The following is a 72,089-nucleotide window of genomic DNA, read 5'->3' on the forward strand; positions in this document are numbered from 1 at the left end:
GGGTAGGTCAAACGGAAATGCCATACTGGTATATTTAGGAGCGCACAATATGCCACCACTACCATCAGAAGGAGCTATTTTAGAGTACAGTATGCAGTTTGTAATGCATCCAGATTTTGAAATAAGTACCGTCCAAAATGATGTGGCTCTGGTCTATCTTTTGACTCCTATACAGGAAACAGGTATGCAATTTATTACTCCTAATTAAATTTAGGATGAGATTAATTTAGTATCTATTACCGCATCATGTATCTATAATTATGCTTTGATAAAATAACAGGGTTTTAAAGTTACTTTTTTATTTTATAGAACGTATAAAGTTCATCCAACTAGCTGACGATCCTTCGGTAAACTACTTGGGTAGAGAAGCTTCAGCCAGTGGTTGGGGATTAGCTGGAGATGACGCCACCTCTCAGTCTCCGGTGTTAAGAGAGGTAACTTCTACCATTATTAGCAATGTAGCATGCAGAATGGCCTACATGGGAATAGTGATCAGGAGTAATATCTGCTTAAATGGCGAGGAGGGCAGGAGTACTTGTCGAGGCGATTCTGGTGGTCCATTGGTCATCGATAATAAGCAAGTAAGAACGCATCTATTTCATGAGAAAATTGTTTTCGATTGAGATTGGCCAATAATTTCGACACTTATTATAAAAGTCATCCAAGGTTATTTAGGATACTGATCCAGGTTAAATTAAAATATTAAAACTATATCTACAGTGTCAATTAATGTAATTGAAATAAAAATATGAGTACCTAAATGTAATTGAGTGATACTATAGATTTATTTTGTATTTTAACCTGGATTTTATATATTTTCCCATTATTTGGGTCCATAAAATGTTTTCATTAGTTATTTATACAATATTTTAAAATAGCTTTTTTAATATGCTACATCTCAAACCCGGCTTTATCAAATTATAGTTTTCAGTGATTGATCAAATAATTGGTTAACGACATCAACATTTAAAAAAAAAATTATAACTGCTTCACTAAAACACTTTTATTTAAATCATACTTGTTTTGCTAACCTTGTTAGCATCTTCACACGATTAAAAGAAAACTGCAATTATAGAATGTTTAAATGAACTCTAGGTTTTGCGTATTTCGCTAGCCATGTGTCCGTCCATCTTCACAAGATTAAAAGTTGGATATATTCTAGAATTGCACATTTGTTTAATCTTCACCTGAAGATGAAGGGCAGGGTTAGCGAAACACGCGTAGAGAGTTAAATCAAGTATTAATTGTTGTTAAACCATGTTTATATCAAAAGTTCCACTAGCAGTTTCTACGAATTGATTTTATTAATTTAAAGTGGTAAAGGTGTTTTTTTGACCTTATGTTAAAATTGTTTTTCTTATCCCATCTAATAAAACCCACTTTTAAAATTCTAATTCAACTGCGGCGCAAAGGCACTGTTGCAGCACTAATTTAAATCAAATAAGGTAGTAACATAAAGATCAAATAACGTAGTAATATCAGAAAAAAATATCGTACCGAATGTTAATGAAACGTAAATTCGTGCAGAGAGGTAATTGTCAAAGTTGTAATCACCAAATAAATTATTGGATTCGGGTCCCGATCAAACAAAAGATTTTTTGTTCAGGTGTCCACGTTTTCACCTTTACAAGATCATCCTCAGGGCATTAAAATTGTGTAAATATCGGTTTTAAACTAATTCATATTATTTAATTAGTTCAAAAACGATATTATTTAATGTTAATTACTTTAGAGTTTTGTTTCATTCAGACCCCAATCCAACAGTTTCTTTGGCTCTTTTTTTATTGTTCGTCTGTCAAATGAAATGTCAAAATAACTGCCAAATAATTAAGAAAATAATAATTTGCGACAAACATAGCTGTAAACAGAAAACTTCTGTGAGTAAATTTAATTACATACATCGATTTTTTTATTAAAAACAAATTGTTGTCGGCATGCAATAAAGCCAACCTAAAATTTGACTTATACACCAATATTTCGGCACCAACTTTGGCTGAACTACTAGTTTCTTAACTGGAAAAATTCATCCATTTTCCCAAAGATGCTGGTCATACGTTTTTGCCTTTTATAAAAATACAAGTTTCTTGCCTGATGATAATCCTTTGATACTGAAACGCTGACTGGACAAAAATGTAGTGAATTGGGGTATTTAAGTTATTTTCTTTTTATAAATATTTAAAATAGGTCGTTTCATCATATTTGAATATATGGACTGCGTTATTACAAAACAGAGTTAACTAAAATTGAAAAATCTGAATAAGACCTTTATAGTTTGATAGGAAATTATTCCTTCAGCAAAAGATCCCTAGTCAAAACATTAATATCACATTCATGGCTTTTAACACAATCGAAATAAATGTATTCAGATCAAAACGCAGTGCAGTCATTAAGTACCTTTGCGGGAATATACATGGAAAAAAATTAATGCAATTGTTATCAAAAAAACATACACGTACTAAAGTAGATAAAAGGAGCGAAATAAAGAAAGTAACACATACGTTTGACGTTGTACAAATAGTTAAAGGCCTTGCAAAGGTTATTAGTAGCTTCCAAGTCTCTAAGGAGTAATAGAAGAAAATAATTGTCTTTTTTCATGAAATTCTACGAAAATTTAAAGTTTGAGGTTAAAAGGTTCTTATTTTACTATTTTTTTTGTAAGAACCTATATACGGAAGAAGGCCCTGCTTTAAAATGAACTACTAATAGATTTGCTTATAATAAAAAACCCTTGGACGATCTACATTTTTCATTTTCTGATTATTTGGCCACTAAATGTTTAAACTTAGGAACCTCTAGTATTTTTCTTAAGTACAGTCAGTGTTCCGTAATACAACATCTTTTACAAACTTTTATTCCTCAGTATCATTTGTTCGATATTTCTATGAATCCTATCATTAGATATACTGTATTTCAAATCGGTAGAGAGTAAAAAAATGTAAGAGTTTTGTGGTCATCTGTAGGCGTAACTTAGTACCTAGTTAATAAATAAGAGGTAGAGTTCGAACGCTATAAGAGGGGAACATGTAGGTGCTATTTTTAAATATAACACAGGTTAGCATAATATTTCATATACGAATTTTTCAAGTAATGTAAACTTCATTTCTGTGAATGTAAATAAATAAATACTGCTGGTAATAAAAACACCGAGTATAAATATTACTTCAAGAGTGTTAAATATGGTAGTATTTGTTGTTACGCCATAATATTATACAGAGTGGAATTTTTAACTGGAATAAATTCAGTATTAGGGAGCCTATTTATTTGTTGAAAACATAAAGGAACACGGGTCTCTTTATTTTCACTTAAGGCACATTTTTTTTGGTCTCGTTATAAAATTTACTCCCTTTTGAGGGTAGAAACCATCCCCAGCTTTTTTTTCAAATGTGAAAGTATCTTTTGTATTATAGCTCGTTGGAAAGGGAATAACAAAAGGTATATGATTCGCTATTTACTTTTACATTTTGGTAAGCTAGAAAGCCAGAAAAATAATAAAATGTTGCCATTTTAGCAAGTGGATTTTGCCTGCGCGGAATGTCTAAATAAAAAGGAAAAAATGTAATTGATAAGGTTTTTTGTTTACTTGTCTGTCACATTCCAATGGTCACTTTATTTTTAGTTTGGCAGAAGCGAATAATTTATTTGTTGTAGTATTTTGTGCAGTTTGAACCATTACTTTAAATAAGAAGTATTTTCATACAAAAATTGATTATTTAACTGAATCACTAAAAATTGAAAGTTTAATGATTATTGGCTTTGGAGACAGATCGCGTACACAAGCAGAAGTAGCAGCTTTATTTCACGAAAGACACCCTAATCTTCGAACTTTTTCTCAAAGCACCATCAGCAAAATTGAAAATTATGAAAATTGAGAGACATACCAAGAGTAAGACAGTCTATAAATATTTTACTGACTTTCAAAGAAAATCCTAATACTCCAGTTCGACAGGTTGCAAGAGAATGCAATATAAGCCATACGTCTGCATAAAAGTTAGTAAAATAATGTCAAATGTGTCCTTATAAAATGCAATACGTACAAGATTTACTAGGAGATGATCCGGATCGCCGTCTTCAGTTCTGTGAAGTGATGATGAATGCACTTGATCAGCATTCAGCAGATTTGGATTGGATTATTTTTACAGATAAGTGTACTTTTGCACTCAAGAACTGTCGATATTGGTCCACAGAAAACCCTCAGTGGATATGAGAAACACACAGTCAGCATTCGCTGACTGTGTGTTTCTCAGCGTCCGCAAAAACTTAATGTTTGGGCAGGCGTAATTGGCGACGAAGTCATTGGCCCAATATACCTTCCAGCTAACTTAAATGGGACTACATATTTGAATTTTTTGCAACAAGTGCTTATGCGAGCTTTGATTGCTTTATTTCCTCATCAAGCAAAAGCAGATCTTCATGATGATCGAATATGGTTTCAGCAGGATGGTGCTCCGTCTCATTACGCCCAAAACGTGCGACACTATTTGAGTGAAGTTTTTCCAAACCGCTGGATAGGAAAAAGAGGTACCATTGAATGGGCGCCAAGATCGCCGGACCTTGTCATCTAAAAACGAAAATTTACGTAATAAGACCAGAAAATTTAGATGAACTTAGGTAACGACTTCATACGAAATTCGCTAAATAACTCCAGATATGATTCGTAATGTCAAGAATGAATTTTATTTTAGATTAGGGTTTCGCCAAGAAAAAAATGGGCAACATTTCCAACAACACTTCAAAAAATCGATTTTAATTTCTTTCTAGCTTATCAAAATGCGAAAGTAGGTAGTGGGTCATATTCCCTTTTTTATTCCCTTTCCAACGAGCTATCACAAAACATACCTTCACATTTAAAAAAAAAGTTGGGGTGGTTTCTACCCTCAAAAGAAGGTATATTTTAAAAAGAGACAAAAAGAAATGTGCCAAACTGAAAATGGTACCTATGTTCCTTTATTTTTTCAAAAAATAAATAGAGTCCACCCATAAAATTTCCACCCTGTATATAACATACAGATAATATATAACACAGTATATAAAAAATGGATCAGATGTTTACTCCAACGAAAATGTCTAATAATAGATCTACTTACTCGTACTCCTGCATTGTCAGTCAATGAAAAAGTTATTGTTTTAAATGTGCATGATTTTTTAAAACACGACCGCCCTATAGTTTTGCTGTAGAAAAGTTGTAATGACTAGAATTAGAAAATCAAAGAGCAAAAGAAAATTTGTTATCTTGATGGACCCTTCGCTTAGGATGTATTATTCAAAAAATAGGGCAAGATACAAAGATGGGCATTAAAATGCCATCGGCAAAAGACTCATATTGGAAGTAAAGACGATTTCGTAAAAGAAGGTTTGACTCGTCCGGGCGGGAGATTATCACGAGGATATGAATGCAGATGTTTTCAAGGATTATTTTGGAGAAATGATAAAGTTTTCCGGCTGAATATGAAATTTGAGTTTAAACCTTACATGATAAAAAAAAGTTACTAGCCATAGCAACGTATTATAGCATAGCAAAATATTAATATTCGCAAATAATAATTCTTAATATTTTTTAAAATGAATTATGTTGTTTTATAAATGTTTATTTAAATCAGATGAGGAAAAATAATTTTTTTGTGATTAAAAACATAATACGTAATATTATTTATATATTTCTTTAAACGTTCACTAGTTATAATACTATGTTTAGTTTATATTATAGTACCCCGGCTGCACGCCTTTGTCGTACCATTTTTAGTGTTTATCCGTTGAATAATAATAATAATAGAAAAGCTCTTAAACCGGGTGCTACTACCTGCACTCCGTAAAAAAGAATGAATTTGCAATGCAAACGAGTACGCCTTTTGCATACTTTAATTAGATTTTATTACTCTCTGCCTATTTAAAATAGACTATAATTCTGGATATTATACTTTTTATTATCTTGCATTTGTTCTCAGGTTGGTATCGTCTCTTTTGGAACCTCGGCAGGTTGTGAAGTTGGCTGGCCGCCCGTTTTTGCAAGAGTGACATCTTACATCGATTGGATAAATGAAAATAGAGAACCACCTTCCCTCAAGGCTGCCATGGAATACAAACTTTAATACGAACAATTATGTAAAGAGTTTTATTTAGTATGTAAATAAACAACTTATCCTATCTATCCGTTTTCTTCTTTTAACGATCCAATAATTGTACAGTCAAAGAGGTTAATTTGTGGGGTCTTAGGATTAGGATTTAGGATAAGGAAGCGCCAAAACGTATTTTGTTTTATTTTAATGTGATCTTACGCCGAAGTTGGTCGAAGCGAAGCCGTTAAATACCTTTGTTTTGTGGAGTTTTTTTCTAGTAATTTTTAGTCAAAAGTTTGTGACTGTTATATTTGACTTTATAGTGATATTACGACTAAAAATTGGTGTCATAACTTAAAGGTATGGAGTATAAAGAGTTTAAAAGTTCCAGTGTTGTTTGGAAATACTTTTTTAAATCTGAAGATGCTCAGACAGCTAAATGTAAGTTGTGCAACTCAGTTATTAAAACCACAGCAAGGTCAACAAAAGGTTTACATGTTCATGTTAAATCGAAACATAATATTAACGTGATTAGTTTTCAAATGTCAACCAATTTTTTTCATCGCCATCATCGTCGCAGTCGAAGAAAAGAAATTTAAAGGACTATTTGTCAACCAAAGATGATAATACTATGGAAAAAAGAGTGTTGCGAAGAATGGACTACCATTTAGGGAATTTTGTACATCTTCAGATATACGCCAAATGTTCCAAGCAATGGGTTTCCAATTACCATCATCGCCCAATTCATATCGTGCTATGGTTATAAATTACGCCCTAAGGTTAAATCTACAGTTATTAATGAAATATCTAAACTTAAACAAGATATTAATTTTAAATATAGATTTTCCCTAACCATAGATGAATGGACTTCAACACGAAACCGACGATTCTTAAATGTGAATGTTCACACATTTGCGAATGGTAGACCCCTGTTTTGGAATTTGGGCTTAGTTCATATCATTGGGAGTATGCCAGCGGAACGTTGTATCGATATTCAAGATACGCTTCAAGAATTTTAATTGAATCTTGATAAGGATATTGTCGCCTTAACCAGTGATGGAGCCAGTGTTATGGTTAAACTTGGTCGCTTGATTCAACCTCTCCATTAATTTTATTATGCCCATGGATTACAGTTAAGTATTTTAGATGTGATCTACAAAAAGCTGTCAATATGGTTGCTTTAAATGCGGACGAGAGTGAAGCACTTTATAGTGATAGTGAATGATCAGTTACACTGATCAGTCTGAGTTTGTTGTTAGGCTTACCACAAATGAAGATAATGAAGTAGCTCCCGAGTACGATGATCTTATTAGAAAGGTTCGAAATATTGTTCGTCTTTTTAAAAAGTCCCCACTAAAAAATGAAGTATTGCAGAACTATGTTAGAAAAGAGTATGAAAAAGAAAACCAGCTTATATATTAGATTGTAAAACAAGGAGGAATAGTCTTGCTAATATGATAGAGTCGTTTAATAAATTAAAATTACGTATTTGCAAGGCTCTTATTGACCTAGGATTGGGCTCAAATCGCGAATATTCTTTTACCCAAGAAGAATTCATAGTGTTACAAGATTTGGAACAAATATTTCAGCCAGTCAAGGTTCTTTGCCGTCAAGATAGCTCTTTATCAACAGCGGAAACAACGTTGAAGTTCATGGTTAGAAAGTTAGAAGAACTAAAAAAACCCCTGGCAAACGAGCTGGCTTCAAGAATGCGACATCGAATTTCTCAGCGACGAACTGTAATGACTCCTCTCTTAATATATCTGCACAGTCCCAGTAAATATGAAAATTTGGAAGACGAAACATTTCATTTCCCAAGTACCATTTTCTCAAGCAGTTGGTTTTTAAAGTTGCCTTTTAGCTGCACCAAGGTTCTGCAATAGTCATTGGCTTGCTTGATGGAACTATTTAGTTTAAATTTTGTGCTAACAGGAACTAGGAACCTTAGGTAAATTAAAAATCTAATTAGTTCTAGTCAAGTGTCAACAATAACGTTGTTATGGCCATAAACGAGGGCTTGATGGTTTTGAGATAATAAGGTTTTGGAGAGGTTATATTTCAGCATTAATTTGGCAATCGAAATTCCAATATAGAACGATTTTAGCATTAAAATTACCTATTCAGAACCATATGGTCTTGAAATAATTGCCTAACTATTTGGCACTTTATACGGCCTATTCCGGAAAATATAGCATTTTTTAACACCTAAAGGACTTGCTAAAAGTCATATGGATAATAAGATAACTTTATGGGATAAAATTTAACCAACTAGTTACAATAAAACACAGTTTGCGGACGGTCGCGACTATTAAATCCTACGTCATCTATTCTTAGAATACAGGGATGTCTTGGCACAAAATTGTAAGAAATGGTAATTTTTAAGAAAAGTGAAGCGAAATTTCCAACGAATTACAACTGGTCAGGTAAATATGACAAATAAAATATTGACAATTTTTGAAGATTATAACGTAAAAAAAATTTAGTTTGCAATAGATCCACCGGAAGAAGATAATTCTCGTAAGCAAGATTTAAAAGATTGGGTACTGAAATATAAGATCTTTTAAAAATTTTAAATAAAAATACAGAGGTCAAGTTTCCGAAGGACCCTAGAACATTTTTGGCTACTCCATGTAAAATAAATTTACGGGATATTGCGGGAGGTCAATATTGGCACAATGGATTAACTAAGTGCTTGCAAGAAATATATCATAACATAGAAAAAACCAAAATATTTCTAATACTATTACAAAGACAAAAATGTAGTGTTATTACAAGGATTAAAGTAGGTATAATTGATCACAGTAACCAAAAACATACCAAAATATGAAGTCCAATACTATACAATTTTTAAGTTTTTAATATTTAAAAATCTGCTTTTTATATGTATTATATTTTTGTATTTATTAAATTTACTAATAAAAAAATCCAAAATTTATAAAGAATATAAATCTAAACATAAATTATCTTTATTGTTGAAGCTTTTTTTTTAACTTTAAAAAGTCAAAACCCATTAAAAAAGAGTAAAATTAAATAAAAAATGTAATTTGTTATGACTAGTGTTGTGAACGTTCACGACTTATTCGTGACGTTTATCCTCAACAGCACGAATAAGCATGAATCCGAACGTTACTCAAAAATATAAACGATCCCATAGCGCTAGCGTTAATATTAAGTATAAACGGTCCTTTAGCAACAAGACATGGCAACACCGGATCGCCTCGCATTAGGTTGGTTGTCGTCGATTGTTGGCAGCAAATAACATCTGACAGTGTTGATTTTCGGGGATTCACATCGTATTAATTTATTGGAAATACATACAATCTTACAATCATTATATTTCTTCAATTTTTTTGTGGTGCTAATATACTTTGAATTGAAATATTGCATGGGTGTGTTAAGAGAAAAATGATTTGGTACTCATAACTTCTAAACTTGCAACAATCTGTATTTATCTTTATCAAAATCGCTTTGCCTATCTTTATTATATGAACTAAAATGAACTTACCTTTTTATGTACCTAAATACAGCCCTGTATGCAATTTGAACGATAAAAAAAACACACTTTTATTTTCACAGTAACTGGAACCACCAAAACCAAACGCAAACTGAATTGCAATAAAGAAGACTCAAGAAATCCCGCGTAGTAATAAATAATGCCAATAGATCCTACTAAATGCCTAAAAGCCATTTATTGAAATTCGCCCAGACTTTGCCAGCTAATTGGTTATTAAAAGTGGCCTATAAGTCCTGGAAGATGCTAGTTAGCCCTGTTTTAGCTTTTTTTAAAACCCACTGCCATTTTTTTAAGCCTTTTGTCCTACTACATAGCTTTTGATACTTACTTAAGTTATTATAGCAGCTTAAAAGCATACCCTGCAAGGCGTCCATTTTGAAGAAAAAAAGTAATTCTTCCATTTTTATAAGCTATTCAAATACAGGCAAAAATAATGTAATATGTAAACAATTTAGATAATATATAAAGACACTGGAGCATTTAAGTACATATTATCACTAACACATCTCAGAAATAAAAATATATAAATTTTTTATTTTTTTATTGGCATTGAATAATGTTGCATGTGTTTTATGCGCATTTAGCAATGCGCATATGTTTTACAGTTAAATTACACCCAACTTTTTCAAGAAACTGGTGTGCGCAATGAAAATCGGTCATCTATTCCAGTATAATATTTTTTTTTCTAAAATAAAGTCATACTTACTGAAAATGTCGCCATTGCTTTTTATTTTGGCCTTGTCTTATTTCTACCCTGGCTGTATCATATTTAAAACTAAAAGGTCAGATTTTTATACTTTGGTATCTCTTAAATACCATATTTAAAACTAAATGGCAAAATTTTAATACTTCAAGATGTATCTGAAATGCCAAAAGCCGGCGAACAGGCCAAACTATATAACGACCTAAAAGTCTAAAAGGACTTTGCTAAAGGGTTGTAAACTGGTAGGCGTAAAAGCTTTCAGGTTCTACACAGGTTACTTTTAGGCATCTTCGGGTTCGATAAAGGTTATTTCTATTAGCTATATAGGTTCTGTGACATGCGATCTGGTTTCAAAATGGCCAGGGCCTATTGGCAACGACAACCTCTTTAGGGCTGGGCCTTTTTTTACTACAGGAGGTTATGCGGGCTAATAAATAACGTTGTTTGTACTTAATGGCATAATCAATAATTTTTTCTTAAACAGGTTCTATGAGTTATTTATAACCTTTTTAGAACCTAAATTGTTACTTGGGTTACCAACAAAATCTCAAATTTGCCAAGAACTAAAGAAACTAATTGAGAGATTATTTTCTGAAAATGAAAACCATGATGAATGTAGCATCGATATAGTTTCTTCTGATAAAGATGATATGCCTCTTACTTCTATAGCACAAAATTCAATCCAGCAAAAAGTGCTTTCATTGCAAGAAGAATTGGAGTTAAGTCTGACTTCCGAAAACGTAATATGCACTCCACCAGTTCAACCCCATACTCAATCATTAGATGCTATTGTTAAAAAATAAATGGCATTGTATGAATCAGGAGGATCCAGCAGGGGTAAATATCTAGAACTGGCTTATGTTTGGCTTAAATCTGTAACCCCGACAAGTGTTGAGGCTGAAAGAGCTTTTTCTGTTGCTTGTTATCTTGTCAATGACATACGAAGTTCCTTGTCTGACAAAAGTGTAAATATTTTATGTTTTTTGCGGAATTATTTTCAGCAGAATCAATAAACCAAATAAAAATAAATGTGTGTATGCACTTCTTGTAGCCAGTACAGTATTGGTATTCCAATTTTGTTATAAGTTATAATAACACATATTATAATATTTGTTTATGTTATGTTGTGCATCTTTATACATTTAAGATCAGTTTTTAATTTAAGCTATAATTAGTGCACAACTATCAAAATGTGTGTTTGTTTTCCTAAAAAGGGAATTTTCTTTGTTTCTGTAAAATAAATAATATAAACTTTATATGTGTTTTATTTATTAAATTAAAGAAAAACCTTGTAATTTATATACTACAATATATTTATGCGGGATCCCGTTAATACCGAGATCCCGCAGGATTTCTATTTTGAGTCCCGCAAATTCCGGGATTTAAAATTTATTGCGGGATTGCATGCCCTATTTAAGATAAATGTATTGAAATTGGCCGCTTTGCCAAATGTATTGATTCATCAGGGCCCTACAATATCAAAGATGCGATTTATCAAAGATTTTTAAATTAATAATGGAAAAAAATTAAATTTGGTAAAAACAACAGACATAAAGAAAAATATGGTTTTCATTTAAATTAACATGCATGACTACAAATTAACTACTTGCCTGAATATGATACAAAATGTTGAATGATATCAAACGTTGACTGACGTGCAGATTTAAATAGAATCGTCCGAAAGTAAACTACTTACCGTAAAAATTAATCACTTCTACTTAAGTATTAATCAATAAACGTATGTGATTCCAATGTCTTAAAACAAATAAAAGTACGCACTCCTACAGAAAAAAATCTTTATTTGATTATCCGACTTACATCTACATTACATGACATGACAATAAACATATTACTGAGGACCAAAAAGAAAATAAAGTAACAATAGTTGTGTATTTTTTTTCCGTAAAATAAAGTACTTTTTACCATATGTGTTGATAAAATGAAAATATGTATTTGTTACATATTATAACTCTTATACCGAACCTATTAAGCATACCCAATATATAAAAGTAATCATCCAATAATTATTATATGATTAACGCCTCCTTTTTCTTACTCTCCTGTCCCTGGAAGAGTCTGAGCTAGAAATCGAACTGGAGCTAGACGATCTTCGCCTCGATCTACCTTTGGATCGAGATCGGGACTTACGACTGCTAATTTTCCTTTTTCTAACACAAGGAAAATACACAATAGCTTCAAATTAAACAAATCCAAAATAGTTTTTAATAATCTTTACCTTGTTCTAGAGTCATCGCTGCTGCTACTGCTACTAGACGAAGAACTAGAGCTCCTTCTCTTTCTAGCGGGCGCTTTCTGTTCAATTTGCTGTAAAACTTTCATGGTTTTCATCAATTTTTCCTTTTCGATCGCTTCGCGTTTGGCCTTCTTGGCCCTCTCTAGCATCTCCTGTTCTTCCATCGCTTTGCGTTGTTTTTCTTCCAGTAGTCTCTGCTCCTCCTCTTTCCTCTTTTTCAGTTCCAGCAGTTCCATTTTCTTACGTAAAATCAAAAGTTTTTTGTATTTTTCCTCCGCCTCGTTGTCCTCGAGCTTCTTGGAGATGTCTTTAGTTTTTTCCGTTCTGGATCTTTCTTCTGAGCGTCTTTTGTGTCGTTCTTCGCTCCTCCTAAAAAATCAAGGATTAACTGTCTCGTGAATTGGTTTTTTTTTCTTGTATCTTAGAAAAATCCAAGAAAGGAAACCCCCAGATCAGAATTAGTTTAATTAGTCAAGCTATTTCTAATTCGATTTCGCTTACACCTTCTATTTTGCTTGGCAATCCATTACAATTGACACTTTGTGGTTTATTTTTTGGGTCAATTAGGTCAATGGTTTTGCAGTTTATTAAATTTAAATAAAACCAGATCGAATATCGAAAAACAGAATAGGTTTGACAGAATACATGCGAAAATCTGTGTGCCGACTTTCAGACAAATCTGATTCAAGGTTTTTTAATCTTGTACATTTTTACGCTTTTATTCTATTTAGGTGTACGTCCTTGTTCTTATCGAAGATTACTGCTTTTTATAGTAATAATAATAAATGGCTTTTATTACGTAAATTTACAAAGATAGTATAGCATAATTTTAATCTAGCTTTAGAGAAGCTACTCTACTGAGCCCTGTTCATTCAGATAAACCAACTAAAACTAAACTTAAACTAAAAATGTATTATTAAGGTCCATATTCATTACTTACGAGCAAGTATTTTGTGTCTTCTGAATCCGATTTTTTTCAAACAATTCTAAACAGGGTCAAATCATAGTAAATAAAGTTGGATAAGACGAAAGATTCGCAAAGCATTTTACGTAAATGAAAATTTAAAATATGGCGATTATTGTATAGAATTTTTAAAGTTAAAAACGACTTTTGGATCAACAACTTAACATTTAGCGAAATCTTAGCTCAGTGTTCAAAATCACGCCTAAACTTTTGGCACAATCCACCTTGGGAAGAGTAACGTTATCCAATATAATATTTAAATTCAAAAATCATAGGTCAAAAATCATAATATTTGATTTAACAGGGTTAAGTTTAAAATTGTGCTCTGAGGCTAATTGTTGTTAAGTAAATTTATATCTTGATTAATTAATAAAGATGCTATGAGGTAATCAAGATGGTCAAAGTGAAAGTAAATTTCAGTGGCATCTGCAAAAGCCTGTAGTTTACAGTAATTTAAAGCCTTAAGTAAATCAGAAGTGTAAAAAATAAAAAGTACTGGTCCAAGAATACACCTCTGGGGTACTCTAGATAATATATGCACTTCATCAGAAAAAGAGCCATTAGAAAATATTTTTTGAGTTCTCTTTTTGAAATAAGAATTTATAAGTTGTACTGACTGATCTAAAAAACCATAATATATTTACTTTGCTCTTAATAAGTAATTAATTGTATCAAAAAGCCTTTGAGAAGTCCAAAAGTACCAGTGCTGTTGAAAATAAAATTGTATATGTTCAAGCAGTTTTTGAACGAAAACGCCACATGCAAATCCTAAGAATGTAAGGTTTGTAGGTTTGATTTGTTTACGTCAGATTTTTATGTAATTGTAAATTTTTAAGGAAAATGGTAATTAAAATGGTTTTAAGAAACTGGTGCAAAGAATCAAAGTGCCTGGATTAATAGCAAAAAATGCAGAACGAATATGTTTGAATTTTAATGATGTTATTGCTACTGACTTTAGTATGCCAAACAAAATTTTGACTCAGCAAGTCCTTATTATAGTTAAAGGTTAATTTCCAAGAATGTCATTACCACAACTGTAAACTAAGCAACAAATCTACTATATATTATTGGAAGTTTGGAAGCCTAAATTTTTGCAAAATACTTAAATTGTATACCTAGTACAAACAAGTGTAAAACAAAATAATAAGGTTTTTTTTAATCTTGTACTTTTTTACGCTTTTATCCTATTTAGGTGTACGTCCTTGCTCTTATCAAAAATTACTGATTTTTATAATAATAATAATAAATGTCTTTCATTACCTAAATTGACAAAGACAGTATACAATACTTTTAATCTTCAAAAGTTCTGAAAAACAAGGCGCAGTCTAGCTTTAGAGAAGCTACTCTACTGAACCCTGATCATTCAGATAAACCAACTAAAACGAAACTTAATTAAGAAAGAATTACCCAGACTGTAACAGGTAAAAAAATACGTATAAACAATATATTATTAAGGTGCTTATTCATTATTTAGCAAGTATCTTTTAAAATTCGGTTTAAATTTTGTCTCATTAAGAATTGCTGCTATTCCCGCTGGTAAAGAGTTATAAAGTTTTATGGCATTATAGGTAAATGACCTTAGATCCTACCAAATATAGGACGTGAACAAGTATTTTGTTCCTTCTAAATCCGATTTCTACATATTATAAGTTTTTCGCGAATCTAACATTTTTTTTTAATACCTTGCAGGCACTATGTCATTTTAATTTTCGTCAAATTTGTAGCCATTACTTTCCTCAAAGAGGAATAATTATAACGCAATATTAAAACTTTGGGCTTTTTCAATTCTGAGTAGGTCTAAGATCATAAAAAACCCTATGATAACTCAAATTATTTTTGCAATTATTTAATAATTGTATACTTAGGATTATTTTAAATAAAGTCAAGGAATTTTAATTGGATTAAATTGGTATGTGTGAGGGTTTTTGTGACTTCCTTACTATATAGTAGAACTCAGAAATAAACCCTATAAATAACTTAAAAGTAGAATCCACGACTTAGATGGATGCTAACGTCACTTGGTTAGGATGATACACATAGTATTATTTATTTTTCTTCCTGTTTTTTTTCTCTTTCTTTCCCCTAATTTAATTCTATTTTATTTTTTGAATCACTTTGCGCATTGAGTATTCTTAGCGATTAAGCAGTTGTTATTTTGTAATGTTATAATGTGTAAATGTATTATCTGCTGAATATATATTATTATTATTATATCTGGTTTGTGATTTTCTACGTCCTAAAAGAGCAAATTTTATCTGCTCGCAAAATATTATAAACACGACTTGAAGTTGGGCGAGATTAAGGATTCGCAAAGCATTTTACGTAAATGAAAATTTAAAATATGGCGATTATTGTATAGAATTTTTAAGGTTAAAAAAGACTTTTGCATCAACAACTTAACATATTCGCGAAATCTCAGTTCAGTGTCCAAAATCAAACCTAAATTGTTGAAGAGTAACGTTATCCTATATAATATTCAAATTAACCTTGAGAAAATCCTCTTTAGGGCCAAAAATAATGATATTTGATTTAACAGGGTTAGGTTTAAGATTGTGCTCTGAAACTACTTGTTTAAGTAAATTTATATCTTGATATTTTATTGCTTTAATTTGTACTGATTTCTGTCACCGTTAAAAAAGACTCTTAAGAATCTGCCCTTTTCTGTATATAAGGAGTACCTTATTAAAAACACTTTACTCATTTGAGAAGTACCTTTGGTCCAACTTTGCTGACCTCCTGTAACCTGGTTGTTTTACGCCTTTTGTTGTCTATATTATTTAGTTGCATAATTAGTTTTGGGTAACTTCAGACATACCGGGTGATCAGTTAAGGGTAGCGAGCGGCCATATCTCATAAGATATTGGTCGTATAGATTTGAGAAAAAAAAAATCATGATAAAAGTCGCCAAGAGAAATTGCTGGAAATTATTTTCGAGTTTGTCAAACGTCCGCTAGAGGGCGTAACAGCCAACACCAAGCAGAAAAATGGGATTTTTATAGAATTTTATCTAATGAAAGTATATCGGTAATATCATTCTGACACAGTATAACAATAAACCAGTAAGTCGACTCACCGACTCGGTGGGCCGAGCGTCAGGGACCTTGAGCGCAATAGGTTTAGATTTCTACACCTATTTCATTCACTCAGTTGGGATTGATCGATCGACAGAAGCGACGCATAGAGATCATTAGCGGCGCGTATCGGATGAAAAAAATTTTGTTTAAAATGGTGAAAGTCAAGCAGAAATCGGGAGTTGTTTGTGCCTATAAGCGTTGTATGAAAAAAACTTATAATAGTAATGAGAAATTTCATCGTTTTCCCAAAAACATGGACCGGTAAGAATAGACAAATTATACATAATCATTGTACCTATTTTAATTTTTTTATATTATGTCTTACGCTTTTTTTGCTTGTGATAAGATTTAGGTAGGTAACAGTTTTTATTTTTATTGTAGAGCAAAATTGTGGCTTGAGGCCTGCAACAGGGTTGACTTGTTACCCAAAGCAAATGAAGTTCACAAAAGTTATCGTTTATGTGCCTCTCATTTTGAGCCCCATATGTTTAAACAACATAAAGAAAGGCAAATCCTTCAAAATACAGCTATACCCACAATCTTTAACATGCCCTCAACAACTACAGTGGGTAAGAAGTTATTAATAATTTAATCCCATTGGTTCTCAGAAATACCCTTTGAAAAGAATAGATACCTCTATTTGTTTCTTTTTATGATAATCATTAGGGATGGTCGGGTATTGATGGGTTTACACATTATGCAAAAAAAAATTATATGTTTAATATTAAATTTATTTATTCAGTTATCTTGGGTAAAAGGTACTGGTTAAAAATGCACATATTTCGAAAAAAACTATTTTTTTATATAGGTACATATAATAGCTATTTATATTCTAATTCCAAGAACCAAGTTCCCTATCTGAAATTGACCCTATTTTAAAGTCTTAAGTACTTAATTACTAATTTGCATTTTTTTGTTTAAAAGGAACAATTAGTATGGAAGTTGAAGTCCCTAAATTAGATGTTGAAACTTCTGAAACTTCACATAGCATTGCAGAACAGTCTAAAACTCCTAGCAATGCACAAAATATTGCTGATGTGCAGTATGAAACTCCTGGCATATCACATAGCATTGCTACGCAGTCTGAAACTCCTGACCGAGCTCCTGACACTTTACGCAGTATTGCTGTACAGTCTTCACCAAATGAATCTTTCAGTCGCAGTATTCAAACTAGCCAAAAATTAACTTGTTCAACTCCTAGGAAAAAAAAATTGTCAGATATGTGTAGCGAGTTAAAAACTGAAGGTATTAGGCTTAAGAAACAAAATGACTGTTTAATTCAGAAGAATAAGGAATTAAAAAATCAACTTGACAAAGCCTCTGATTCTATTAGTTTAAGTAAATTACAAGAACTTATTTGTAAATTTTGTCATAATAATAGCGAGCTAGCTGATTTTATTAACGCACAATTAAAATTATCACAGCATTTACCAAGGGGTCGAAGGTATACTGACGAATATAAAAATAAGTGTTTATCAATTTATTTTTCTGGACCTCAATTATATCGAACTATTTTAAAGAAACTATTTTGTTTACCTAGTCGACAAACTTTAGGGACTTTATTTAGGGGCTTAAAAATATCTTGCGGTTTAAATAATGATGCCGTATTTAAAACCTTAAAATTAAAAGTCGATTCTTTAGCCTCTCATGAAAAGTTTTGTGTATTATGCGTTGATGAGATAAACATTAAGGCCAATTTGTTTTATAATCATGCATTGGATTATATTATCGGGTTAGAACATACAGGAAAAACAAGCGTCTTTAAGACAGCTAAAGTAGCAACTGCTTTAATGGTCAGAGGCATTTCCTCGAATTGGAAACAACCTTTGGCGTATTCCTATTATAACACCACATGTCCGGGCAAAACCCTACATGATATAATTAAGGAAGCAATTAAAAAATTAAAAAAAAAATGGCCTTAACGTTATTGTTCTAATTTCTGATATGGGATCTAACAATATCCAATTAAAAAACATTTTGAAAATAACCCGTGAAAAACCTTTTTTTTATGTAGACGAACAGCAAATATTTTTTATGTTTGATATACCACACCTTGTCAAAGCTTTAAGAAATATGCTGATAACATATAATTTTTTTCTAGGTGATAATTTAATTTCATGGAAATTTATCAAAACGTTTTATGAACAGGAAAAAAAATATCCCATTCGGTCCGCTCCTAAACTTACACGCTCACATATTTATCCCAGCAGCTTCGAAAAAATGAAAGTAAAATATGCCACTCAATTATTTAGCAGTACAGTTCATGCAGGTTTGCAAACCTACATAAAGTTTGGTGCTTTACCCGAAGAAGCAAAACATACAGCCGAATTTATCGACACTATAGATAAGCTTTTTGATATATTTAATTCAAGTTCGTGTACAAATTCTAAAAAGTATAACCTTGCCTTTAAAGGTTTAGATTATCAAATTGATTTTTTAATTAGGTGCTTAAATATGTTTAAAAATCTTAAACTTATTAATAAAAAGGACGGGAAAAATGGCACAAAAAAAGTTAAATTTATTAATGGTTTTTGTATTTCTATAAATTCTCTTTTGCAGCTATGGCCTCAATTAAAAAATAATGATTTTTCATTCCTCTTAACACGCCGACTAAATCAAGATTGCCTTGAAAATTTTTTTGGGATAATTAGACAACAAAATGGAAATTGTAGAAATCCAACTGCAATACAGTTTAAAAGGTCTTTTAAAAAATTGTTTTGTACAAAATTATTTAATTCGGGTGGCCAAAACTGTGCAAATGATGAGGCAGAAATTTTTTTAAAGGCTGTAGATTTATTAAAAAATTTAACGGAAGAACAAATATTTCAAAATGTTTCAACTAAAACGAGTATAGATTTGCAAAAAAAACCTTGTAAACTGACTAGCGATTATCAAAAAAATAGTTTATTAGAAAAAAATTTTGTTAGATATTTTGCTGGGTATCTAATAAAAAAATGTTGCGAGATGCATAATTGCAATCTTTGTGAGGCATATTCAAAAACATATGAAAATATTGAAGAAACAAGTGTTTATTGTTATTTACGTGCATATGAAAATAAAAATTTAGATGATTTTGGAGAGTTGAAAATGCCTCATAAAGATTTTATTACATATATTTCAAGATTGGAAGCAATTTTTCAAAAAAATTTTTGAAAGACTTGCAACAGAAACTAATATAGTTGCTAGCTTAATAGGTTTAAGTGAAAATTTAATGTTTTATCACCCATGTGACCAGTTTCCGATAAAATATTTATTAAGGCTTTTTTTTAGAGTACGTTTGTACTATACATTAAAATTTATTAATAAAAACTTTAAATCTAATAAAAAAGAAAAGTTGTTAATATGGCAAAATAAATAAAAATGTTTTTGTATAAAAATTGGTTTTTTATTTGAAGCCAAAGAAAATAACGTTATGCTGAAGTGCTGATGAGCTTAAATTGTATATATTTTCATTTTATTAACAATAAATGAGGATTAAAATTTTTTTTTAATATAAACCGTGCGGCGGCGTCGCGCCACTGCGCTGAGAATATCGTAAAATTTTGCCCGCATAGTAAAAACGGGCTAGCTTGAAGGTCACGAAACGCCGAGAGCTATTATGAATGATATGTCGGAGAGTCGACGTACTGGTTTATTGTTATACTGTGATTCTGATATATACTGACCATTTCCCTACATTTTTTGTCTAAAACATTTTATTCTATCTATCAAAATAAAGCGGTGGGGCAAGTTCAATTGTTTTTTTAAATAAACCAAGATTTCTCCCGTTTCTTTTGACCGATTTTAGCAGACTTAGGCTCATATAAAAGAGCATAATTTGCACTACAAAATGCTTATTTGGTTTTGAATTTTTGACTTTTGCTGTCGCCGCTAGATGGCGATAACTCAAATGGTAGCACATTTTTGAGTTTTTTTTCAAAAAAAATAAATGTAATGGTATATTAATTTTTATATATTTTAAAAGAGGATACATTTCTCTATAATTTAGTGAAAATAATTTATTGTCTACTTTTTTTTAAACCGTTGATATTGATCAAAATATAACTTTATTACATTAAAAAATGGCACCCCACTGTTTTTTATCAAAATAAAAATCAGTTTTGTAATCTCTTATAGGTTACTAAGAAAAAGAACCTCTTTAAGTTTTTGTCGTTAGACAAACGGTTTTGGATTAAAAAATAAAATAGGTTTACATACTGATAATTATTATAAGGTTCAAAATTATTTTTAAATATTACATCTCACAATAATAAAATAATTATCTACTATTTTTATCATTAATAATTATTTAATTAGCGAGATAATGCATTAGTTCATAATTTATTAATAATAATTGTTATTATTTCATAAATTAAATTAAAAATCAAGCATCGCAGTTAAGCGAAGCAGGCTTCGGCGATTGCTTCTAGGCAGTATGCACTGCGTTATCCTCTCCGAAGACGGCATTCCAGAATGGTTTTTCGGCATTTAGCCTTACGTTTAAGGCAACATGGCCAAGTGCAACCAAATTTAACTTTGAAAAGAAATCGTAGGGTAAGAAGAGAAGATAACATTATAAATGTGTTGGCTTATATTCATGCACACCCCCATATAAGCATTAGAGAGATCTCCAGAGATTTAGGAATATCCTATGGCTCAGTGCAAAAAATATTAATGGATTTTAAAATGCATCCGTATCACGTCGTGATTCATCAATCCTTAAATGAGACTGACTCTGAACGTAGGCTCGATTACTGCTACTGGCTTAGAGACTTCATTAGGGAAAACCGTCCTATTTTGTCAGAAATATTGTGGACAGATGAAGCATCGTTTAGCAGTATTGGCAAGGTAAATCTTCATAACATGCATTACTGGTCGGACACTAATCCACACTGGTTACGTGAAGTCAGCAGGGTCGATGGAGCGTTAACGTCTGGTGCGGTATTATTAATGGTGCTATTATCGGTCCGCACATATTTAATGGCAATCTAACCGGTGACATGTATTTGAACTTTTTATTGAACGATTTACCAGGACCCTTGGAAAATGTGCCTTTAAAAGTAAGAAGAAACATGTGGTTTCAACAAGACGGATGCCCGGCACATTATTCTCAAAATGTGCGAGATTTTATGAACAGGCATTTTCCTAACCGTTGGATTGTTAGAGGCAGTCTATTTTTCTGGCCACCACGGTCCCCCGATTTAGCCTGCCTTGATTTTTATCTGTGGGGCCGAATAAAGGATTTAGTATATAAAACTCGACCAACTACTCGAGAAGACATGATAGTCCGAATTCAAAATGCGATAAATATTATACCAAGAGCGGAAATTGAGTCAGCTGTCAACTTCACCCAGAAGAGATTAAACCAGTGCATTCAAAATAACGGACAACATTTTGAACATTTACGATAAAACTATTAATTTATTTTTAACGTTTATTTTTAAGTTCTGTGTTTTTGTTTTAAGTGTTATTGCTCCTGCTGTTGTTGGACAGTTTTATTAAGAAAATTTTTTTTGAAAAAAAGTCAGGAGGTTCTTTTTCTTAGTAACCTATAAGAGATTACAAAACTGATTTTTATTTTGATAACAAACAGTGGCGTGCCATTTTTTAATGTAATAAAATTATATTTTGATCAATATCAACTGTTTAAAAAAAGGTAGACAATAAATTATTTTCACTAAATTATAGAGAAATGTATCCTCTTTTAAAATATATAAAAATTAATATACCATTACATTTATTTTTTTTGAAAAAAACTCAAAAATGTGCTACCATTTGAGTTATCTGGCGGCGACAGCAAATGTCAAAAATTCAAAACCAAATAAGCATTTTGTAGTGCAAATTATGCTCTTTTATATGAGCCTAAGTCTGCTAAAATCGGTCAAAAGAAACGGGAGAAATCTTGGTTTATTTAAAAAAACAATTGAACTTGCCCCACCGCTTTATTTTGATATATAGAATAAAATGTTTTAGACAAAAAATGTAGGGAAATGGTCAGTAAATATGAGAATGATATTACCGATATACTTTCATTAGACAAAATTCTATAAAAATCCCATTTTTCTGCTTGGTGTTGGCTGTTACGCCCTCTAGCGGACGTTCGACAAACTCGAAAATAATTTCCAGCAATTTCTCTTGGCGACTTTTATCATGATTTTTTTTTTCTCAAATCTATACGACCAATATCTTATGAGATATGGCCGCTCGCTACCCTTAACTGATAACCCTGTACATTTTATTGTATTTTTTAGATATATGTACATGTTTAAATTTTATAATTATTGTCTTGTGTAAGAGTGCTTTGCTTATTGACACTAATATACAGGGTGTCCCGTTGAATTTGTAAAATCTTTTAACTAGGGTTAGATCTTTCTATGGGCTATCGAAATATGTCAAGTGAAAATGTTTATGGTTTTCGAGTTATAAGCGAATTTTAAAATTTTTCAAAGATTCTGACTAAATTTTTTCAAAAAATCTAAACTACTCCAATGACAATATCCGTCTAACTTTAATAACTTAATAATATTGTCCAATCATGAAATGCCTTAGGATAGTAATCACTTTTTCAAAGTTCTTTATTGTAGAAATAATACAGGGAGTTCCCAGGATTATTGCTTTTGACTTAATTATTATTTGTTTTGCTGTTAATACTGTAAGAGAAATAATGATTGTTTTATCGTGACCATCAGTTTAAAAACTGTCCTGTTTCATTCTAATTTCATAATGGTGAAAAAATATGCGGGTTTCTTATCTCATAAAAAATGATCATGCTTTTTGATATACTATAAAACACTCTTGTAGAAACAGTTAATAGTACGGAAAACTATCAGTAAAATCTACATTTGCATTAAAAATCTTTTTTTTAAAGCCTTTAAAACAAAAGCTACAAACTTGTGCCAAAAAACAATAGCTTTAAAACTTAGGCCTAAAAAAGAAAAGCTAGAAAACAAAGATACAAAAATAATCGAATAAATTAATTTTTAGTGTTCCTGAGGATGAGGCCTACAATAAATTTTCACTAGGAGCTCTTATGTTTTTACAAAATGCCTTTTTAATCGACGCAGAGTTCCTGCTTAATTAGTTTCTCGTGCCGCCTCAAGTACTCTTTCTCTTAGTTCCTCTCTTGTATTAACCGGTCTTAAATAAACAATCTGTTTTAACCAACCCCAATAAAAAAAATCCAAGGAATTCAAATCTGGGGAACGTGTTGGCCAAAGAATAGAACCCAAGCGGTCTATCCATCTTCCAGGGCACGTATTATCCAAATGTTATCGAACCAATGCAGCATAATGAGCAGGACAACCGTCATTCTGGAACCACATTCGCCCTCTCACCTCTAAAGGTACATCTTCTAGCAGAACTGCAGTTGATCTTAACGGAGCTCCAAATAAGCTATTCTATTAAAGTTATCGGGAATTTCGACTGGACCAATTACCCTGTTGTTAATTTTAAACTGGTGATGAAATTTATCCTGCTGAATAGCATGGGGGTTTTCCATTGCCCATTCATGTACATTATGGATGTTGAAAATTCCGAAACGTCGACATGAGGATTCGTCACTCTAAAGAATGCTCCCAATAAGCCTGGATCAGTCTGGACAAAATAGTACTCGTTTTCTGTAATCTGCTGGAAGAGCTTGTACTCTTTGAACATGAAATGGGTGGTATCTTCTTAATGTACGATGCACAGTGGTTTTTGAAATTCCCGTTCGTCGTTGGATAGCTCTTGTTGAAATTGATGGATCTTCATGCACTTCATCAAAGATTACCTCATCATTATATTGATGAGCATTATACTTAGAGGAAATCGATCCCTGTACAGTCTAGCGGCTTCGTTGGCATTTTGATAACTTTCTCCGTAGATAAGATGCATTTCTGCATACTCACGCGCTGTGTACCTCACACAAGGCATTGTAAACTAATTCCCAAACAAATTGAACAAATATTTCTTATAATCACCAAATGTCAGTATGACAAAAAAACTCAAACTGGACAATTTGTTTACCTTAGCAATGCGTTGTAACAAGACAAAAGCAAGCTTTTAATAAATGTTTCAAATAATAATATGAAAATTATGAGGCGACCGATGTGAAATGTACGTATTTCTGTTATCTACTAATTTGCAAATTTGATCCCTAAGTCCAATTTTTTTCCCGTCAAAAATTCCTTGAATGTACTCAAAGTAATGAAATTTAACAGAAATCGTTATTCTTGTCCGTAACATCATAATAATAATATTGGTTTTAGTGATAGTTTTCCGTACTATTAACTGTTTCTAAGAGTGTTTCGTAGTATATCAAACAGTATAACTTTTTTATGAGATAAGATACCCACATATTTTTTCAACATTATGAAATTAAAATGAAACATGGAAATTTTTAAACTGATGGTCACGATAAAACATTCATTATTTCTCTTACAGTATAAGAGCCAAACAAATAGTAATTAAGAAAAAAGCAATAATCCTGGGAACTTTGAAACAGTGATTACTGTCCTAAGGCGTTTCATGAAAGCTTTTACAAGTTCAACAAGATACCCTGTATAAATAAAAAAAAACAATATTTACCTTCTATCGCCACTACTCCTTCTGTGATGCCTGTCCCTCGATCCAGACCGATGTCTCCGACCGTCCCTATGATAAGTACGTTTATCCGAGTCTTTTTCCCTTCTGCTATCATCTCTCGATTGTTGAGGAGGCTGAGAATCTTTCTGAACCACTTGTACCCGACTTCTTGGCGCATCCGGTCTTCTCGGCCTCACGTTGTTCTCATAATGGCGACCATTACGGTGCGAATCGTAATCCCTTATTATGAAAAAAAAGCCTTTAGGTTACAGATCGAACCAAAGTTATGAAATATTAATTTTATTTCCTGATTTTTGGGTTTATTTATAGAATTTTCCCGTTTTGCTGCAGGTCAAAATTTATTGCAGGTTTTTTGTGTCATTTGGTTGAAGTGACTTATTTTTTCACGCATTATTGCACGTTTTGTAAAATTCCTAAGGGATTTATAATAATTACATTTTGCCTCTATTTCTAATATAATTACGCCGCGGTTTGTCTTTTAGTTTTATTAAAAGTTTGAGGTGCATAAAATGAGAGAATATGCCGTTGACGTCAGTTCTCGCGCATCTCAGCTGGCTATTGTTAAGCAGATAGTTTATGACGACTCAATCAGTGCCGGAGGGTGTATTGTGTTAAAACATTATTAAATAAGTGGGATATAAAATACTGTTAAATAAATTTAAGCTTGTCTCTGATTTATGTTTGCGTACATTATTTAATATTCCTTAATCTAACCATCATTTAATAATATGTCCTTTAAGATATATTTTTTTAAATCTGTTGAAATCTTGTAATACAAATGTTTAAAACTAAAATGTTTTACAACAATTTGTTTGTATTATGTTTATATTAAAAATAAAACTCCAAATACAAGGGTATATAAATTTTACTGCTCATAAAATCCTACATAACTTGGTATATAATACACATATTATTAAATTAGCCACTATCTCATAAAATGTCCAAATTGCTGCTCATTGATTCATTGGAACTCGTTTCCAGATCTTCGACGAATACTCCAAATTTTTACATCGTCAAAGTTCTACATCTAGCATCAAAGCTACCAGTTTTTAACAGTGGCCCAGATTTTTTCAATGGGGTTCAATTCTGGGCGGTGTGGAGACAACCGCAAAGTCAAATGAGTCCACTTTCCCTTAGTTCATCAAGTTTGAACTTTATTGGATAAAATCCTTTATTTTGACGAATTATTTCATAAAGTTCCGTTTTTGTCACTTTATCATAATATTCTAAATTATGCCCCTTAAGCCAATCAATCATAAATTGTTTCTTACTTCCTGACGTAATATTGTTTTTTACTTGTCTATTACGGTATGATGCGTTATCGAAAACTAAAACTGGATATGGCGACAAGTTGGGAAGCAATTGGACTTCCATCCATTTCATAAAATTTTCATGATTCATGTAGTCATAATAATCGCCACTTTTAGAACCTCACATAATATGTTATAATTAATAAAGTTAAAGACAGTTTACTTTGTTTAGAAGTTAGAAATGTATATAATAATTTTAATATGTACATATATATAATTTAAACTTAGCAAAAAAAAAAACCTCAAGATAAATAAAGAAATACAGGTAAAGTTTTAAAAAGGATATTCTAATTAGATAGAATATTAAGGAAGAGAATAGCATTTCCAATTAAGAGGAAAAATTGGATTAACCCAGGTCATACATTTTATATCTATTACAAGTAAATAAATAATACTATTTAAAAAAAAAAATTGCAGACAATATAAGTAACCTTTGTTAACGTCAAAAATAATAATAATGTAAATGTTTCTTTGGGATTGCACTCTTGGTTTATTTATTTACACTATAAGATACTTTTAAAAAACTACTACATTTTACACGTTAAAAGGTAAGACGTAGACGATAAAAAGTAACACGTAGTTAAAATAATTATATAAGTCTTTAAATTAAAACACACCAAAATTGGAAAAACAAAGTACGCAAACACAAATTAAACTCACTTTACACGCACACTCTTGCTTTTTCAAGTGCGACGACACTGGCTTGTTGAGAAACACTAGCAAATTTCTAAGGGTACTGTTATGAATAAAGTGGACAGGTATAACTGTTATAACGACTTTATCTTTTTCCTTGTGAAAGAGCGGGATGGAAGTATTACATCGTGGAAATATGGGCCCTCCTTTTTATTGATTTTTTTTTGGTTTAAAGTGATTATGTGCGCAATTTACTTCATTGGCATATTCTTATCTTTTATGGACTCTTTACTTACTTACTAATTGTAATCCACGGATTAAATAGTTTTTGATTAATATTTTTATAACAAAATGGCGCATGTTTATTTAATAAGCTATCGATACATGCATTAAATAAATTTATATTTTTATTTATTTTAGTTTTATGAATTAAATGCCATTGTCGGTGTCTTTAAAGTATCAGTTTGAAAGTCCGTTATATTCATGCTGTAATAATCCCTATAGAAGGTCGTTTCTTTAAGATGGTATGTTAAAGTTTTTAAAGATGACTGATCGTATCTTACCCTCTCTCTCGATCCACAGCAGGTTTTTCAATTTCAAACTTATTTCGGTGACTTCTTTCGTTATAGTCACCGTTTCGGGATCTCTGGTTGCGCCTCGGTGCCTCTTGATTGGCCATTTTAGCAAGTCGAGCGTTTATCTATTATAAAAAATTATTATGATCTTTACCCTAGAAAATTAATTAAAATTTAATAACAAAACAAATATTACTTGGTCAAGCTTGGTAAGATGGGGATTTTGCATCTCTTCCTGTTGCTGTAGCTGCAATTGCTTTTTAGCGTAACCACTAAAGACCGCCTCCTCCTCCGACGGATCTCCGGTTTTCACTTGCACCCCGAGAGCCATCGCCAAAAGTTCCGATCTTTCGTTTACTATCGGCGGTTCTTTCTCGTCGGATTTTTCATTGCGTCGTTCCTTTTCGGGGGCTTAAATGAAGTAAATAAAAAAACTAAGATGTTTGTATAACGTGTACATTTTTAACAAATCTTATAGCAAAACGCTTTCGGCTGCTAAGCCATCATCAGTGCTACCTAAAAGGGATCTCAACTCTTTTAAAGAGGCTGGACATTTATCAATACGTAACATAACATAAAACTTGTCGACACAATTTTAAAATATTTTTCTCAAACAACATATAGAGACGAGATCGTATTATAAAATAAAATGAATTAAAACGAGTTGCCTTACATTTAATCCTCTCAACTATTTCTATCTTACTGATAACAATGTTACTATATTTTATTGGTACATTTTTATTCTATTATAAGATGGTCTTTTAAAGTTTGATTACTTTGCAAAGCGACTATATGGGTATGTAAACATGCATTTTTTTATTTTATTTATTGATTATATTGACTTCAGTCTATTGAGCCTACAGTGTAAAGGTATGAAATTCTTTCTTAATTCTACTTGCGTGTTTAAGCATTTCTCATTATTTCCCATCTCTTTATTAATTTCGATGTCCTCCAAAAAATCCAACCTCATAAAATTTCTACTAGAAACATTAATTAATAACTTTGAATCCTTATCAGGATGAAATTTATGCTTTGATTTTTTATTCGGGTTTTTTAAATGTTCCTAAATGCGAGTGATCAGAGGTCTGCAAGTCTTTCCTCTATAGAAAGTTTCACACTCTGAACAGTTTAATTTATATGCACCACTTTTTTGAAGTAACTAACTTTGTCTCTTGAGTTTACTAGAGCCTTACTAATATTGTTTGTGATTTTATGGGAAACTTTGATATTAGGGAAGTGTTCTTTCAATATATGAGAAATGCTGTTTGTTCGATTATTATTAATAAATGGTATATAAATACATATATATATATATATGTATATTTGGAATTTTCATTTAAAGTTGGGACTACAAGATATTTAAGCTTTTTAGTTTTAATTTTATTTATTTTGTCCCAATTATTGCTAGCAATTTGTTTAATTGTATTAACCTCTGTCAAGTAATCTTTTGGGGAAAGTGGTACATTAAGTAACCTGTGTATGTAAGAGTTAAAAATTGCCGTTTTTGTGTTAAAATTTGGACCAAGAGTGATTGATTGGAACAAAAGTGAATTGCGTGATCGGTGTGTGGGGGTTTTCTATATATAATAAAACTTAATTTATTGTGTTTTCGTTTGATTGTGAGGTCTAAAAAATTTAAAGAATTGTTGTTTTCCTGTTCAAGTGTGAATTTGATGTTGGGATGTATCTGGTTGATTTTATAAAGCAGGTTTTTAGATGCAATTGCGTCTCCATCTAATAGAAAATAACAATCATCAACATACACTGGTGGCCAAAAGTAGATTGACAAATTCCATTTTTATGAATATATTTTATCTGAAGCAAAGGAAAAACCGGTTGAGCTTATTAGTGTTCAGGAATGTAAACAACATAGTTTGAAGAAACAAATTCCATAGATTTTTATTGCTTGCACTTTTTCTCAATATTTTTTTATCAAATTCCAATAATTTTGTTTGACTGCTAGGTGGCCAAAATTGGATTGACAAACAACATATTTATTCAGTCTCTGAGTTTTATGCGTTGGTTTCTGTTGATTTGACTTTCCTTACTATTAGTTTTGAAAAATATTCACAATGCCACGTGGTATAACTTTATCGATCGATATTAAGATGCGAATAATCGACGATTACCGGAAAGGGGTTAAACAGGCGGATATTGCTTGAAAATTTTCTCTTTTGAGGGCAACAGAAGTCAAATATTAAAAAATTTTAATCTCCGTGGAAGTGTTGTTCCTCTAAAAAAAAAACTGGCCGACCAAAGAAGACCCACTAGTCGTGTTGACAAATTAATTTTGAAAAAAGCAAAACTTGACCCATTTGCAACTTCAAAAGAAATCAAGCTGCATTTGGAAAAAGAAAGTGTGGGTTCAGTTAGTTGTACCATTAGAAGGAGACTTCAATATATTGCTTTAAAAACAAGACGCCCTGCAAAGAAACCACTGCTAAGTTTAAAAAACGTATGGGCGCGATTGAGCTTTGCTCGAGAACATAATCACTGGACAGTCTCCGAATGGAAAAAGGTTATTTTTAGTGATGAATCAAAGTTCAATTTAATTAATTCGGATGTCCACAGTCAAGCATGGAGGTGGTTCCGTGATGGTGTGGGGGTGTTTTTCGGGCTATGGGATGGGTCCACTACACTTGATAGAAGGCACGATGGATCGTTTCATGTATAAAGACATACTGCAGGATGTTATGGTACCTTACGCTGATGAAGTTATGCCACTCAACCACTACTTTCAACATGATAACGATCCGAAACACGCATCCAAGATCGTTAACCAATGGTTGACCCAAGAAAAAATTAATGTTATCAAATGGCCGTCACAGTCACCGGACCTAAATCCGATCGAGAACATTTGGGATTACATTGATCGTCACACCCGATGTAAAAATTTCAAAAATAAACAAGAACTTTTTGAAGCTTTGAAGGCATGCTGGATATCCATTGACACGTCCTATATTGACAATTTAATAAGGTCAATGCCCAAACGTTGGTGGAAGTGAGAAGAAATAGAGGCTATGCAACGCATTATTGAAAAAAACCCTTTAAATTTTCTATACTTATTTTTATTTTAGTAAGCTTTGAATTTGTTAATTTAATTTTGGCCACTTGAAAATTGTTTAGTTTTTTATTTTTTTTTTAAATAAAATTGGGTATTACGAATAAATAGTTTAAATATAATTAAACATTACAAATAGTCTCCGTTGTTTTTTAATCAGGTACTGTCCCCCCTAATTTATGATTTCCTAAACCGTGATATAAACAAATTTGAAAAATAAGTAGTTGTCAATCTACTTTTGGCCACCAGTGTATCTTTTCTAAAACCTCAAATTAGCTTAAATGAAGGTTTAAACTAAAGTAGTAAATGTTTATTAGTTAAAGTAGTAAATGCAACTCGTGTGACTTCTACCTCGCGGACCTTGATTGATCATGTGCTTTCTTCATCATCAATTAAACAGAAATGTAAAGTTCAGGTTAATGACTCGTCGCTTTCTGAGTATTACTTTTTGAATTTGTGGAAAATATTGCAAAAATTAAATCTAAGACATATATTTATAAAAAAAAGACATAAACACACCAAAATTTCAGGAAACCTTTGCAGATATATCTAAAGCTTAATAAGGCAATAGAAACTTTTCAACAACTAGTCGATTCTGTTCAGCAGGCGAAGAAGAACTCAGCACGCATTACAAAAATTAGGTGCCACATAAACAATAATTGGGTAACTCCAGAACTTGCAGGTTTAATTAAAAAAAGAGATTTGTTATACAAGAAACTTAAAAAATATCATGAAAATTCAGTTTTAAAAAATGAGTTTAAAAACGAAAAGAAATTTGGTAAACAACAAAATAAAATTACTCAAAAGTAATTTTTTTAAAGATAATTGGGAAAGTCCAGGTAATAATTGTAAAAAGCAGTGGGAAGCTATTAATTATTTTCTAAAAACTAGTTCTAACAACAACAATATAACAGAACTCAATATAGAAGACAAGCTGACTTGTAATAAACAAGAAATAGCACAAAGTCTTAATCAATACTTTTCCATTGTTGGTACTAATATAATAAGGGATTTGCACTTGGACAAATCCAATAACGAAAACCTACCAATATTTCAAGAAATATATTGTCCACATAGTTTTTTTAACCACCTACAGACAAAAACGAAGTAAAGAATGTCTTATTTCACCTTAAATATAGTGCGGCCCCAGATCATGATGAGATAACGGTTTTTGACCTTAAAAACTTGCGAAATTATATTCTCAATATATTAGTTAAATTAATTAATAATGTACTGTTCAGTGGTATATTTCCAGAGGAACTGAAATTAGTCGAGGTATGCCCCATTTATAAATCTAGCGACAAAACATCTATGAATAATTACAGATCCATAAGTTTAGTAAATGTTTTTTGAAAAATCCTGGAAAATATCAATAAAACTAGAATGATGATATCATTTATTGAGCAATTTATTAAATTCGATCCTTATTAATATGGTTTTAAAAAAAATAGTAGCACATTAGCACAAATCTAGACTGAATGAATCTTACGAGGGCGGGTCAATAAATCCGTGACTTTTTGGATAAAAGGCAGGTTTTTATATAAAAAGTTATTTTATTTTTCAACATAGTCTCCTTTGAGTTCTATACACTTAGTCCAACGTTTATCCAATTTTTTTATCGTTCGGAAAAATATGATTTGTCGAGGGATGATTTCGTCGTTGGAGTCAAATCTCTTTCCGCCGAGCCATTTCTTTAAGTTTGGGAATAGGAAATAGTCACTGGGGGCTAAATCTGGAGAATAGGGCGGATGAGGAAGTAATTCGTAACCTAAATCATGGATTTTTGCCATGGAAACTGCACATGTGTGAACCCTTGTATTGTCCTGGTGGAATCGAACTTTTTTTTTGGCCAAATGGGTCTTTTTTCTTTCAGTTCCTCATTGAATCTATCCAATAAGTTGGTATAATATTCTCCATTGATTGTTTTCCCCTTTTGAAGATAGGCAATGTGGATTATACAGCGTGCATCCCAAAAAACGGTCGCCATGACTTTATTGGCTGACAAACCCACCTTTGCCTTCTTGGGCGCCGATTAACCCCGAGAAATCCACTGTTTTGACTGGTGTTTGGTCTCCGGCTTGTCGTGGTGGCTCCACGTTTCGTCCACGGTGATGAAACGACGCAAAAATTCGTCCATATTGCGGTTGAATAACGCCAAACACTCCTGGGAAATTGTCACACGGTTGCGTTTGTGGTCGATTGTGAGCAAACGCGGCACCCATCTTGCGGAAAGCTTTCTCATACATTTGGGTATGAGAAAGCTCATTCAAAATTGAAGATCATTCAAAATTGAAACTACTGAACCGTGTGAGATGCCTATGGCTTCCACAATCTCACTTTCAATCTCCGATCGGCTAAAACCATATCGTGAATTTTTTCGATTGTTTTGGATGTAGAGACCTCGACTGGGCGTCCAGAACGTTCGGCATCTTCCGTGCTTGTACGGCCACATCGAAATTCAGTAAACCACTTCTATACCATGGAAATTGATGGTGCAGAGTCCCCATAATATTTATCAAGCTTAGCCTTGGTTTGAGTGATGGTTTTTTCCGTAAAAAATAATGCTTAATAAGCACACGAAATTCACTTTTTTCCATTTTCTTCTCAAAACGAGTGGTAGTCTGCTATCAACAGCTGCCAAACACAAACTAAATGACGCAGCTTGTTCAAATTTTGACAGGCGTCAACTAACAGTTCTCTGTTGACAGGAGCAGAGTTGCCATTTCCATTAAAGGGCGGGTAATTCAAAGTCACGGACTTATTGACCCGCCCTCGTATTTCAAACATTCTCGATTCAGAAAATATAGCTGTTGCTATTTTCATTGATCTGCGTAAAGCCTTTGATGTCGTGAGTGAAAAGATGGGGTTCCGGGGTACCGTCCATAAACTAATAAAATCGTATTTAACAAATCGAAAACAATAATTCAATTGAATGATATATCAAGTTTCATTATTAATAACAATAGTGGAGTTTCGCAGGGATCTGTATTGGGACCTTTTTTATACGCATTATTTGTCTTAAGTTTAAAGTTGGTGGGTTTGAGAGCACAGTATTTTGTGTTTGCTAATGTTTTGTGTTTTGTCACAGTGTTACTTTATTCTAGAAAAAAACACTGATGAACTCTGTGATATTATTAACAATGATCTAAAGGGGTATTATTTGTGGCTCCTTCAAAATACATTAAAGATAAATGTAGAAAAGACCAAGTACTTGATTTTTAGGCAAAAAAAATAAGATTTTAGGCGAATTAAATATCTCAGTAAATACCTGTAATTTAGAGAAAGTTGAATCAATTAAATACTTGAGACATATTTTAGATGAATGTTTAAACTGGAAGTTGCATATTGAGTAAATCGAAAACAAAATTCTACCTATTGCAGGAGCTATTGCTATATGTAGGTATTTTCTTAGTTATAAGGCGAAAATTAATATCTATAATTTTAATTTTTTGTCAATTATGAGATATTTAATTCCTGTAATAAGTAGCATGTACAACAAATTATAGCAAAATTCAAACCCTTCAAAATCGTGTAAGAAAAACTCTACTATTTAAATACATTACAGAATTACTACAAATCTAATTTATCAGTTTTTAATCTTTAAAAACTGATAAATTAGATTTGTAGTAATTCTGCAAATAACAGTAAGCAAAGTAAGTTAATTTTCAAAATTATCAACAATCAGCTTAAATGTAACACTACATTGGTATTTACTAATACTGTGCATGAAATTAATACTCGACAATGCAACAATATTTACTTAAACCATGTTAGAAAAAATGTTGCTTTGCATAATCCACTGTCTCAAGCGTCAATTACCTTTAATTGCTGACCTCTAGATATAAGAAACGCTAGTACAATACATATATTTAATCTTGCAATTAAAAATTATTTTTAAATCTGTACCTTGCAATGTCATAGAAAAATTTTGTTTCCAGTATCAATGCTTAATGCTTATGTTACATCTTTGAGTTATTTTTTAAATTTATTTTTAAGAAACTATGATTTATTTTAATGTGTGTTATGTAGAAATTTCTAGTTGACTAAAGATTTAGTTTAAAAAAAAATAATTTTCAGTAGATTGAATGCAAATTTCAGTTAAAATATTTGAATGATGTAATGCTTACCCTTAAACTCTTTATATGCTCCTGGAAGAGGGTACTGAACCAAACTGGGTACATCCCTTCTATGCACCTCTTCTTCAGACTGGTTCTCTTCATAATCTAAGGCGTTATAGTCATTCACTTCACCCTGTTTATAGATATTCGAACGCCTTGGAGGAGACGTGGGAGGTGTCGCTGTTGTATCGTAACGGTGGCGTTTACGTGAAACTAAAGAATATTTTAGTGAAGTCCATTTTGGAAGTGGAGTGAGTGGTTAATAAGGAAGATGTTTTCCTCGAAGTGTACTTATTTTGAGTAGACTTCCCTTTAAGAAAAGATCTTCCTTGTAAAGGATATTGGTAATAAAAAATTAATTGTGTAAGACTGTAAGGTTAATAGCATCAATAAACTACTCTACTCTACTCTAATAGTGAAAAAAACTAAATACAGTATAATCTGCTTCTAATAAACCATATAGTTCATTATATCAAGGTGTTCATTTTAAAGCAGCATATGCACATTATGCTTTAACAAATTAAATATATTTTTTTAAACGACAACTTTTTAAGCTGTGAAACAGCTTGGTGCAACTGTTTTGTCTCATAGTTGTGGACTTCACGATGTACACTAATGCAATGCTTTCCTCATTATTTTTTACATATAGCAGATTTTCCATGTGTTAAAATGTTTAAATGCGTATTAACAATAATCTTTAAAGCCCAAACTTGCTATTTTTTCAGATAGCAATTCTCTGTATTGGAAAAAGTCTAATCGCTAATGTAAAATGAACCCCAAACCAAAATTCAAATATGTTTTACAACACTTTGAGTGATAGAGTGAGAAAAAGTACAAAGGGCCATGAGAGCCTTACTAATCCTTGATAAAAAATGTTTTATTTGGGTATCCCATCTAAAGGTGCGATCAAGTTATACTTCAAAAGTAATGAGGATTGGCTTCTATATAAACAATGAAGGAATTTAACGCTTTCAAATTTAAGATGGGAAAAAAATTCTAGGTAAACCGAATATCGAATGAAAAAAACTTGGACTGATCTTAAGGATTTGAACATTACAACTAGTAAAGAAAATAACTCCCTTCTACCGAACTTAAGCAACCCCGATTAAATTAATTTATTTTGGAAAAATTTTACAAAATATCTGATTGTAGTAAAAGGGTAGATTTTATAATATATATATTTTTTAATAACACAATCAACTTTTCATTTCAATTAGCTAATATGCTGAAAGTAAATGAATATCTTAATGTAATTCAACTGGTGTTGATGAAATGTCCCCTTTTATGTTAAAATTGTGTAGTCCGCATATTGATAAAAAATATATTCTTCATATTATTAATTGCAATATTGATAAACAATACTTTCCGGACTCATGGAAGTTATAAATCGGGAAGTCATTCTTGGAGTAATATTGACCAGCGAACTAAGATTTCGTAACCATTTAAAAACTTAAAAACTTTAGGAATTAAAAAAATCCTATTTTTCCTGAATAACTCTCTATAATAACTGACATATTTTAAATCATAAACTTAAAAAAAATATATGTAAGTTATTGGTCCTCTTTAATTTTAATTATTGTCGTGCTGTATACAGATCGTGTTATCGTGAGCTACGTATTACCCAAAATAATAGCAACACCGCTTGGTTGCGGCTTGCAGGCGGCGGAATTTTTCGTTTTTATTTCTTGAACCGGGAGTCAGCAGACCTCACTTTGCTGTGTTACTGCACGTTGCATTAATAATTTTCGAGCGTTTTTTCATGTTTTTTTCACTATGGCTGTTTATACCCCTTCCGAAAGAGTTCAACTAATTAAATGGTTTTATGGAGGCAATTCGGCAGTACAATGTAGAGATTTGTTTTCAGTGACATTTGAGAATAGACCGATTCCTTGTGCAAAAACAGTTTTAAATATGGTTACAAATTTTGAAACATCTTTTTGTCTTCAAAATTGTAAAAAATGCCACACAAAACGTCAAGAACCACCTGTTGAAGTGGTCCAGGATATAGAACGGCGGGAAGAAATGGTTTGCAGTACCCTAGAACTTGATTCGACACGGTCCACTAGAAGAGTTGGAGAGGAATTGGGAATGAGCAATAAAACTGTTACTCGTATCTGGAAAAAATATGGGTACAAATGTTTCAAGTATTCAAAAACTCGGGAAATATTTCCTGAAGACCAGTGGCGAAGAATGGAATTTTGTGAAACCATGATGGAAAAGGCAAATGAAAACGAATTAGATGGCAACACAATCCTTCCATTGTTCGTTATTGGTCTCAGGAAAACGAGCACAGAAGTTTTCAGTTTCGTACCCAGTATCCTCAGAAATTGAATGTTTGGGCAGGTATTTTGGGAGACAATGTTATAGGGCCATTTTTTATTGATGGGCCTCGTACCTTGAGTTGCTGCAACACCAAGTTCTTTCTGCCATTCAAATCCTACCTGATGTAGACCTGGGATCGTTTTATTTTCAGCAATATAGCTGTCCTGCTCATAACGCGGCTAGGGTAAAAGAATTTTTAACAAATACTTTTCCTAACCGCCTTATTAGTGGGACTGGCGATATTAAATGACCTCCTAGATCTCCAGATTTGTCTCCAAATGACTTTTATTTGTGGGGTTACCTTAAGGAGACCATTTACAAGCATGAATTTAGTAGGCCAACAAATTTAGAGGAGTTACGAAATAAAATTGTCGAAGGTGCCAATTCCATTTTACCTGAAACTCTTTTGGAGGTGCGAAATAGCTTTTACGATAGGTTAAGTTTTTGGTTAGCGAAAGAAGGCGGTTTATTTGAGCCTTTTATTTAAAAAATTATATGTTGTTAAGTTTGTTTTTTAGAGTTTTATTTCTGATTTTTTATTATATTTTTATCGTTGTTGATATTTTATGTTTTATTAGAATAACGCTTTAATTTTTATTATGCAAAACACAGCATATTAAACATTTTAAGATTACAATTCTATGCGGGTTTTACACATTGCCATGTCTGTAAAACCCGCATTAGAATAAATATCTTAAAAATGCCTGGATTTTCGCGTAATATTTTGGGACATTTTGTCGCCAAACGACGCAGCTCCCACGAAAGTCAAATGTTTACTAATCCCGTCCTCGGGCCGGCCGGGGCGGTGCTCTGTCGCATTCACTCGTACACGCGCGACGTTGCAAAATTTCGCCTTTATGAGGTTTCCTATAAGTAACGAACGAAAACACGACCTGTATGTGTTTTTTATTGATTATGAAGATAGATGTCGCATTCAGGGCGAATAATACTAAATATAATATAAAATGCGTGTGTGTTCGTTATATAGGATTTTAGACCATAAAGATTTCATACTTTATGACCATATTTCCAAAATTTTTCAACAATTATGAATCTAGATGACAGCTGCATTTTGGTAGCTTTGTAAATAAAGTATTACATAATCAACAGTTTCCCTCAACACTTAAAGAGCATCTGATTCCATGGCACCTTGTGCATTCCGTTTATGTTAATTAGTAAAATAAATTGTTAATTACTAATGTTAATAAATCAGAATAAATTCTGATCCATTTACATTTAGACTTGTAACAGAACTTGAGGTGCTTAGGGCCTTGAACAGTGTTGGGAGCGGTGCGGTTGGGATAGACGGAGTTTCTATACGCATGTTAAAATCTTGTATTTCGACGTGTCTAGGCCCTCTTGTTAATGTTATAAACTCGTCTTTCATGGCTGGCGTTGGATCTGGAAATAGGCTCTCATAATGCCTGTTCCTAAAGTATCCAGCCCAACTTCTGTGGGTGAATTACGGCCAATTAGTATACTGCCATCTCCATCCAAAATAATGGAAAAAATTGTAAAAATCCAAATACTAGATTATCTTCTTCCTAAAAGTATAATACCTAAATATCAGTCGGGATTTACCACAGTTGTGCCACGGCCTTGTTGAAAATAACTAGTGATATCGCAAGGTCCTTTGATAATGGTCACTGTTGCCCAACAGTGCTCATTGACATGACCAAAGCTTTTGATACTTTAAACACTGATCTTTTAGTAGCTAAATTAAATCATTATAACCTAAAGGCTAATGGATGGTTTGGCAGCTATCTGGGAAATAGGGAACAGGCAGTAAGAATTACAGATGCTGAGGGAGCAGCGAGCATCTCAAGCTGGAGGGTTGTGGCCAGGGGTGTGCCTCAGGGCTCTATCCTGGGGCCACTTTTATTTACACTTTTTACATCAGATTTGATTCAACACATAAAACACTGTAAATACCATATGTATGCAGACGATTTACAAATCTATAGTTCAACCCCGGCTAATGAGTTGTCCACTGCTTTAACCTTCATTAATGATGACTTGGAGCGTATCTCTCTTTGGGCTAGTCAAAACTCGTATATATATATAATAGTCATTAATTCTAACAAAACACAGCCTATATTGTTTTCTAAAAATGAGATAAACTTAGAAACTGCCACAGCTGTAAAACTTAAAGTTAACGATTCTGAAATTAATTTGACTAATCAAGTAAACAACCTTGGTTTACACATGGATTGCAGGTTGCAATTTGATGCTCATGTAAACTCATGTTTATCAAAAATCATATCACAAACTCAAAATTCTGTATGAATTCAAAAATGTCTTACCCCTAATTAGTAAAAAAATTCTTACTGAAAGCCTAGTACTTAGTATACCTGCCTACCTTAATATTGTATACGGTCCATTCCTAACTGAAATTAACAAATATAAAATTCAAAAAATACAAAATTCATGTGTGCGGTTTACTAAAGATCTTTCACGCAGGGATCATGTTAGTCAGCATTTTTTCAGAAATTTATACTTTAAATATGGCAGAGAGAAGATTTGCAAATCTTAGCAGTCTAGTATATAAAGTAAAAAATCTCAAAGAGCCTGCTTATTTGTCGCAGTTTTTGATGGGCCGTGGAGATGCCCATTCAGTAGATATTCGCCATAAAAATATTTTTTCTATTCCTGAGCATCGCACTGAATTTTTAAAATCTTATTTTGCCTACACAGGGATCTATACTTATAATATCTTGCCTGTGAGTTTTAAGGAAGTAAGTCACACTACTTTTAAGCATAAAGTTAAGGACTATATAAGGGAGAGCAATATATCAAATAATTTATTGATACATAATTATTTTACTGAATATATACATATGTATGAATAAATGGGTAGGAATATTAGCAGTCTTAGTTTTAAGTTTAGATATTTAAGCACGGTGGTTATTAAAATACGCGTAGCGGTACTTTCCACCTTTGTATGGTATTCTTATTTTATGTCATACAATTAAAGTTTATTTTATTTTATTTTTATTTATTTTAATTAGCTGAAGAGATATATTGACAAGGTATTGTTCAGCTCTCTTTCAGCTCTCTTTTATGTATAATGCTATCAAATCTTTTAACTCTTTACCTTAAATTTTTTCCTCATATTATTCTTCATATTACTTTAATTTAAACATCTTAAGGATAACAAGCTTAAATACTCCTTTAAAAAAGTATTACTAGAAAGGCAAGGTATTTAAAATAAATGTATTAATATTATAAATTTCTTATATGCACTGTTTTATCTTTATTTAATATTTATGTTTAATTAGTACAATTATTTTAATTTTCAAATGTAAATTTTATAAGTTGAGCTTGTTTAAGCATAAAATGGGGTACTAAATGGTTCAGTTGAGTAACTATTAAGCTAGACTGCGCCATTTAAAATCTTCTCCATTTTTTATTATTCAACAATATTGTTTCATTGTAACTTACTTATTTTCAATAAAAGACATTTATTATTATTATTATCATATTAGCGATAGTATTTAATATAGTCGGTGAAGTTGTACGCAATGAAACACCTATTTTCTCAGAGAAATTTCATCAGTGCCATGCATTTTTCAACTATTTCAAACTATTAATTCTTTAACTTTTCGTTCATTTTAAAACGGATTAAACTGTATATAACTTACTCAGCAAGAAATTATTCGCATCCTCTTGCTCTTTCTTCTTCTTTTCAGCTTCGATTCGTTCCAGCTCAGAAAATTTAATTTTCCTTCTCTCCTCCTGCTTCCAATGGATGGGGGTGACACTGCGGGAGCGACTTCTTGACGGAGTGTGAAATCTCTAAAACACAACAAAATAATAATTTAAACCATTTGCTATTAAACATATTTACTTACAAATCTTCCCCTTCCTTTAATAATCCTTCCACTTTTAGTAGTAACTACAGGTTTCCTTCTCCGAAAATTACCACCATTATGGTATTCATCCCTATTTCTGTCATACCTGTCTCTGCCCCTTTCGCGATCTGGGATAAAAAATATGTTTTCAGTTAGTAATAAAATTCTTTTTTAAGAACCCTTACCGCCTCTCTTTCTATCCCTGTCTTTGTCCCTATTTTCCTTATCTTTCCCTTTGGGCGGGCCTCTCATTAAAAATTTATTGCTGGGAACTTCTGGAATTTCCTCAGGCTTTATGTCAGTCACAGTAGCCAGCCAATGAGGCTCTTTTACTTCCCCCTCTTCGTCATCATCTTCTTCCTCTGTACTGGCTTCTTGGTCTGACTTTTCTTTGTCACTATATATTGAAAAATTTTTAAGCTTAGCCAAAAAAACTTCATTAGCATTATTACCCTTTCTTGTCCTTGGATTTCTTCTTCTTTTTTTTGGATTTTTTCTCCTTTACAGCTTCTTTTCCAGATACATCCGATCCACTGTTTTCATTTTCTTCCTTTGATTTCTTCTTCTCTTTCTTGGCTAAAATATAATTTAAATCAGAATTAGTTCAAGTAAACTTCACTTAACTTACCCTTAGTCTGTCTCACGAGTTCCCCACACTTCACAATCTTGGCATCTTGTAGGGGTCTACTGTTGGCATCCACAGGTAAATTTTCAATCTGGCGGATCACATCTGCTCCACTAACCACTCTTCCAAACACCACATGAATACTAAAAAAAGAGGTAAAGCTTTATATATTTTTAATAAAATAGTTGTGTAGGTACTTACTTGTCGAGGTGAGGGGCCGGTTGTGTTGTACTATAACATAACAAGGCAAAAAATTTTGATCAGCTTGGGATCGACGTTTATACATAAAATTAAATCTAAAAATTGCTTATATGACCGCTGAAAGAGAAGATAGTTTAAATTATGTCTAGGTGTAAGGTTTACCTACATATAAACTGAAATAAACGCAATATTAATCCTGAAAAACTATTATTGATCTGTAAAAGCTACAGGATTATATAACGAAGTCTTCCTGTAAAAATAATAGCGTTAATAGCAAATGCTACTTAGTTTCTTAGGTTAGGGCCTACTAACTTTACTTCTGATCTGTTTTGGTTATGAACTAATAGAAAATTTGATAATTTTTATACACTTTAAAGACTCACATAAAGAATTGGGACCCATTGGTATCCTTTCCTCTATTAGCCATTGAAAGCAGCAAAGGTTTTTCATGCTTAATGGTAAAATTTTCATCTAAAACAATAAGCCATTTGAATCAACATGTATGAGTTAATGAAATGAGAACATTTAAACTAACCCTCAAAGGTTCCTCCATAGATACTTTCACCTCCTGTTCCGTTGCCATTAGAAAAGTCACCACCTTGTATTATAAAGTCTTTAACAACTCTATGGAAAACAACATCCTGAAAAGTAAAAAGTGTTTAAAAATATAGAAGTTGGTGGACCAATAGGCTTGTGTTTTAAAATCTGTTGATATAGAGTAATATACGAGTTTGATAAATGTACTGTACACATTACTTTTCTAAATAAGCTGTTTGGAATTAATGTAGTTGTGCTAAAAAAGAAATAAAAGGATTCTGATTCCATTCAAGTGGAGCTTAGGGTTAATGTTACACTTATTATTACACAAGACTGTGGTGCCCGAGACTTCTGAAGTATAAAAACCAAGTCAGTTTTATCACTATTTAAGAGACACTAACCAATGACCAAATTTTAAGGGTAAAACCACTAAGGGATTGTACTGTACAATAGTGGTTATTTTTTGGTATCTTTAAATATTTTTGAATGCTATTCTTAGACAGATAGATATAATTTTTATTTCTTAGATTTAAAGTTTGTGATAGTGATTTTGTATTGCAGAATCAAAGGGTTTCTTGTATAGTGGATGTGTGATTTTTAAAGTTCAACCTTGTAAGATTAATGTTCTGTAGGTCATATTGTTTATAAACTATGTATGTAATTATTTCTGACACAAATAAGAATATCTTTTCTTTTAAACAAATTTGAATTTATCGAATGTATCCCTATGAATAATCTTTCAACTCCTATGATATTTATTGAGAGTGCATAGTGTTATACCGCATAAAACTTTAAAAAGGAGATTTTTAACCATATTCTCTTAATTTTCTTTAGTAATGGGTTATATAGTTATTACAGAAACCGTTTTTAGATTTTCTGGGATATCCTGATTGTAAGATGTGATTCAAAGCATACAGTCATTTTACAATTTTATTAATAATTGAGTACCTATAAATTATACTTGGACTCCCAGTTTTGTTTGTGGAATCCAATCTTTATTTAAGTACTCTTTTATAAATTCTTTTGCTTAATACCTTATACACTACTCTGTCTTGTCTCACCAAAAATCTACTACGCCTAAAAAGACGCGAAATTCGGTTAGTGACAGGTCTTTTAACTGGTCACTGGCACTTAAGAAGCCACCTACATACTATCGGTATTGCGGACAACCCGGAATGCCGATGGTGCTGTGAGGAGGATGAAACCGTTGACAATGTAGTCGGGGAGTGCCCAGCACTCACGCGCGCCAGGTTCAAATACTTGGGTAACACTTTAAGTCCTTCAGACTAGAGAGCCTTATCGGTTGCTCTAAGGCCATTGGGCTCTGGTAACCCCCGGTGGGGCATGACAGGTCCATCAGGAGACCTATATGCACAACTGCCTAGGCAGCCCATTGTTTCGTCAATTCAATTCAATTCCTAATACATTAATGTCATTTCTTATAGAAGTAAGGAGAGGAAATTCACTTAACCTCAACATAGATGTATCCTAAACAATGCATAAAGCATTTGCATCAGAGACTGTATCTTCTATGACATTGCAAGATCCAGATTCGAAAATAATTTATAATGCCATGGTTAAACTGATATATTATTATAGCACTAGAGTTTCTTCTTTTAAGGTAAATAATTAAAAATTAATGCTTTTAATACTGGATTATGTAGAGCAACATTTGTTTTAACATGGTTTAAGTAAATATTCTGACATTGCCAATTAGCAAAGCCTGATTTGGTGTTACTAATGTTCTTAATTTTAAAAATCAACTTACTTTGTTCAATCTTTAAAATTGTACTTAATGGATGAATGTTTAAGGACTGATATACCAAGTTTGCATTAGTTCTGTAGTAGATTTTGAGGGTTTGAATTTTGCTAAAATTAGTGATACCTGCTACACCCCACACAGCAATTAAATACCTCATATTTGGCCAAAAATTTATAATTGCATTTTAGCTTTATAACTAAGAAAAATCTCTATATCTAAAAACAAACCAAATAATGAGTATGACAAGAGTCCCAACGCAGATTTCGGCAGAACCCCATTATTGATATTTAAAATTGAGCTTGATATATCATCCAACTGAATATAATGCTTTCAGTTTGTCAAGTATGACTTTATTACTTGATGAATAGTATGAGTGCTACTATTTTTTAGAAATCCATATTGATAAGGATTGAATTTAACATATAGCTCCATAAATCACATGATAATAATTTTAATCTTATGGGTCTGTAATTATTCCTAGTCATTTATAAATGTTTCATGTTCATGAAATATTTCACTTAAGAATACATTATTAATTAGTTTTAACTAATGCTTTGCTATAAATACACTTTTTTTTATGGTAAACACAAGCACAAGAGGAAAGTCCTCTTGGAGTGGTGCTTGTGGGAAGATATTTGTGGGCGCTTATCTTGAATCACTGTAGGTTGTATCAGCATCGAGAAATATGTGAGGTGGAAGCCCGTTCCACACAGAAGATGTTCTCCAGATGAATGAGTCCCGATACAGCAACGTATCAGGACTATGTATATGTACTATGACTATGTATATGTACTTAATCTATTCCTACACACTCCTGTAGTATAAGAGCTACTTTTACTGCCACTTTTACCAAAAATATGGTTCTTTGGATACAGGGTTCAGAAAGATAATTGAATTAATTTGTATTCATCAACATGCTATTAAGAACAATGTACCGAGATAATTTAGGACAAAAATTATAATGACTTATTAAATCTAGTAAAGGTGTGCAAGGACTTGTAAGTTATAATAATACAGATTTTTGGTTATTGAGGTATCTTACCTTATAATGTAAAGGTTTGTTTGTCTCTTTACCGAGTCCCTTTTCACCAGTACAAAGGGACCTAAAATTTTCGGCAGTCTTAGGGCATATATCCGTAAAAAGTTCAAAAACAACCCTGCCACTGCTTAGCCCTCCTATAGTCACGTCAAAGAAGCAACGCGCTCGGGTTTTTGATGGATCGTCCATTTTAAACTAGAAATTTTCAGAAAGATATTAATGAAAACTTTTCCTTTAACATTAGTTCTAGAACCTACCGTATCCTAAAAAACTTTTACTAGTGTTTTGATATACTTTTTACTATGCAATCTCAGGCACTCCCCAAACTGAACACAAAATTAGCAAAAAAAGAACCCTTATGGCTCCCCTTGCTTTTCAATGACAGTTGACGTTTTACTGACAGTGACACTTGATGATGTTTTGACGTTTACAAAAATGACGAATTACATCAGTGACAGAGATCTCTGGATCCAGACAAACAACTTTTCCAGAAGTAGTGATATTAAAGTAACTGTAAATTATAAAAGAACCCAAAAATTGTAAATAAAATAAATACAATAATTTCCATCTTTTTATATACTAAACCCTGGAAATAGCTTTTCAGAATTCACCGGTGGATACACCGGGTTGCACCGGTAGTAGCCGAGGCGTTTCAGAATTAACCCGGTACAAAAAATCCCACGTTTCAAAATGAACCGGTGAAATCTGCTGGTTGCGACCGACGAGGAATCGGATTAACCGAGACCCTTACAATAAAACCGTGTCATTTTTATTTGGTTTTTAGTTCCTTAAACATCAAAACAGTGGCAACCTTTCTAGCATTTTCCATAGTTTGTTAGGTTTGCTTTGAAAAATTTTAAAATATAAACATAAACAGAAATCGATATTATTAATGCTGTCAACTGTCAAACAAATTCTAACAAAATCAACCGAAGCGTTTCAGATATTTAAGTAGCCGAGCGGCAACCTGCGATATACCGAAAAATTTTTAATTAACCGGTTAATTCAACTGGTGAATTCTGAAAAGTGCCCATATACACGGCTTTACTTGACATATCAGTGGCGTGCCGGCGACGTATTTGACAGATTCACTGACAAGTTATCAACAATAACCTAACCTCCAATTACCAAAATGACTCAAAATTGAAATTTCTTAAAATTAAAACTCATTTCCAGTATTGCAACAAGAAAAACGTGAAACTAAAAAGGTAAAAAATTTCTGCCTCACAATGTCAGATTCCAACATTCCAACTAACCAACAAATCATAGACGATATAACGAAAAACATAGAAGAAAATCTAACAGTTAATTCAGATCCAGTAGCTGATAGCAGTAAAGATGATACAGGACAAAGCAACGAGACTGGTATACCTGAAGATTTCGATAAGTCAGATTCAGAAGAGCCCGTTAAAGAAGTATCTGATGATTTTGTAGATGAAGAAAAGCTAAAAGATCTTGAAATTAGCCTTTCCGAAGAGGAAAAGGAGCAGCGACATAAGAAAGCACTAGAATTAAAAGTGGAGGGAAATAATGTGTTCAAACAAGAAAAATTGTTAGAAGCTATTGACTTGTACACAGAGGGCCTTAGAATTTGTCCCCTGAAATTTGATAGTGACAGGGCTGTTTTATATGCTAATAGAGGGGCTTGCAAAGGTAGGGCTTAGGTTTTTCCTTATATGATTCAAATACTTGTGTACTTTTTTTTTTAAATTTATTTATCAGCGGAATCCATTAACATAGTAATTATAGAAATATATAATACATTACATCTAAGTTTAGTGAAAAGGATCACACTCCATATCACAGTAAGCAGTAAGTACATCATTTAACACAAACTAATGAGACCATGATTGAAGAAAGAACAATTTATAAAATTTACTATATTAACTCAACATATATAAACAACATATATAAACTCATATATACAACGCGCGGTCGCACGGTATTCTTACTCCGGATATTCTGACAAATTGTGATAGTTTTATTCCCAATAACACAGGTTATTTAGTGTCATAATGTGCAGCTTTTTTTCGCCGATATTATAAAACTATTATTGTGTATTAATATTAACCTCGAGTTACTAGAAAGTGGATAAACAACTACCAAAATCATTTGCTTTTTGAAATTTACTGCAATTCCAACAAAAAAAAAGGAATGCAATGATAAAAAGACCAACGGACGAACTTACGCGCAGTTTTCGCATGTACCAATTTTTGCATGATCTACGTTATTTTCATTTTCCTACGTTATTTGGCGAATCTGAATCTTTCTTCATAACTTATAATGTCTAACATATGTTCCTCCTGCTCTCAGGATTGTGTGCTGAAAGAGCCAAAAAATTCAAACGATGTTTTTGGCTACCCATGTGATTTTTGTAAGAAGATTTTATGCAGGAAATGTTCAGGAATTAGTACCACTGAACTTCGGGCCATCGTCATGAGCAGCCGAGTTATGCCTTATATATGCAAATTGTGCTTGCCAAAATTAAATGAAACCATGCAACTAGTTAACCGTGTCACAGCTCTTGAGATTGAATTTACCGAATTAAAAAGTAGTACACAGGGAATTTTGGATTCAGCCAATCTTATGAGGTCTTTTTCGAATGACCTAAAAACAATGAAATCCCAATTTTCAGCAAGTCTTGAGGACATCAAATCTCTAGTTAAAACGGAAATAGAAGGCTTAAAGAATGCAGCTAAGGATAATTCAAATAGTTCTGCACAACCAATTACAAGCCAAGCTCCAGAGGAAGAAGTTATCCTGGAATGGCAGGAGCGGCAGAAGAGATCAAAGAATCTAATGCTCTTTAATTTACCTGAGGGTGAGGACAAGAAAAAGGTCGAAGAACTATTTAAACATCTCACTGAAAATCCCCCAGAGGTGTTACACTTTTCTCGGATTGGTAAACCTAACGCAAATCAGGCTCGGGCTTTAAGGATATCTCTCAAATCACCAGATGATGTCATGAATTTTGTCAGGAATCGCTTTAAACTTAAAGGAAAGAATGTTTTCTTGAACTTTGATCTCACCATAAAGCAGAGGGATGCTGAAAAGAAATTGTCAGTTGAGCTTAGTAGCCGGAGAGCCCAGGGTGAAAATGTATCTATTAGGTATCGTAATGGTACCCCATACATTTTTAAGAAAAAAAACTAATAAACGGGCCTTCTACAACAAAGCAACCATCCCATAGACAGCAAAACCTAGATATTTACTACCAGAATGTTCGAGGATTGAGAACTAAGTTGTCAGTTCTCCAGAGTAACATTATCTCTAATTGCTACTCCATAATTTTACTAAGTGAAACCTGGCTCTCGGCTGATATATCGGATGCAGAGCTTGGTTTGGATAAGTACAATGTCTTTAGGACTGACAGAAGTGCAAAATCTAGCACCTCCTCAAGAGGTGGTGGAGTATTGGTGGCGATCTCAAAGGAACTATCTAGTGCTGTAATAAACTTGTCAACAGACCTTGAACTGCTATTTGTTAGTGTAGGCTCTGGGCTAGGAAAGTTCATAGTGGGCTGTATTTATTTCCCTCCAAAATCACCTTCAGAAAAGTACAACATGCTCAGCCAAGAGATCGATTCTTTCTCTGGGAATCAGGAGTGCCCATTACTACTGTTCGGGGACTTCAATCTGCCAAAAGCAATTTGGTCATCAGACAACTTTTGTTCTCAAGCGACCAGTGCACTGGGTGCTTGCCCTCTGGAAGTCGAGTCCATAGAAGTGATATCAGACTTATGTAGTTTCCACAATCTATACCAATTGAATAATATTCCAAACCACCTGGGGAATACACTGGATCTGATTTTTTGTGAGAGTACCTTGTCTGCAGAGGTCACGGCAGCTGATGATGCTCTGGTTCCACAGGACAATTACCATCCACCCCTCCTTACATCCATTACTGTTTCGAGAGGACATACTAATCATCCAGGTAGATTTAACAATCAATATTATTATGATTATAATTCAGCAAATTTTTATTTAATTAATGAACTTCTTGGACAGGTTAATTGGAATTATGTACTTCAACAGGATTCCCTAGATATTATGTTAAATATTTTTTATGATATACTTTATTCAGTTATACATATTGCTGTACCTTTAAAACGGGTGTCTCGCGGGCACTTTCCAAAGTGGTTTTCTCCAGCTCTTAAAAATTTGGTAATTTCAAAGAAACAGGCACATAAAGTTTTCAAAGATTCGGGTTCCAGAGATGATTATATTACCTTCTCAAGCTTAAGATCAGAGTGTAAATTACTTGCAAAAGTCTGTTTTGAACAATATGTTTCCGAATCAGAAAGAAATTTAGTTGATCACAGTAACATAAAGAAGTTCTGGTCTTATGTAAACTCTAGAAGACTAAGAAATGATCTACCTTCAGAAATGTTCTATAATGATAAGCATTGCCTTCTTGGTCCTGCCCTACCTGATCTCTTTGCTGATTACTTCAAAACAGTTTATTCAACCAAAAACTACCCTGTACCTGAATCTTTATCCTTCAATAATATCAACATAAGCAATTTTCACATAAATATTTCTACAATATACAATGAAATTTGCAGCTTGAACACCAATAAGGGTCCAGGGCCAGATGGCATACCACCCTCCATCCTTAAATCATGCAGTTTTGTTCTGTCTCATCCACTTTTTATTTTATTCAATAAATCATTAGAATTGGGAGTCTTCCCTGATTTTTGGAAGACAAGCTACTTGACCCCTATACATAAAGCAGGAAACAAGGGCGACGTAAGCAACTATAGACCAGTGTGCAACTTAAACGCTATTCCAAAACTATTCGAGAAAATTGTAACACAACATCTTACATCATTTTTGGGTCCTACCATTATATCAGAGCAGTTTGGCTTTAAGACCAGGAGATCAACAGAGCTTAATCTATTGACTTATGCAGACTATCTGGCGAGCGTCTTGGATAGGGGTGGCGAGGTTCACACTATCTATACCGACTTTTCGAAGGCGTTCGACAGAGTCAATCATGAGATACTTTTGAGTAAGCTTGGAGCCGCGGGTGTAGGGGGAAATTTCTTGAGATGGTTTCGCAGCTACCTATCAGATAGGTCCCAAATTGCAAGGGTCAATGGCTTCATGTCCTATGAGCTAAGCGTTCCCTCAGGTGTTCCTCAAGGATCACATTTGGGGCCGCTTCTTTTTAATGTTTTTATGAACGACATCCACTCATGTTTTAAATATTCCAGATTCTTATGTTTTGCAGACGACCTGAAATGTTTTCTAGCTATCTCCTCTCTTAATGACTGTGTCAATCTACAGTCAGATCTTTCCAGACTGGAAGAGTGGTGTGTTCAGAACTGCATCGATTTGAATCCAGCCAAGTGCTATAGTATTTGCTTCTCCAAGCGTAGAAATACCACAACATTCGCATATTCCTTGTGCAATAGACCCTTGTCGAATGTGACAACAATTAGGGACCTTGGAGTCATATTCGACTCATCTCTTACATTTAGCTTTCATATATCTGAGATAGTAACAAAAGCCCTTAAAATAATAGGTTTTGTCAAGAGATGCACAAGAGATTTTACAAATACCCCTGCTATCCGCATGCTCTACTGTACATTGATCAGACCTTTGTTGGAGTATGCCTCCTCAGTCTGGAGTCCTCATTATGCCTGCTATATTCACAGGTTGGAACAGGTGCAACGGAGAATGCTGAAATACCTGGCATTTAAATCCAAAATTGATCCTGTTGACAACTACCATTATGATTACAGGGTTCTGTATGAGCTGTTTTGTCTTCCTCCTCTTGTTGTTCGTCGGGAACAACGGGATTTAAAAAATTTGTATAACCTTCTGACTGCTTCTGTAGATTCACCAGACCTGCTATATTCAATAGGTCTAGCAATACCTACGAGAAATACAAGGTCAAACAGCCTTTTCTACCAACCTTTCTGTAGAACAAACATCAAGTACAATAGCTTTATTGCTAGATCAGCCAGGCTTGCAAATAATAGTACATCTCTGAACATAGATTTCAATATAAGTCCAAGGCGCTTTGCTAAGTTTGTTGAGGATTTTCATGTGTGACTTTGTATATTGTTGTGGGGTTTTTGCTATTCTGTTTAATTGTGTGTACATACTATTCATACTTCATACTATTGTGTGCTGGTTTAAACCAATTTTGGAGGTGATAATTGGGTTCAAGGGAGTGAAAACTGAATTTAATTAATTTTATTGTGTTCTTTTGTTGTATATTTTTTAAGTTCTCCTGTTGCCATTATTTATTAATCCTGTTTTATTCTATGACTGTGATAGTGATGGGCTGTGAATATCAAATGATAATTATATAAAATAATACTAAGTATAAATTGTTTGAGGTTATAAATTATTGTTATTGTAAATTATGCTATTTCTGTAAAAATGGGTAATGCCCGTAAATAAATAAAAAAATAAATAAATAAATATTACTAAATTTAGAATCAAACAGATTTATTTGTCCTAGTAGTTCATTAGCGCTGAGAACCAGTCATGTAGTTGGTTCATTCATGTTGTAATTAGTGTGGTAAAAAGGCAGTACAAAAGTTTTAGACTATCTGATTTTTTGAGGAGTTCCAAGTTTAAAAAGTGACAACAACTGAGGATAGTCTATAAGCATTTATTACTTTATGTAGAAAACAGAAATCTAGTAGAATTCATCTTTATTCTAGTATAGGCAAATTTAAACTATCTGTCACCCACTGATAGTTGTGTTTGAATTAGGTATATGAATTAATTATATTCTAAAGAGTTATATAAACATTAATATAGTTTAGTAATATTAGTTGAACCTCAATAAGTAAAACAAATAATATAAATTCAAACCTGATAGGTTACACAAATCACAAAACAGTTTTACTAGTGGGTCATTATTTTATTCTAGACACATGTTTTGTGATTTGAAGATTAAAACTCCTTTAATCTTCTCGTTATCTCTAATGGTAAAAATATTGTAGAACAAACTACATTTCCATAATATGATATAATTGATTCTACAAGTGATTTGTAAATATTTATGATATTCTTTTCAGGAAGCCATTCTCTAACTTGATAAATTTGTGAAACATCTTTCTTATCTTAGTTGCTACATAGTTTTAATGATGATCCTACTTAAGGTGAGAGTCAAAATAAATTCCCAAGTATTTAACCTTACTTGCAATTGAAATCATAAGCTGACAATGACAATTGTTAAAATTTTTACAGATTGGTTCTTTTAAGATTTTTTTTGTAGGAAAATCCCACTTGTTCATTGAGAAACACATGAAATTGGAATGTTAGGAAATTCAGGTCCGATTTTTTTGTAATAGTGCTTATGATAAGTTCTGCTTTTTCATAAGCTGCATCCTACATTTTTTCCTTTATCATTATGACAGCATAACATACCACTAAAAGGCCAGCGGCAAGCCGACTTTTGGGTGGACTAACCCAATATTGAAGTATAACCAATTGTCACTAATACTAGTCGATTAAGCATGTCTTTTTACACAAAAAATGTTAATATGCCGACGTTAGCAGTTGGTCGAGACCATAGTTATAGTAGTCTTCAAAAAACTTAAAAAATATGGGGTTTTAGAAAAACCTACTTTTTAATATTAAATCTATAATATCGCCGAAAGTATTTGATATAACCTTCTAAAATTTTTTTTTTATATTAAAGGGCATACATAAGCGCTGCCAACTATCATAAAATACTTAGAAAAGTTGTTTTTTTTTCTGAAAAAATATTAAGTTGAAAATGTTTGAAAAATTTGAACCAAATTTTTCAGCAATCGAGAAACTTTTTTATTTGAAACATTATGAATATAAGGTCTGCGAGGAAGTTGCACAAAAAAATGCAGGAAAGTTTAAAAAAAAAAACTAGAGTTCTCTTTCTTATCTAATCTTTACGAGAAAGGACCATTCAAACTTGCAGCGCAAAATTCGATTACCGCGCAGTGGTCGCCTATGCAGCATTTACTGCTGCTCCAAAAATGGATAGGGTATTTATTGCTAATTTTGTTTTTTTTTTAATTCCAATTTTAAATGTTAAAAAAGTGACTTTAAAGCAAATAAAACAAAAAGGCATTTTTGGGACACACCTTGCTAAGTGAAACTAAATAATAAAATATTGCACTTTCTGTTTAGTAGGTACCAAAAAAATATTCCAAAAGTAACATAATAGTGTAGTTATAAACAACATAAAACATTTTATTAAATTATATTGTCTTCTATATCATCTTCTAAATCTATGATTTCTGTTACATTTTTGCATTCTATCTTGCATTTGCATTTAAGAGAGCAATGCACTCACACTTATTGCTATTGCAGTTTTTTTCATTACAAAAAAGACTTATAATTTTCCGTAGTCCTTGGGGTATTGGATCATTAGTAGAATACTGGGGCACTAAAAGATCATTTTCATACATCCAACCATAACTTCGTGGATCTAACTTTTCGACCATACGACGATGTCACTTTTGACCCAGGAATATACTTAATAAAAACACCTGGAACATAAAAAGAATAAAAATAAAACATCTTTTAAGATACCAACTCATCATGTTAAAAAACTAATTAAAAGTAGGTACATATATCTACCTTTTAACATGCAAATAAAATGATGCTTCAGTTGGAGGAATTTCTTTAGCTGATTTTGTAGTTTCCTTTGTCAACCTAAGCCTAACTTCATTTAAATCTGTACATTTTTCATTGCGGTAAAGATTCAAAAAAAAATTCTCGCAATGTTTACACTTTCATCTATAGTATTTTTTCCACAATATCGCAAATCCAGAATTTCGTGATATCGAGAATATATTTGCCATGCAGACTTTTTTCCAATTTTAAAAAAAGAATTAGTTGTATCGCAGCCTGTGAGTGCATGAAAAGCTAGTAATTCATCACATACTGCTTTTCCAAAATGATTCGCTATAAAGTGAATTGGAGTAAATCGTTTTTTGTTTGTCGAAGATGTGGCGTGTCCCTTTTCCATAATTATTTCCAATGAATTCATTTTGTCTTTATATAAAATATGCCCGGCTCCGCGTCGCGCCTGCCGCCCTGCTAGACAAAACAATGATGGTCGCACTTGTCGGATCGATATCGGGTAATCGGTTGCACCTAAAAGGCATTTTTTTTTAAACTTCCTTGTAATGTTACGTACATTTCCTTCGCAGATTGTGTGTCAAAAATCCTTTAAATAAAAAAGTTTCTCCCTTGTTGAAAAATTCAATACCAAAAATACAATCTATATTAATTATTATTATTTTTTATTATCAAAAACAAAAATACTTGGAAATCATTTTGGCTAGATATTAGCGCTTAAGTATGCTCTTTATAATAATTATTAAAAAAATCGCATACGTCAAGTAGTTTGCAAGACTTGACAAGTTAATGTTAAAAAATCAATTTTTTGAATGTATGCTGTTTTTTTAGTTTTTTCGCTGTCAAGAAGGCCCCGACCAATTGTCAACGTCGCCATAACAATTTTTATATGTAAAATGACCCAATATATCAAACGGTTATAGTCTCAATAAGTTATACCGTAATATTGGGTTTAGTCCTAAAACGACGGCTTTTGAGAGCTTTGCCGCCGGTTTATAAGTCAGAGCTCACTGTATCTATCAGACTATCAATATAAATAGTAAATAACTGTGGCCCCAGGATGATCCTTATCCTCAATTCTAAGTTTTTGGGTTTGACTTTCTAGATAGTATTTAAACAATAGATTATAATTTTTTTTTATACCCATAAAAAAAGCTTTTAATAAAGTGGGTTAAGTGACAGAATCGAATGCCTTGAGTATGCCTGTAGTAAAGATTTCTTTATTTCGGTGGTGTTGGTAGTATCCTATATTTTTATTTTTTGAGTTTTAGCAATAGTTTGGAAATTATTATTAAACACTTGAGAAATAATGTTTGCAGTATCCAAATTCTCCCTGAAATGAGGCTAACTTGATTTAAAATAAAAGTGATTTTTGTTTTAGCAGTTAAGTCATTACAAGTTTATACTAGTTCGCACATTTTCTTTGAATTCCCACAATTTAATTCCAATAAATTAAGTTCTCGAATGGAGGTTAGAAAGTCCTCAGTAATCCAGGGCTTAATGCACCTTTTTCTAGCACTTAAATTTTTATATGAAATTGATAAATTGATATGTTATGTAATTTTACAGTAAAAAACTTTGTACATTGATCAGGATTTTCTGATTTTATTTGTCTATGCCAATAAGTTTTCTGGGTTGGCTAGGACATTAATTTAGTTTGATCTAACTGTTTGGTTTCTCCTCCTGACTAGTGTTTCAAACCTCTGATAATGTTTAGAGATCTGATAATGTCTTAGAGAGAAACATGCATAAAACATTAATAAATGCTTGAATTATAGATTCGTAACATTTATTTCAAAAACTGATTTAAAAAAATACCTTAAAACATATAAATAGAGAAATCTCTCTTATATGTCTAATCAGCTGTTTTTTTGTAGCAAAATTAGATAGGAAAGAAAGTGCCATAGAGGACTGCACCAAAGCAATAGAATTAAATTCAACTTATGTAAGAGCCTACTTAAGAAGAGCAAAATTATATGAAGATTCTGATAAATTGGATGAAAGTTTAGAGGATTTTAAAAAATTATTAGAGCTTGACCCAGGAAATAAGGATGCTCTTGCAGCTACCGTAAGATTACCTCCAAAAATTAATGAGAAAAATGAAAAACTTAAAGAAGAAATGATGGGTGAGTGAAAGTGGTTAAATAATATAGTCAGTACTTATTTGTTATCTTTTTTGCAGGGAAATTAAAGGATCTAGGCAATGTTATTTTAAGACCATTTGGCTTATCCACAGATAATTTTAAGCTCACCCAAGATCCAAATACTGGAGGATACTCTGTTAATTTTAGTCAAAATAAGTAAATTATTGATACTGCAAGTGGAGAAAGCTTTATTTACTATTGATGTAGTCCAATATTTTAAGATTTAAAAGTAATAAATGGCAAATCCCCTTTTTGATTTGTTTAAATAAATTTGAATGTGTCTAATTGGAACTAGTTTCTATCTGAAAGCAAGAAAAGTGAAAATACTCGGAATATGACAAGAACATTATTCTTTTTGGGAACATTTTTGTAATGCGAATGTTCTATTTTGTCAGTGATGTGACAATACCTTCTATCTCTCTTAGACATAATTTTACAGGAAACAAAAAAAATATTTTTATCGTCATGACAATTTTATGTTAATATTTTTTTTGGCAAATATAGTGTTGAAAAAGGAAATAAAAGCTAAAAAATTATATTTTTATTTTTTTTTTATATAATTAAGATAGGAGATATTGGGTTTAAATGGATGGAAGTTAGGAGGTATTAAAATAGACATATTATTTCAAGACTACGACAATAAAACTAAATTTGTAGAAGAAAATAGGTATATTTGTTATAAAAAATTTCTTCAAAACAGTTTTGTTAACCTAAGCTAAATTTACACTTAATTGTAGAACATATCAAACTAATTATCGTTGTTATAAGAAAGATTATCATAATAAGACCAGCAGTCTTTTGGAATAACACTTTTCAATGCTTGTAAGTGTAACCACTTTTTTTTCTTGACTGGTAATTGAGACGTATGGGCTTGGGGGTATATTATATCAGAACCTATAGGTTTTTTTCTGATAGGCAGCGACTTCCATTCCTTTCCAAAATCTAATTTGATCTGTAAATCATCATCTGAGTATTTTATCCCTACGATGCGATGTCTGTAACTGTAGGGTCTGATGTTTTTTTTCCGGGTCTTATAGAAGTATATTGAAAGTTTGCTACATCAGAGTAAACCTTAAAAAAATCATACTCCAATTTTATAGCTTTATACGGCTCCGGATGTTTTCGTGCCTCTTCTGTTGCCGTTAAGTAGTCACTCGGTAAATGGATTTTGCGATTTTTTAATTTTCGCTCTATGCAGCTGTGTACTGAATCCACTTCCATTTGTGAATGACCTTTTTCTAGAAACTTTTGTATTATGGTTACGTTATGAACAGTTAAGAAGGGCGTTAGACATGACCACATTCCGGTTTTGAAATGTACAGCCGTCGTTGTAGATTATAATAGGAAGATTCAAATTCAACAGTTTGCTTTGATATAATCTAACAAACAAGATACAAAAGTAGAAGCATTTAGGTTTGTGTCAATTTCTGTAAACCAGTAACAAGACACTTTATGATTTTCAACATTATATACAGTGAAGTTATGACATCAGGATAACTTGGTTTTGAAATAAATGGAGGTGGCATTCAGATAAGGAGCTATTTTTACGGCCTGTAAATCCATTGTTAATAGAATGCATTTCTTTTCTTTAGCTTTTTTAATGTCGTTTTCTTTCTCTTTACGAACTTTCTCTTTTTTGTCGATGTGAAATTTCCGTTTATCTTCTGGCACATTTTTATGCTCATACTGTATGCAAATATCACATCGATCCTTTTTCGGGGTAAATAAATACAGATTTTTTTCCTTAAATATTTTTTCGAAAACGTACGTTCCCAACCGTGTAACATTTTCTTCTTGACATTTCTCTGAGTATTTATAAAATAGCTGCTTCATTGATGCAAAATGTTCTTCAAGATTCAGCTTGTTAGTATTTTTTCTTACGTAATGGGATGGTTGTTTGGATAATTCTTCAAAAAAAATACTTTAAACTGCTTAACACGATAATTTCTATTTTTGCTTTTCTTATTCTGTTGTTGCTTCTCTTCTCGCATACCATTTATACTTTGTTTTACCCAAGTTTGCACTGTAAAAGATCGAAGGCCCAAAGTGCTTAAGAAGAACTGCCTGCACACGGGTAGTTTTTTTTGTCCATTACTCAGAGTGTAACTGAAACTTCCTTCTCTACAAGATATTTCATTTAGAGTAGCAGTTTTTTTTTTAGTTTCCACCCTTGATACATGCGAACAAACGAAGATTTTTTTTTGATCTCAACTTAATGAAGACCAGAATTGTTTAAAAAGTTCATTCCTTTTTTCCTCGGAAAATGCGTCACATTGTCTTTTGGAAGATTTTCTACAGAAAAGTGAATTACAGGCTCCTCCCATGTTCCTTTCAGGTCTCATGCTATCTTGTTTAACAGTCCCATCTCTGCTCCTGCCGTATCCTAAATATTCCTTTCCCTTTTCACGCAATTTTTCATTTCTGTTCTTCTTCCACTCTGCTTGGATAGCTTTCTTCTTTCTTTTACGACCTTCTTCCATATTTCCATACATAGGCTGCAACTGAACCTCATTCCGCTCACCGATTCCCTGTCGTTCCTCAGAAGCACTGGAACTGGTTTCTTCTTCGCTATTTTCGGCTCATAAACCGATCCACGATCCACTATTTTCATCTACATTTCTCTTAAAATCACAAGATATACCCGAAGTGGAAGGAATCGCAATTGCTACACTTTCAGATCTCAAATCCATTAATATTATATTCTCACTTATGTGGGGAAGCCTTTCGTTGGTATCATCCGGATCATCTGAGGTCTGGTTATTTTCAAGCATACATTGATCAGAATTTTCATTATTTCCACAAAAATGTCCTGATAACTGATCTTCGAAAACAATCGGAATTTGATCTATATTGATTGCGAAGTTATTTTCTTCTTCTAAAAGCTCTTGTACATGAACTTTTTGTACAGAAGGCTCTTGCATGGTAGTGTCTTGTACGGGAAGCTCTTGCACAGGAAGATCTTCTATCGGAAGTTGTTGCATGAGAAGCTTATTATGATCCGAAAACTCTGGTACGGGTATCATATTATTTTGCGTAGTTTTGGAAACTAGGTTTAAAATTTTTAGCGTACGTGAACTCATGTTGTAGATAGTCTGAAAAAAAAACCTCCTATTTACCGCTTATATTAATTAATAGTCTTTTAATACCTCCTATCTTCCTAACTTACCATTGAAAAAACAATAGAAAATAAGAAAATTTTATAAAAAAATAAATAAAATAAATTAGAAAATATCTTAAAACAATGATTTTTAAAAATTGGCACTTGTATTTTGTAGTTTATAAGAGTAATGGAGTAATCTTAAAAAAAATCTGAAAAATTAAAATGTAACCTAACCTTAACATAAACAAAGATTACTTACCGGCTTTTTTTCTCGAAAACAGGGCAATCTTAAGATTGAGATAGTTAAAACAACTTAACAGAAATATTATCTTGAAAACACCTTACTATTTTTTTATGAAAACACCTTACTATTTTACTATTATTTAATGTAAAAAACTGCGAGCTCAGCAAACGATCTGCTCGAGCCTCAACAAGATAGGCGGTAGTTATATGCCTAAGAAGAGCTAACTCTCCAGTGTAAATCTACCCACTTGCGTGGTTGGCTACATCAGTACTTTTTGCATTATATAAACCTTAGATTTTAAGTCGCTTTATCTCATTGTTTCTGTTGCTGCATATTATACTGTCAGTTTGTACTTTTAGAAATAAAATTGTTTTTAAAAAGTCTCCGTGTCGTTCAACGTTCGTATTTGGCGCAGTCGGTAGGATTGTGCCCTAGTCGTCGGGAAAGTCGGTCTACAAAACTTTCGTACTGTACGGAAATCGTGCCGAAAAACAAAGACTTCTAGGAGTGTTTTTCAACACTAATAGTGCAATCCAGAAGAACCAGCGACACCTGACACCTCTGTAGGCAGATTCAAGAGATCACGGGAAGAAGAAGTCACGCAGACAGAAATGGACCTGAAGATCTTTCCAATACTGACACTACTGATAACGCAGGTACTTCAACTGACACACAGCGACGACATTAAACTAACCCCTATCAAAAACCCTATTCTTCCTATTTCATTAGGACCATCTAAGATAATTTACACTAAACACAAGTATATTTTAACAAATTAAAGGCTCAAACCTCTAAAGGAAAATCGAATCATCCCTTAAATTTTATTGGCCTAACCCATGGCTTAATACCCAGAACCGAGTATTTAATTAATATTACTCAAAGTAAATTGCTAAATCTTGAACCCACAGGCAGGACTAAAAGAGGTCTGCTCAACATAGCAGGGAAAATAAACAAATGGTTATTTGGCACCCTTGATGCCGACGATGAAAAATACTATACTGACGCGATATTAAGTTTGCAAAAAGATAAAGACAATTTAGTCAAAACGGTAAATTCGCAAATATCATTGTCAAAGAAACTTATTGATAACTATAATTCCACAATATCTAGTCTTATAAATAACCAAATTAAGTTAGAAAAAAGGGATCAACATGCTACAAATGTATATAGAAAATTAAATAAATAATACGTATCTTTATATTTCTTTCGAAGGTGTAATTTCTCAAATCAATTTAGATTGCCAAAACTTAATAAACTTTTTGGATAATCTAGAAAACGCCATCACCTTCGCAAAGCTTAATGCTGTAATTTTGGTAAACGAAATCAGAGAAATAATGGAATGCTTAGAAACTATTTACGATCCTAGAGCTTTGCCAAATTTTAAGAACATTCTTTCGTACTATCAATTCCTTGGAACACAAGTAAGTTTTTCAAGTAATAAAATAATTTTCGCAATTCATGTCCCTATATTAAAAATTAAACAAGCCACTTTCCACCACCTACTTCCTATCATACAAAACCATTCCATCATTATTCCAAAATACCCCTACCTGGCACAAGAAGAAGTCGACATCCAATTTGAAGACAGCTTATGCCCAGAAATCGAGAAAACATTCTACTGCCTAGATCATCCCAACCAAAAACACACAAGTCCTTACCAAATGTACGACCAACCAATATATAACTCTGGAAGAACCTACCCTTATCCAAGTTCCTGCAAACGGCGGAATAAAGCTTGATGGAAAAACATATTCCAACGATATCAAACTAGTAAAAGGGAAACCTTTGGTACTACCAGAAATCCAGGACTACAAACCCCAAGTATCCAGACCTTACAAGTTGCCCAATATAAGTCAAGTCAACATACAAGACTTATATGAACTTAGGAGCCTAGCGAACCAGCTACATCCCATTGACGACGTTTCACCGATCCAGACTTCAACAATAATCGACAGTACCCTGATTATTGTTATTATTATAATCATAACGTTACTAGTGGTTGCCCAGAAGAAGCTGCTTTCAAGATGCCAGAAGCCAAAACCTGGACCTGCCACTTCCAACCCTGAAGAGCCAGAAGAGCAAACACACTCCATTATGTTTGCCTCTTAAGGAGGGAGGAGTTATATGCCTAAGAAGAGCTGACTCTCCAGTGTAAATCTATCCACTTGCGTGGTTGGCTACATCAGTACTTTTTGCATTATATAAACCTTAGATTTTAAGTCGCTTTATCTCATTGTTTCTGTTGCTGCATATTATACTGTCAGTTTGTACTTTTAGAAATAAAATTGTTTTTAAAAAGTCTTCGTGTCGTTCAACGTTCGTATTTGGTGCAGTCGGTAGGATTGTGCCCTAGTCGTCGGGAAAGTCGGTCTACAAAACTTTCGTACCGTACGGAAATCGTGCCGAAAAACAAAGACTTCTAGGAGTGTTTTCTAACACTAATAGTGCAATCCAGAAGAACCAGCGACACCTGACACCTCTGTAGGCAGATTCAAGAGATCACGGGAAGAAGAAGTCACGCAGACAGAAATGGACCTGAAGATCTTTCCAATACTGACACTACTGATAACGCAGGTACTTCAACTGACACACAGCGACGACATTAAACTAACCCCTATCAAAAACCCTATTCTTCCTATTTCATTAGGACCATCTAAGATAATTTACACTAAACACACCTTTCTTCATTTTATTGACACACACTTGCTAAAACAACAACTAAATAATATACAAGTATATTTTAACAAATTAAAGGCTCAAACCTCTAAAGGAAAATCGAATCATCCCTTAAATTTTATTGGCCTAACCCATGGCTTAATACTCAGAACCGAGTATTTAATTAATATTACTCAAAGTAAATTGCTAAATCTTGAACCCACAGGCAGGACTAAAAGAGGTCTGCTCAACATAGTAGGGAAAATAAACAAATGGTTATTTGGCACCCTTGATGCCGACGATGAAAAATACTATACTGACGCGATAATAAGTTTGCAAAAAGATAAAGACAATTTAGTCAAAACGGTGAATTCGCAAATATCATTGTCAAAGAAACTTATTGATAACTATAATTCCACAATATCTAGTCTTATAAATAACCAAATTAAGTTAGAAAAAAGGGATCAACATGCTACAAATGTATATAGAAAATGAAATAAATAATACGTATCTTTATATTTCGTTCGAAGGTGTAATTTCTCAAATCAATTTAGATTGCCAAAACTTAATAAACTTTTTGGATAATCTAGAAAACGCCATCACCTTCGCAAAGCTTAATGCTGTACACAATTCTGTAATTTCGGTAAACGAAATCAGAGAAATGATGGAATGCTTAGAAACTATTTACGATCCTAGAGCTTTGCCAAATTTTAAGAACATTCTTTCGTACTATCAATTCCTTGGAACACAAGTAAGTTTTTCAAGTAATAAAATAATTTTCGCAATTCATGTCCCTATATTAAAAATTAAACAAGCCACTTTCCACCACCTACTTCCTATCATACAAAACAATTCCATCATTATTCCAAAATACCCCTACCTGGCACCAGCGGCGGCTCGTCAGGGTAGGCAAGGTAGGCGCCGCCTAATAGGTTTGCACTTTTAAAGGACAGAAGAATAAACCTTATTTATAAAAATTAGTTGTTTTACAACTAAAATAAAAAACTAAAAAAAAAACAAAAAAAAATTTAAAAAATCAAAAGTTAAAAACAAAATCTATGTTAAGTATAAGAATATTATGATATCTTTTAGTTATATAGTATTCAACTTTAATCTTTTTTAGAAATAGTATTAAAAAGAAGAAAACTACATAAGCCCAAAGGTGCATAATTAAATAACCATGCATTTTTGGTAAGTAAGTAAAAAAGATCTATGTTAATAAAAATTTATTTATTTGAATTTATTTATAATATAGAAGAATATTTACTGCATCTTTGCATCTTATAGTAGGTATCTATCAATAACAGTAGGTAGTGTATAGGTATATCTAAGGATTTAGTGAAATTAAATGAAATATGGATATAACACAAAAATTCACGATCACATCACGATCATAATTTGAATTCATACAACTTTGTAAAGGTGTGTTTCATTTTGTTTTTTTTTGTTTCCGCATTTTTTTTTGTTGATTGAAATCTAAATTTTAAAAAAATATATTATTTTTAGGTAATTTTTTTTAAAAGATTTCGAAAACGTTATTTTTTTCTTAGTAAATTATTAATAAAATATTTATATTAGTATATTAGTATTATTAAAATATTTATATTAGTAAATTATTAATGAAAAGTGGCCGTGGCACCACAATTTTTTTTTAAATCCCGAAAAAGCGGGGGGAGGGGGAACTCGGGCTACTCGGTGTGCACACTGTTATAATAATGGGTCGTATGAATAAAAATGAGCATTTAGTATCTACTCATGAATTTGGAGCAAATACTCCATGTCATATGAATAAAAATAGGGAGCAGATGCTCCACTTGAGTAGGTACTCTTATGTATAATTTGCTGTGAGTTCATTCTCAGTTTTCTTATGAATAAAAATTTGTTGATGCTCCTCGGAAGGAGAATGTACTCCACAATTTTGGAGTCTGATATATAGCAGACTTCAGTTTGTCTACGGCAGAACTATGGCTGAGTTCATTCTTAATTTGCGTTCTAAAAAATATTACAAACCTAGAAGGCGTACCTGTGATCGTGATTTTAAAGTGTTATATCGATTTACTAGAGAACATGTAGAGTGGATATCAAGTCACTTTTTGGGTACAGAATCTGGAGAAAGAAGAGGTGGTGCTATAAATAACATTGATAAAATGAAAATATTTTTGAGATACGTTGGTGATCCGGGTTTCCAATCAGGAGTAGGAGAAGATGTTGGTGTTCATCAAAGTTCTGTCTCAAAAGTAGTGACGGAAGTTACTGAGAAGCTAATAGAAAAATGTGGTCTGTGGATAAAATTTCCTCACACTGCTGCCGCCATAATAGAGGCGAAGCAAAAGTGGCAATCAAATTATTCTTTTCCTTGTGCACTGGGCGTGATAGACTGTACCCACATAAAAATAAAAAAGCCACCTATTCATAGCGATGAATACATTAATCGCAAAGGATATCACAGCATTAATGTCCAAGCCACATGTAATTCAGATGAGTGGTTTACAAGTGTAGACGCTTCATGGCCAGGATCTGTTCACGATTTACGGATTTGGAGCAATTCAGAAATTTCAAATATTGCGAGGAATGATTTTCATAGGTCGCAAGCACTACTCTTAGGAGATGAAGGATATAGTATAGCACCGTGGCTAATGGTACCTTTTAGAAATCCTAATACACCACAAGAACGTGCTTATAATAATTTATTTACAAAGGAACGTGTAATAATTGAAAGATGTTTTGGTCAACTAAAACAACGATTTCGGATGCTACAATATAAAGTGCGGGTATCCATAGAAAAAGTTCCAAAATTTGTCATATGCTGTTGTATATTACACAATGTAGCAAAATATTTAAAAGATGAGCTAGATCCTATGGAGCTCCCATTAGAAGATATCCCACTTGCGTATCCGGCAGAAGAGGAGTTGGATAATAATAATATTAGAAGAAGCGGGCAACGGAGGCGATCTGAGTTAGCAGATGTCATTCTTGCTCTCGCTTGAAGTAAGTAAAGCGTGGAAAGAACTTATTTATCATTTCTATTATTAACACTTTAGAAAAATGTTTTTGTCACATGTTAGAATTCTTTATTTCGTAAGTGATTCTAAAAAGTATTGACACATTATAATTTGAAATATGCTTGTCCATTGTCAGCTTGAATGATATTATTATTGCTTGAATTAGATTGTTCATCAACATCTCTGTTTAGCTGTCTCTTGAGTTTTTCCTCTTTCATTTCTAAAACTCTTAGTTGTTTCAGTAAAACTAGTCTTTGTAGTTCGTTATTCGAGAGTTGTTTAGTAACGTTTGTTTCATATTCTTCGAGAGGACTACCTTTATTATGTTTCTTTTTTTTAGGTGCATGTTGTACTGTACTAATAGCATCATCATTTGCTGCACTCGTTGCAGAAGCAGAAGTTGATTGCCTAGGGATTGTATCTTCATGGCCGATTTTCGTCTCTGTTTGTTGTATGCCGACGGATAATGCTCCTAAAATGAAAAATTAAGTAAATATTCATACAGTTTCTATATTAAAAAATGGACAAGTGATAAAGTTTCGTAAATAATATTGTAACTTTTTTTTGTTTCTAAGCTACAAAAATGTCTGTCTAAAATACTTGATCAAATGTTAAACAATAAGTAATTAATTATTATAAACAACATAACTTTATAAATCATTCAATTTTCACAAAATAATAAATAATAGCAAACTTTAGATAGGTTCACTAATATATATGGTAATTTAAATAAAGTTACTTATGAAGAAGATATTAATTAATTTACCTGGAACTTTTGCAAGTACTGGATTTGTGTTGCCTTCCATGATTTCCAACAAAATCTTTTCCCAATCCTGCAGCACAATTTTCTTATTTCCAGTCCTGTTTATGTCAGTCTTTTTCTTGAGTCTGGATTTCATATTATTAATTTTTTTGTACATTTGACTTGTCGTTATTTGTGACCCGAAATTCAGCTTCCACTGTTTGTTAATCAGTTCTATTGCTTGGCTTTTTGACTTTCGGACAGCTGGTGTTTGTGACTTGGATAAAAGTATGGGAACATCACGTAGCATGTTTACAAATCCCATTTGGGATTCGCAGACTTCAGTTTTTTCTTCACTTTCACTCATTGCACACTGATACTTGAATTTATACTAATACACGAATATGCGAAACGCGGCACTTGTTTATTTGGTGTTTTTTCTGGTGCAGACTTGTTTGGAAATATCGAGTATCTACTTTATGTATTCGGAGCACATACTCCTCTCAGCGAATTATTTTTATTCATATAAAACGGAGAACAAACCAGCACTTCATGCTCATGCTCATGAGTACATACTTGGAGTTTCAACTCAAGTGTTATTCATAACAGCCAATATGTCGCCTACCTTAGATTACAGGGCGCGAGCCGCCACTGCCTGGCACAAGAAGAAGTCGACATCCAATTTGAAGACAGCTTATTCCCAGAAATCGAGAAAACATTCTACTGCCTAGAGAACTTTTACCCTCAGGATAGTTGCACTATTGAGTTGTTGAAAAAACGTCCACCAACAAGTTGCACACCGCTGCAAACCCATCTTGTTCAACCCCTAGTTGAACAAGTTACCCAAGGACAATTCTTAATCATCCCAACCAAAAACACACAAGTCCTTACCAAATGTACGACCAACCAATATATAACTCTGGAAGAACCTACCCTTATCCAAGTTCCTGCAAACTGCGGAATAAAGCTTGATGGAAAAACATATTCCAACGATATCAAACTTGTAAAAGGGAAAACTTTGGTACTACCAGAAATCCAGGACTACAAACCCCAAGTATCCAGACCTTACAAGTTGCCCAATATAAGTCAAGTCAACATACAAGACTTATATGAACTTAGGAGCCTAGCGAACCAGCTACATCCCAATGACGACGTTTCACCGATCCAGACTTCAACAATAATCAACAGTACCCTGATTATTGTTATTATTATAATCATAACGTTACTAGTGGTTGCCCAGAAGAAGCTGCTTTCAAGATGCCAGAAGCCAAAACCTGGACCTGCCACTTCCAACCCTGAAGAGCCAGAAGAGCAAACACACTCCATTATGTTTGCCTCTTAAGGAGGGAGGAGTTATATGCCTAAGAAGAGCTGACTCTCCAGTGTAAATCTACCCACTTGCGTGGTTGGCTACATCAGTACTTTTTGCATTATATAAACCTTAGATTTTAAGTCGCTTTATCTCATTGTTTCTGTTGCTGCATATTATACTGTCAGTTTGTACTTTTAGAAATAAAATTGTTTTTAAAAAGTATCCGTGTCGTTCAACGTTCGTATTTCGGTATTTGTTGTATAATAAAAAGCGCTAACAGATAGGAGGTATTGTTTTTACGCAGGGACTTAAAAACAGTGCAGTTTTTGCAAGTTAGGAGGTTTTTGAATCATGCCTAGAATTGTCAGGAATAATTTTAAAGTAGTAACTGAACATATGTATTTTTGGAAGATAGGAGGTATTGTCACATCACTGACGATTCGTGTTTTGTGTAATATTATTTCCTACATAAATATGTACAAAGAGAAAAAAATGCTTAAAGCAGGCGTTTTAGTAAGCAAGTAAATGGCGAAGGCGCGGGGTCTTGAACATCTTTACGTCACTTGTTCAGACAAGCAGAAAGAATAACATTGAACACTAATAAGGTTAAGCAGCGTTGGCAGGTGTTACGAAATTTCTGCGCTAGGAGGGATCGTTGACATGAAATATTGTAATTAACCGTAGTTTGAACAAAAAAAAGACATACTTCACATTTTTATGTGAAGGTCTTTTAAAATTGTAATTTTTCAATTAAAGGACAGGGAGGGATTTCTCATTACGTCCCTAGGGAATATGTTATGGGAGTAAAGTAGGCAACACTGCTTTAATATTTAAATATTTTGGTTTGGTCTATACATAACCTAAAACATCAACAAAGTTTAAATTTGTAAACATAAAGCAAGATCCCGAAAATATAGCAAAATTAAACGATAATACTGATCGAACCACTTAATTTTAAGCATTTCCAGGTATTTATATTTAGATGACGTTCAAATATTGCTTATCCTAACAAGTATCCGTATAAACTAGCTATTGTTATTCTTTTATCAGCTGAAAGAGTGATAATGCAAAATATTTAATAAACATATTCATGAATATCAATAATACAATAATATTAATCTTATTTAGGTCACGTAAAACCCAGACCAGAAATAATTTGTCTTGATATTTTTAAATTCAATTAAGAGAGTCTAGTCAAGAGTACTCAAACCGAACCTTAGATTACAGGTTTTTGGGTTTAATATAAAAAGAATTGTTTTCAGCGGAACTTCTTAGTGCACTCAAAATTCAATTATGAACCAACAATTATTACTTATACCACTCACACTTATATCACTAATAGTGATAAGTGTTGATGGTTTTCGATTTTTCCATCATGGTAGAGTTCACGGAGGAAATTTACAATTGCATATCGATCCAGAATTAAGAGAAGCACCAAAAAACTTTACCAGATGGTTCAACCAAAGCCTGGATCATTTTGATGTTGGAAATTTGGCTATATGGCAGCAGGTAAGAAAGTTTGATTATGAAATTAAAAATAAATGATTGTTGTGTCTGAATTATGTTAGAAAAGTGCCTTTTTTAAGTTGCACATTGTTCATTTAATTTGGATTTTTATTTCATTTATTCTTGGTTTATTCTTTATTAAATCCATAAAAATATGTAGTTTACAGTAACAATCTACATTTCTGCACAAATCACCATGTATACACTTTTTTGCAGTATTATTGTCCTTGCCACTATATAATATAAGACTATAATACTAGGGGAGAGGGGGGCAGTCCCAGGTTTTTGATTTACAAAATCCTGAAAAGTCCACATTTTTTACCATTTTTCAGTGTAGTTACAATATTTACACTTTTTCTTAATGTTAGCATTGAAGTATTGTTTAATTTAACTTATAATATTTTTTTTGTTATAAATCCAAAACAAATCTCTATAAGGGCTGAATCTGCCCCATTGCGGGGTACAATCGGCCAGGCAAAGGGGTACATTCAGCCATACATAAATTTACCCAAAAAAACGGTCCCTATACTTTTTAATATGGTTTATTTAAACATTTTAATATAAAAAATTTCTTTTACTTAACTGTTATTCCTTCAAAGTTATAAAAAAAAGTTACACTTAAATCCCTACAAGATTTTAAAAATTTTGAAAGTTTTGTATAAATGTTTCCCTGTTTAAAAGACGCGATATCGTCGATTTGAGGATAATAAAATATTTTGCTATTTCCTCTTCGCCTTAAAAATTTGACGTTGTATTCTTCATCAGCTGCCTTATTTATTACACAACCAACATAATAAATTATTGAGGTTTTTAGTGCAAACTTTACTAATATAAAATCATCAGTTTTAATTTCATCGTTTTCTTGTAAAGATTCGAAACTTTCGGCGTCATCGCTATCACTTGAAAAAGTATCCGTTTCTTCCTCACTAGAAGTATCTTCAAAAATCCTTTTTTTAACATTATTAATTTTTCTTTTTTTGATCTGTTCAGTGCCACTTGAATTCTGATTAATCCTTTTTAATTTGTTTTGTTGCTTCTCCGATTTTATTTCTACTTTTATCATTTTTTTATTTTCTATATCCTCTACTCTTTCTTTTTCAGGTGTTTCGGTATATATTCTTGATTTTCCTTGATTGGCCTTTACTTTTCTTTTTATCTCTTGACTCTTTATAACTTTGGGAAGGGGTCTAACAAATTCTGGCTGTATTTTTTGGACCTTTACCACATCTGATGTAGCTTCATATTCTACAATTTCTTTGTGAGAAAAAGATTACTAGCGTTTGATATCCCTTTTGATGTTGAAGGTAAATTTTTATCCATCTCTGAATCTAAAATATTTTTTTCTTGAGCTTTTCCTTCATTCTCATAAAGTCTAGAACCGTCAAAATCCCCATCGGTAAAAGAATGGTAGTTAACAGGCCATATTCCTGGTTTCGAAAATCCGCTGGTTATGATTTGAGGAGAAAAAGCTCAAAAAGCCTGCAAAAATGGTTGCTTGGTAATCTTTGGGATATGTTTGACGGGAAAGGTTGTAGCCTATGGGAAGTGTGGGGTGGGAACGAAAGCATAACTATACCGTGGTCTCGTGCATACATTATAGCAGCTAAGGTGGTATGTGACTCATGATCAAGCAGTAATAGCACTTTATTTTCTTTATTGCACTTAGTGTGTGTAACCATATCTTCTAGTGCTTTTACAAATAAGTCTTTAGTCATCTATCCAGACTTATTTCCAAGTGCTAGGCTTAAGGGTGGTGCATCAGATAAATATTCTTCAATGTTTCTTATTCTGGGAAACACATATACAGGAGGTAGACTATTACCTGTAGCGCTTATTATGCCAACAAACGGAACCAGCTCTCCCCTCTCAGCCGAAGCGACACAGCCTATTTTTTCCTTTTTGCGCAATAATTTTTGGAGGGTTTAAAACGGTTGTCACTCCAGTTTCGTCTAAGTTATACATTTTATCAGGACCAAAGTTACATTTTTCCAAAACATATTTATAATTGTTAAAAGATTCTTGCACATTAGTTTTATTAAACCCAAGACCTCTTGCCAAACTTGTACCTTCAGGTTTACATAGGGATAATGCAGGATGTCTTTTCATAAAACCTTTTAACCAGTCAATTCCTGCTTTTTTGTTTACATCCCAAGTAGATGGATATTTGCAATTTGGTAATACCTTTGCATAATCATAAACTAAAAGTCTTAGTTGACTATATGTTAATCCATAGTTCATATTCGAACATTGCTTGATATAGTCCTGCAACATGTCCTCTTGAGCTTTAGAGAACACCATTCTCGTAGCATATTTACCTACAATTAAATAAAACTAATTGTAAATTATTTTCTTCAGCACATCCAAAGTGTAAAATATGAAAAAAACTCTACCAAAATATCTATACCTTTCTCTTCATTTTCACTCTCATATCCATCATCTCCAAACTTTTGCAAATATTCTTCCGGTGTCATGGTTGCGGCAATCTTTTTCATACGAGATTGTAATGTCTGCCTTTTTAGGTTAAAGACTCTTGCAGCCTCTCTTTGTGACATATTTTTCGAAAAAATATTTTTTAAAGCCTCCTGTATCCTATCTTCGCTTATACCAGCTCTGTCTGTCTTCTTAATGTAATTTCTTACCGTCTAAAGGATAACAAAATAATAATTAGCTAATATAATAATAATCAATGTAATATTTTTATATTTTAAACTAGCTATTTAAGAAATCCAAACAGAATCCGGGGCACAATCGATTGTACCCCGACATATGTGGCTGAATGTGCCCCTTTGGGTATCCAAGACAACAAAAATGTGCGGCCAACACGTGGTTGTATTTTGAGGTTATATTACTTTAAATACTAAAACTAAAGACTATGAAGCTTAAATGTACACATTTTCACAAAAGTGTATTGCAAAAACAATAACTAAAAATATTTTTTTACAAAATTTTAAAAACACCTTTTTATCAGAAAAATACACTTTTTTTCACCAAAATTTTATGCACGCTGTGCGGTGCCGCCAAACAACAACAATGATGTAATAAAGCTATGTTACCACTTATTTAGTAAAAACCAACGTGAAATTCGAAAAATTTTGAAAGTTATTAGCAATGGCCGAAGCTGCCCCTATGCCGAATGTGCCCCCCTCTTCCCTACTCATGGTATGTTTTATTAAAATTTTGATAAGGTAAAATACTTACAGATACACAAATATTAAACAGCCAAAAAATACATTTATTCTTTCACAAGTTAACTCGTACACTAGACACACTTGCATACACTAAATTAATATAACCATAACTAAATAAGAGTTTCAATTAAATGTATTATCATATACTTTGAATAGAATAAAAAGTTTGCAGGTATAGTTTTAGATCCTAATTAAATCTTTTTATCAGAATTTTAATCTCTTTATCAGACTCTTGCGTAAACTTCATTGGGATCTAGACATCTGAAATTCCATGGACCATATTTCTCTTCACAAATGTAAAAGTTGGATTATATATTTTAAGGTTGTTCTTTTACCCGCTATTATGTGGATTCTGCCATATTATAGATTCAAAGAATTATTATTTATTTCAAGTATAAAAGAAATATGGTATAACAAAATGGTTTAATGGATACCTGATAGGGTAAATTG

The 72,089-nt window shown here is 32.6% G+C and overlaps 4 protein-coding genes across 8 annotated transcripts in view; 3 read left to right on the forward strand and 1 right to left on the reverse strand.

The window, feature by feature from the left end:
• Positions 1 to 6,143, forward strand: part of LOC126734441 (brachyurin-like) — a 10,386-nt gene extending 4,243 nt beyond the window's left edge. The window contains exons 4-6 of the mRNA XM_050438083.1: positions 7 to 182; positions 310 to 581; positions 5,943 to 6,143. Coding sequence (XP_050294040.1) covers positions 7 to 182; positions 310 to 581; positions 5,943 to 6,086 — 592 coding nt within the window. The 3' untranslated portion in view covers positions 6,087 to 6,143. The remainder of the gene's footprint in view (positions 1 to 6; positions 183 to 309; positions 582 to 5,942) is intronic.
• A 5,909-nt stretch (positions 6,144 to 12,052) lies between these two features.
• Positions 12,053 to 45,573, reverse strand: LOC126734249 (peptidyl-prolyl cis-trans isomerase G). Of its 2 annotated transcripts, XM_050437784.1 has the most exons (16): positions 45,416 to 45,573; positions 45,162 to 45,353; positions 42,356 to 42,461; positions 42,204 to 42,291; positions 41,821 to 41,850; positions 41,623 to 41,762; positions 41,447 to 41,570; positions 41,180 to 41,391; positions 40,995 to 41,122; positions 40,785 to 40,938; positions 34,831 to 35,034; positions 27,839 to 28,053; positions 27,631 to 27,767; positions 25,107 to 25,343; positions 12,507 to 12,893; positions 12,053 to 12,438 (listed from the first exon to the last, which is right to left on the reverse strand). In XM_050437784.1, the coding sequence occupies exons 2-16, from the start codon at positions 45,345 to 45,347 to the stop codon at positions 12,306 to 12,308; spliced, it is 2,481 nt and encodes an 826-aa protein (XP_050293741.1). In that variant the 5' UTR covers positions 45,348 to 45,353; positions 45,416 to 45,573; the 3' UTR covers positions 12,053 to 12,305. The 2 variants fall into 2 exon arrangements, with proteins under 2 accessions (XP_050293741.1, XP_050293742.1); XM_050437785.1 differs by lacking the exons at positions 12,053 to 12,438; positions 12,507 to 12,893 and adding an exon at positions 17,280 to 17,759.
• A 680-nt stretch (positions 45,574 to 46,253) lies between these two features.
• LOC126734253 (tetratricopeptide repeat protein 1) lies at positions 46,254 to 56,175 on the forward strand. 4 transcript variants are annotated; one of them, XM_050437792.1, is made up of 4 exons: positions 46,254 to 46,523; positions 46,593 to 46,811; positions 55,624 to 55,872; positions 55,929 to 56,175. In XM_050437792.1, the coding sequence occupies exons 1-4, from the start codon at positions 46,388 to 46,390 to the stop codon at positions 56,048 to 56,050; spliced, it is 726 nt and encodes a 241-aa protein (XP_050293749.1). In that variant the 5' UTR covers positions 46,254 to 46,387; the 3' UTR covers positions 56,051 to 56,175. The 4 variants fall into 4 exon arrangements, 3 of the variants coding, with proteins under 3 accessions (XP_050293749.1, XP_050293747.1, XP_050293748.1); XM_050437790.1 differs by having other exon boundaries at positions 46,254 to 46,811; XM_050437791.1 differs by lacking the exons at positions 46,254 to 46,523; positions 46,593 to 46,811 and adding an exon at positions 46,875 to 49,091.
• Positions 56,176 to 67,763: 11,588 nt separating this feature from the next.
• LOC126734251 (putative serine protease K12H4.7) overlaps positions 67,764 to 72,089 on the forward strand; it is a 13,863-nt gene continuing 9,537 nt past the window's right edge. Inside the window, exons 1-2 of the mRNA XM_050437788.1 lie at positions 67,764 to 67,913; positions 68,208 to 68,454. Of these exons, the coding sequence (XP_050293745.1) occupies positions 68,239 to 68,454 (216 nt within the window). The 5' untranslated portion in view covers positions 67,764 to 67,913; positions 68,208 to 68,238. The remainder of the gene's footprint in view (positions 67,914 to 68,207; positions 68,455 to 72,089) is intronic.

The sequence above is a fragment of the Anthonomus grandis genome, chromosome 3, assembly GCF_022605725.1.
Source record: "Anthonomus grandis grandis chromosome 3, icAntGran1.3, whole genome shotgun sequence".
NCBI classification, from domain to species: Eukaryota; Metazoa; Arthropoda; class Insecta; order Coleoptera; family Curculionidae; genus Anthonomus; species Anthonomus grandis.

Coding starts and splice junctions, on each gene's coding strand:
- LOC126734249 (XM_050437784.1), bottom strand. CDS start 45,347: ATGGACGATCCATCAAAAACCCGAGCGCGTTGCTTCTTTGACGTGACT. Junction 41,571..41,622: donor ACTCGTGAGACAGACTAAGG/GTAAGTTAAGTG, acceptor ATTATATTTTAG/CCAAGAAAGAGAAGAAGAAA. Junction 40,939..40,994: donor TTAAAGGAAGGGGAAGATTT/GTAAGTAAATAT, acceptor GTTGTGTTTTAG/AGATTTCACACTCCGTCAAG.
- LOC126734253 (XM_050437790.1), top strand. CDS start 46,388: ATGTCAGATTCCAACATTCCAACTAACCAACAAATCATAGACGATATA. Junction 46,812..55,623: donor TAATAGAGGGGCTTGCAAAG/GTAGGGCTTAGG, acceptor GTTTTTTTGTAG/CAAAATTAGATAGGAAAGAA. Junction 55,873..55,928: donor ACTTAAAGAAGAAATGATGG/GTGAGTGAAAGT, acceptor TCTTTTTTGCAG/GGAAATTAAAGGATCTAGGC.